This window comes from Ascaphus truei, chromosome 4 (assembly GCF_040206685.1).
Source record: "Ascaphus truei isolate aAscTru1 chromosome 4, aAscTru1.hap1, whole genome shotgun sequence".
NCBI classification, from domain to species: domain Eukaryota; kingdom Metazoa; phylum Chordata; class Amphibia; order Anura; family Ascaphidae; genus Ascaphus; species Ascaphus truei.
The window spans coordinates 365,887,197-365,959,285 of NC_134486.1; the positions used below are offsets into that span (position 1 = coordinate 365,887,197).

At 45.5% G+C, this 72,089-nt stretch overlaps 2 protein-coding genes and 1 long non-coding RNA gene across 3 annotated transcripts in view; 1 reads left to right on the plus strand and 2 right to left on the minus strand.

Annotated features, from left to right (window-relative positions):
- Positions 1-274: 274 nt before the first annotated feature.
- LOC142492158 (uncharacterized) lies at positions 275-1,749 on the plus strand. Its single transcript, XR_012800783.1, has 4 exons — positions 275-349; positions 462-525; positions 728-778; positions 1,655-1,749. It is a non-coding gene; the product is annotated as an uncharacterized LOC142492158 (long non-coding RNA).
- A 31,325-nt stretch (positions 1,750-33,074) lies between these two features.
- On the minus strand, positions 33,075-54,890 carry E2F6 (E2F transcription factor 6). The gene is made up of 6 exons (XM_075598370.1): positions 54,735-54,890; positions 45,205-45,250; positions 43,401-43,617; positions 40,468-40,628; positions 38,932-39,044; positions 33,075-36,552 (listed from the first exon to the last, which is right to left on the minus strand). Exons 1-6 carry the CDS (start codon positions 54,780-54,782, stop codon positions 36,310-36,312), a joined length of 828 nt encoding a protein of 275 aa, XP_075454485.1. The 5' UTR covers positions 54,783-54,890; the 3' UTR covers positions 33,075-36,309.
- An 11,113-nt stretch (positions 54,891-66,003) lies between these two features.
- Positions 66,004-72,089, minus strand: part of KCTD21 (potassium channel tetramerization domain containing 21) — a 22,622-nt gene continuing 16,536 nt past the window's right edge. Inside the window, exon 2 of the mRNA XM_075594840.1 lies at positions 66,004-66,998. Within this exon, the coding sequence (XP_075450955.1) occupies positions 66,222-66,998 (777 nt within the window). The 3' untranslated portion in view covers positions 66,004-66,221. The remainder of the gene's footprint in view (positions 66,999-72,089) is intronic.

Sequence of the window (72,089 nt, forward strand, 5' to 3'; positions counted from 1 at the left end):
TCGCAGGTGGAGGCGCTGCACCAAGTACAAGGTTATTCATATTGTGTCATACATGCCCCAGGCTCTCCGTGGCGGAGGCTTAGGCCTCCTGTGAGCCTAACAGGTAAAGCACCACACTGGGTAATGCATATAGATCCCCTTACATACACCTATCTGCGATTGGGGGGGGGAATATGGGTTACACTATAATAAAAAAAAGTTTTTGTTAATAAAGATTTTTAATTGACTTTCCCGCTATTGTATTCATTGTTTAATGCTTCTTTTATGTTTTGCAGGTTTGGGATCGGACAAAGACAACGTGCAGGAAACCCACTCTTGGTGCAGGAAACTCACCCATCAATACTGCCAGGTAATGAACTGTACTTTAATCCAGGCCATGTCTTTTCTTCCCTAACAAAAAAAACCTCAGAATTTCATAATGTAGTCATTGTTGAATTCTTATGTTAATTTATGTTTTGCAGGCTTAGCACAAGGACGAGTCCAACACCATATTCGAGCAGGAAAGACATCCAGCGACACCGTCAGGTAATGTACAGTACTGTAATTCATGCAACTACTGTATCATACAGTAATTTATTTTTGAACCAGGTTCCATAGTGACACGCATGCGCAGAAATGCTATAGCACACATATGCGTTTCAACAAGGTTCCATAGTGATACGCATGCGCAGCACACTACTACTGATCGTCCAATTATTAATATTTAATATTGTCTCTTTCTTTACAGTCCAAGAGCCACCCAGTTTGAAGAAGAAAAATAAAAGAAGATTGTAAATTTGTAAGAAGAAACTACTTTGGATTTGCACATTATTCATTTTTACTTTCTTATAGTTTCCAAATAAAACTTTTCACTCTTTAAAGCTGCAGTTCAGTCTTTTTTTTTTTTTTTTTTTACATTTATTTTTTTACTTCAATAGTTTTATGTGTGCAATCTCTAATTACCTAAAGAACAGTATAGCTGCAGCTCAATTCGTTTTCCATGTATTGATAGGTCGAAATTTGGTGACATATTAAAAGCTGGCATTTGTTTATAATCTGCTTGACTGGCAGTGGAAGCTCATGAATATTCATGAGCATTGCTGCACTGACAAGTGCTAGAGGGAGGGCAGGGGTGTGCCAGTGCTTGTGACAGGACATGAAGGGGCAGTGCCTTAGCAAATGGCTGATAAAATAGAATACAAGAAAATTGGTCTTTCAAAGTTGTTTTTTTAAAAACAGAAAATGCTAAAAGTATTTTTTCTTACTACAGAACTGATTTATTAAAAAAAACACACATGCAGGATATTGACTGAACTGCAGCTTTAAAAATACTTTTTGGTGTGTTCAAGTTTGAACTCTGTACATTTAAATTAAATACTGTAGGCCTAAAAAATTGGAAATCCAGGAGTCCAAATAGATTTATACTGTAACACTACAGAATTAACAACTTAGCTAATAACTTGTCAGTATACAGATTGTATTGATGCACATATTGAATTTTTTTTTAAACGGCAGCTTGAACTGCAGCTTTAATTACTATTTGTGTTGAAAAAATATAAATACACAAAAAAATAAAATATGTGTTTCATCCAGGTTCCATAGTGACACGCATATGCATGACACTACTACTGATGGCGCGATTATTAAAATTGAATATTGTCTCTTTCTTTACAAGCCAAGACCAAGACGTCCAAGAAGAGCCTGCCAGTTCGAAGAAAAAAAATACAAGAAGATTGTAAATTTGGAAGAAGGGACGACTTTGGATTTGCACATTATTCATTTGTACTTACAGTATTAGAGTTTGCAAATAAACCATTGCATTCTTTAAAAATACTTTTTGGTTTGTACTCTTTAGATTTCAATTAAATACACGTAAAGTAAATACAGTACTGTATATCTGTGTGATATCGGATCATACGCACATTAACGGGAATAAGTGACGAGTTGCGTTGCAGTTAGATTTTTAAGACACAATAGCTTGTGATCACCGACTTGGGTTTCTGAACGATATTGCAGACAACGCTAAATTTCCTTTTTCTGCCTGCTTTCAAATTACGGGCAAACTGTGGGGGAAATTACTACTCACCGTGGTGCGGGATGGGAAGACATACGGGAAAAAATACAAAAATGCGACAAAACCAGGACAGCACATGGACTTATTTTTTTTTAGTCATAATCAGAGCCAGGGGTCCTATAGAGCAGAACTATGCAATTCTCAGCTTCTTACTCTTGTGGTCCAATAGGAAGCTGCAATGTCATCTGGCTCCAAAGAACAGATCACTTGCTTTTTTACAAATATTTTACTGGAACATTTAAAGGTAAATAACAGAAAACTAGTGGATGATTTAACAGTGCTCTCCCTAGTAAGGTAAAAAGGAAAGCCAAAAAAAAATATTGTACTTGCTTCAGGGGTGTAAGGAATCGGGGAACACGTCCACTGTGACGTGTTCCTTCCTTACCTTTTGCTCCACACCCCTCCGCGCCGCTTACAGAGCGCGCACGCACACGGAGGCTTTCTGCAAACACCACGGAGCTTGGACCTGCCCCCATCACGCACGCGCGGCGCACTCACGCGACGATCGTGCACCGCTCCCCTGCTGAGTGGCAAGATTCCTGATACTGCTAACTCTGCTCTCCTGTCTCCTGCATCCTCTGTCCAATCACAGCTCTCGCAGGGGCCGCGCCTCCGCTCCGCCTCTCGCACTAATTGCTCCAGCCTTGCTACTTAAACCCTGCATGCTCAGTCACTCATTGCTGAGCATAACCTGTTGTAGCCTTGTGTTCCTGCGTTCTGTTTTGCCCTACCTTGTGCCTTGCTGTTTTCTTGCTTCCAGTTGATCTCACGTGTACCGACCCAGCATGACTATTGGAAACGCTCTGGATAACCCCGGCTTGCCTCTGACTACCCGCACTTCTCCAACCCTGATCACGGCTATTACACACTCTACCCCACCGGCTCCAACCCCTGACCACGGCACAACGGACATCGACTACGCTGCTGGCGCCGCCCCACGACCTCGGCAAGTATATGGACTAACCCAATCTCTCCAATCCAGACCCGGCTACGTTGACAATCCACTTTCCAGGCATGCCTCCGCTGCTGTGGGTGCACAGTGTTACACTTTCCCACCTCAGTACTGGGGTCCCGCCTTGTTCGTGGTGAGCGCAAGCGTTACAAGGGGTGGGCAACTCACGTCCTCAAGGGCCAGCTTTTCAGGATATCCCTGCTTCAACACAGGTGGCCGTAGACTGAGCCACGTATTAAGTCACCTGTGCTGAAGCAAGGTGTCAAGTACGGCACCCTACGGGAAAAGGGTTAATACGCCCGCAAGCGCTCCCACTTTCCACCTCCGCAGAGGTCCATCAAATGAACAATATCTCCTCTACAGGACAAGGATTAATAGACAACTCACAAGCTGCCCCACTCTTCACCTTCGTAAAAGGTCCTTCAAATGAGTTATATCTGTCCTAAATCCGTCCCAATATACCACGAACAGCACACAAGTGAGCATGTGACTTAGATATGCAAGCAGGGTTAATACACATGGCTACTCTAGCCAACTCACCTTTCCACCCCCGCAAGGTACCTCCAGTGAGTTACTATTAACACCTTACTCAATTGCAAATTATATCTATCCACTTCCACCACCTGAGGTTGTTATGCAAACAAAAGATGTCAAATTAGTATTTGCCAGGGCCCCAGGTCCCTGTGTTTTATAGAAAAAACTAGGCACTTTAACACACAAAAATCGGTTGTAGCAAAATGTGCCCGAAAGCAGAAATACTCTCCCCAGAGCATACAACAGTTCACTCAGAGCCCAAAGCATTACTTATTAAATGTTTAAATATATATATATAAAAAATACAGGGCTTAGGTTACAGAAAAGAGATTACCATAAATGTGGTAACAGTACTCCAGCAAGGCCAGACATACCCCTACCCCGGGTATCCTTTACCCCAAGCCCATGCAAGGAGCCATCAGCTGGGCCGGATATTGTCAATCAACTTGGGGTGGTGATGGCTAGACGCCAATAGGTACGTATTGGCGTCAACCTCTTTATAATAAGTACCTATTGGCGTCTAGCCATCACCACCCCAAGTGGATTGACAATATCCCACAAGGTCAGGCATTACGAATAAAAAGGAACTGTTCCCAGAAGCATATTTATGACCAACAAATATGTGAATTAAAAGACAAATTTAGGGAGCGTGATTATAATCCGTTTAAGGTCAATAAAGCTATTGCAAGGGTTAATAATGTAGATAGAACTGCACTAGTTAGTATGGATAAGAAAAATAAAAAAGATAAAGCGGGAGAATTTATACCCTTTATCACTAGGTATAATAGTATGGCTCCTGAGATAATGAAAACTTTTAAAAAGCATTGGGGAATTCTCCAGCGAGATCCCATTTTGAAATCTGTACTACCATCTCACCCGCAAATTGTGTATAAGAAGGCTAGGAACCTAAAAGACTCTCTAGCACCTAGTTGTCCCTTAGGTGGACCCAAACAGGGTAACAGTACATGGTTGGGTGATTTGAAAGGATACTTTACATGCGGCAAGTGTATAGGGTGTAATTACAGCAAAAAAGGTGACAAGTTCCATTCTACAGTCACCAACAAAACTTATGTAATTAACTCCTTCATTAGCTGTAGAAGTACGTATTGTGTCTACTTATTACAATGTCCCTGCGGTCTCCAATACGTGGGGAGAACAGGGAGACCCCTCAAACGTAGGCTAGCCGAGCACGTGTACAATATTAAAAGAGGGTTTGAAAATCACAGTGTCTCTAACAATTTTAAAATAGTTCACGGCCAAAACCCTGAAGGATTAACATGTAAAGGGATAGAGTGCCCTAAAATTAACTGGAGGGGAGGTGACAGACTTAGGAATTTGTCCAGAAGGGAAAGCTTCTGGATGTATACACTAAGGACACTGACACCTAAAGGCTTAAATATAGTGTTTGGTCTAGCCTCCTTCCTAAGGGATTAGAAATCACTCTTTATCCACTATGCATTTAATATCTTTATTAACTATCTGTTTCCATTATACAAGCCATTGAATCCCAGAGTTAATCTCTTTTGACTTGTAGTAATGTATAGCGTCTGTATGAATGAATTTTATTGTGTTTTAATACGTTTCTGTCATATGTATATGCAATGTAATTTGACACCAAGGGGTTAATTACTTCTTGGAGGTATAAATAGGGCTTATTGGCAATAGCTCCTTATCCTTTGAAAAAGTGACGTCCCCACGTCACGAAACGCGTTAGGGGGGAGGAGTTCTAGAGGCACCGTCTGCAGAGGAGGTTCCAAGTTGTTTGAACGGCGCTCAGGCAGTGACGTCAGCGGGACCAGCGCCGGAACACACCAGGGAGGGCGAAGAGAGTCCTGGGCACTGAGTTGCTGCTGAGAGGAGCCATACAGCTGTACTTGATTTGAAACAAGCAAAAGGGACACCTTAGCAAGCTGCGGACGGCATCCTAGTATTGCACGTGTTACTGCATCCACATGTGAGTTTCCATTTGGCCGTTTTTATATATTTGAATAAATTGTGTTGTACTTTCCACACTATCTTGCTGTATTCTCTCCTTATCATGCCTTCCGAATATCTACTTGGGAGAGGCTAAAGAAGAGGAGGATTGAGAAGATTTGCGTGGGATTCGTAATCAGAGTAAGGAAGAGGTTAAAGCACAGATCCTCTCTACTGAAAGTTGCAAGATTTATCTTGTAAGTAGTTCACTGTGGTCGTACTGTCCTGTATGCACCTGTCCAGATATACTGCGCAATTTGTGTTTTTTCTTTAACCCTTTATTAGGGGGGACTAACGAATCCAACTGCAATCGTCATTTTGGTTGGGAACATCATTTGGACATTTAAAGGACTGCACTGTATGGACACTTTCTACTGTATTAAGCGCCAGGTATCCCATATGGTTTTTGTACAAGGAGTGACACTACCGCAGTTAGTGGAGGCCCCGACCATGTCTTCCCAAGCACAGAATTATAGGAAGCTCAAGGCCTTCTCTGGAATAACAACCCATCCCAGTGGATGAAGAAGGGATTGATTCCTGGAGGGAACACACCCTCAAGGGGCTTGATGAATGGCCCTGCTCTGAGGTGGTGAAACGCCAGCGTCTACCATGATTAGTATGCATTGCGATCAAGACGCCAACATCTCGGCCCACAGGATCGTGGATCTGCTGGTGAGCATATACAGACAGGATGAAGATGAAAGTGAACTGTGGTCCAAATATTACGCCTCAGACAAAAGGACGGGGTAGACCTGTCCATCTTCATTCAGCGGATCCAGTTGGTCCTCTGGAAGTTGCGGAATCACGACATCTTCCCCGCCTCCACGGTGGATGAGTACGGTCGCAAACAATTCCTTAAAGGGGCCATCCCCACCCATCACATAGTGATCATAATTAGGTGCTCTCTAATGCAAGGACCCCCCCCCCCCACCTTCGAGGACCTATTGGGGGACAATAAAAGGACACGAGTCATATACTCGCTTACAAGTTGCCTACCACCAAGTCCAGGATGTCTGGGAGAGTATCCCCCATCTACCGGGCCCGCCAGAACCCAAGTGGCATAATCTGCTTCAGCTGCGGCCAGAAGGGCCACTTTTCATGGGACTGCCCCGAGAGAGAAAAAAACTCTAACAAGAACGTTCCATCCCAAGGCCATGATTTGCAATGTTCAGACCGCAGAAACAACCTCCCCACCCGCAAAGAGTGCACCAACACCCTGACGACACCTCACAATCGGACGCTTACCATCGCGTAGTACCGGCTGCCATCATCTGTTTCCTAGTGGATGGCATATATGCTTCGGCCTTGCTGGACACAGGGTCCCAGGTGACAATTGTGTACCGGCCGTTTTATGTCCTACATCTTAAGCATCTGTCCTTGCAGTCAGTCCACAAGATGAAGCTGTGGTGCCTCAGCAATGAGGAGTACCCCATCAATGGCATGGTGCAGGTTTGGCTGGAAATACCCCAACTAAACACTGGCAAGTCCCACGCCATATATGTGGAGGCGCTAATATGCCCTGTACCTCGGGAACACCTAAGTTCTCTGCTCATATTGGGAACCAACACCGACGTAGTGCGGGCAGTGATCAGAGCCTACTTGCAAGACGCCGGCAAACTACCCCTGTTTGCCTTACAGATCCACCCAGTACTACTAGAAGAGTGCTGCAAGATATCTCCAAGCGGGGGTAACCAAGATTCCACCAGGGGGAGTGAAGCGCATGGCCGCAGTGTGCTGTTATATGGGCCGAGACTAGACAGACCACCTTTTCTCTCTAGAGAGTATGCCTGAGGAGGACGCCCACAGACGCTACAAGTTGGTACCCGAAGTGCGGGAATGGACATCCAAGCTGCCGGGAAGGATCAAGGTGTTCGTCCAGAACATTTCTCCTTACCCCATGACCTTCGATCATGGTCAGAAATTGGGGTAAATATATCCTGTTACTCCCGTCAAAACGATGGCCGCACAAGCGATCACTGCCGCAGTACAAGATCCACTGGCCGGGCTTGCTTTCAACTTTGGGGACTAAACTCTGTCCGTCGAGTGGAGGGAGCGGCTGATGGCCAAGTTGAAAAATGAAGGGAAGTATTCTCCACAAGCGAAATGGATGTGGGCTGCAGCCGAAACGCCCAGCACACCATCCGGTTAAGTGATACCACCCCCTTCCGGGAATGGTCCAGTCACATCGTTCCTCGAGATGTGGAGGACGTAAGAGACGTTCTACAAGAGATGGAAACGGCGGGATTATGACAGAGTCCTGTAGCCCACGCATCACCAATCATGGTGGTGAGGAAAAAGAATGTGTCGGTCCGCCTGTGTGTGGATTATTGAACACTGAATAATCACACCATACCTGACCAATATACTCTTCCAAGGATTGAAGAGCTTCTGAACGCGTTGACGGGGAGCCCATGGTTCAGCGTCAACTGGACCTGAGATCTGGGTACTACCAGGTACCGATGAGTGCAGAAGACCAGGAAAAGACAGCGTTCGTGTGTCCTCTGAGCTTTTACCAGTTTACCTGTATGCCACAAGGCATTTGTGGAGGTCCAGCAACGTTCCAGCGTCTGATGGTGAAAACCATCGGTGACATGAATCCACTGGTCTACCTGGACAATATCATCGTCTTCGGTAAAACTTTGGAGGAGCATGAAGAATGCCTGCTGAAGGTGCTGGATCGGCTGGGCCAGGAAGGACTGAAGCGGTCCTTGGACAAATGCTGATTCTGTCGCACGTCGTGACCTATGTGGGACACATAGTATCTGCAGATGAAATCACCACCGATCCTGCCAAAATAGAAGCCTTGTTGACTTGGCCCCAACCAGAGAACGTCGAACTACGTTCATTCCTAGGCTTCTGCGGCTACTATCGCCGCTTTGTGGAAGGGTATTCCAGTCAAGCAAAGGTCCTTAACATTCTCCTCAAAATATACCCTTAGGATACCGGGCAAAAGGTCACCTCTGACTGAACACCGTTTGGTGACAAATGGACGGCCGCCTGTGGAACAGCCTTCAAGGGCCTGAAGAGGAGCTTGACGGAGGCACCCATCCTGGTGGACGCCGACCCCGAGCAGTCATACATTCTTCATGTAGATGCCAGCTTCAACAGCCTAGGTGCCGTCCTGCACCAGAAATACCCGACCGGCGGCCTTCGTCAGCCACAGTTTAACCCACAGCGAGCAGAATTATCCTGTCCACAGGTTGGAATTTCTCGCTCTCAAGTGGGCAACCGTGGATACACTCCATGATTACCTGTACGGTGTCGCCTTTGAAGTGCAAATGGATAACAATCAATTGACGTACATCCTGACGTCCACCAAACTGGATGCCACCAGCCACTGATGGCTGGTGGCCCTCTCGAACTACAGGTTCACACTGAAGTACAAACCAGGGCCCCTGAATATCAGAGCTGATGCCCTATCCCGAAGACCGGGACTGGATACCACCCCTGACGACCTCTGGGAGGAGATCCCTGGTCCAGGGATGCGGGCTATGTGCAACACGGCAGCTATCGTAGAGGATAAGGTGGCCTTCTCAGAACTGAGGGTCGCAGATTGTATGGAATGCCAATCCTAGGCCATTCCCGCTGCCTACTGTGATCCCGAGGGGATGAACATCACCCCAGATAAGATCATTGCGTGGAAGGATAAGGTACAATATCAAATCCGAGATCCAGTGGCTGGCATGATCCACCAGGCCGTCCATCAAAACAAGCCTGAAATTCTGAATTGTGCCCCCAGCGACATGGTCGCAATTCTCATGCAAGAAGTGGACAAATTTGAAATTGAAAATAGTCTACTCTTTCGGGTGATGCAGTACCATAACCACCCGGACCGATGGCAACTGGTCCTGCCCTGGAACTTGCAACATATGGTTCTGAAATCACCGCATGATGACCATGGCTATCTTGCATAAAGAAGACCTTTGGGTTGATACGAGACCGGTTCTATCATAAATCTCACAGGGTAGCCTGTCACTGTCTGTAGCTATCAGAACTTACGTGACAGGAAGGCAGAAAGATAGTCTGGACAAGCCATGGCTATATATGTATGGGGGGGGGGGGGGTACTGTTTATATGTATTGGGGAGGTGGAGGTATTTTTATATGTATTGGGGGGGTATATTTTTATATGTATTAGGGGGGGGGGTCTCGCATCTTTTACCATTGTGCCCAGTATTTTTGGACAAGCCACATGGCAACCCTACTTGTGAGGAGGATCATAGATTTAACACATATAGCTAATACTAATAAAAGACTACCATATTGCTCTCCTTGGTGCAGAAAAAGCCTTCAACTGGGTGAACTGGCACTACAGATATAGCCTGTCTGTATGTTCAGTTTTCCTTAACTAAAGTCAATGGTTTTGTTTTGGAGATGTAATCAATATACATCCCATTTAGTTGTAGACAACTGGAGACAGCTCTTTGTGTTGCTATTCACAAATGAATTAAACAGGATATGCCAGACATATTTCAGATGTGTTTGTTTGAAATTCAGCCCCTGTCCACCAGATGGCACAGTGAATGTGTTAAGTTAGTTAGTCCAGTGGTTCCCAAACTTTTTCGGTTCAAGGCTCCCTAAGGCGATCAGGATTTTTTCAAGGCTCCCCAAGGCGATCAGGATTTTTCCACGGTGCCCAAAGTCAAAACAAAGTTGTATATACATACCTAAAAGTTGCAGTGCGCAGTTGGTGTCTCTCTCAGACACACATTCTCTCAAACACACACACTCTCTCACTCTCTCACACACTCTATCACTCTCTCAGACACACACTCTCTCACTCTCTCAGACACACACTCTCTCACTCTCTCAGACACACACTCTCTCACTCTCTCAGACACACACCCTCTCACTCTCTCAGACACCCTCTCTCACTCTCTCAGACACCCTCTCTCACTCTCTCAGACACCCTCTCTCACTCTCTCAGACACCCTCTCAGACACCCTCTCTCTCACTCTCTCAGACACCCTCTCTCTCACTCTCTCAGACACCCTCTCTCTCTCTCATACACCCTCTCTCTCTCTCTCTCAGACACCCTCACTCTCTCTCAGACACCCTCACTCTCTCTCAGACACACCCTCTCTCACACTCTCTCAGACACCCTCTCTCTCAGACACCCTCACTCTCTCTCAGACACACCCTCTCTCACACTCTCTCAGACACCCTCTCTCTCAGACACCCACTCTCTCAGACACCCACTCTCTCAGACACCCACTCTCTCAGACACCCACTCTCTCAGACACCCACTCAGACACACACACAGACACACACACAGACACACACACACTCAGACACACACACACACACTCAGACACACACACACACACACACACACTCAGACACACACACACACACACACTCAGACACACACACACACACTCAGACACACTCACATACAGCAAGGGGGGTGAATCGGAGCCAGGGGTGGAAATATCGGAACGAAGGGCGGGGGGAATCGAAAAGGGCAGAGGGGGGGGGGGAATCGGAGCAGGGGGGGGGGAAATTGGAGCAGGGTGGGGGGGAAATCGGAGCAGGGTTGGGGGGGAAATCGGAGCAGGGTGGGGTGGGGAAATCGGAGCAGGGTGTGGGGGGAAATCGGAGCAGGGTGTGGGGGGAAATCGGAGCAGGGTGGGGGGGGGGGGAAATCGGAGCAGGGTGGGGGGGAAATCGGAGCAGGGTGGGGGGGGGAAATCAGAGCAGGGTGGGGGGGGGAATCGGAGCAGGGTGGGGGGGGAAATCGGAGCAGGGTGGGGGGGGGGAATCGGAGCAGGGTGGGGGGGGGAATCGGAGCAGGGTGGGGGGGGAAATCGGAGCAGGGTGGGGGGGGAAATCGGAGCAGGGTGGGGGGGGGGAATCGGAGCAGGGTGGGGGGGGGGAATCGGAGCAGGGTGGGGGGGGGAATCGGAGCAGGGTGGGGGGGGAATCGGAGCAGGGTGGGGGGGGGAATCGGAGCAGGGGGGAGGGAAATCGGAGCAGGGGGGGAATTCGGAGCAGGGTGGTGGGGGGAATTCGGAGCAGGGTGGTGGGGGGGAATCAGAGCAGGGTGGGGGGAGGGAAATCGGAGCAGGGTGGGGGAGGGGGGAAATCGGAGAAGGGTGGGGGGGGGAAATCGGAGCAGGGTGGGGTGGGGGGGAAATCTGAGCAGGGCAGGGTGGGAAATCTGAGCAGGGTGGGTGGGGGGGGAAATCTGAGCAGGGTGGGTGGGGGGGGGAAATCTGAGCAGGGTGGGTGGGGGGGGGGGGGAAATCTGAGCAGGGTGGGTGGGGGGGGGGGAAATCTGAGCAGGGTGGGTGGGGGGGGGAAATCTGAGCAGGGTGGGTGGGGGGGGGAAATCTGAGCAGGGTGGGTGGGGGGGGGGGAAATCTGAGCAGGGTGGGTGGGGGGGGGGGGAAATCTGAGCAGGGTGGGTGGGGGGGGGGGAAATCTGAGCAGGGTGGGTGGGGGGGTGAAATCTGAGCAGGGTGGGGGGGGGGAAATCTGAGCAGGGTGGGTGGGGGGGGGAAAATCTGAGCAGGGTGGGGGGAGAAATCTGAGCAGGGTGGGGGGGGAAATCTGAGCAGGGTGGGGGGGGAGAAATCTGAGCAGGGTAGAGTGGGAAATCGGAGCAGGGTGGGGGGAAATCGGAGCGGGGGGGGAAATCGGAGCGGGGGGGAAATCGGAGCAGTGGGGGGGGGGAAATCGGAGCAGTGGGGGGAAATCGGAGCAGGGGGGGGGGAAATAGGAGCGGGGGAGGGAAAATCGGAGCAGGGTGGGGGGAGACAAATCGGAGCAGGGTGGGGGGGGAAATCGGAGCAGGGGAGGTGAAATCGGAGCAGGGTGGGGTGGGGAAATCGGAGCAGGGTGGGGGGGGGGGAATCGGAGCAGGGTGGGGGGGGGAATCGGAGCAGGGTGGGGGGGGGGGAATCGGAGCAGGGTGGGGGGGGAATCGGAGCAGGGTGGGGGGGGGAATCGGAGCAGGGGGGAGGGAAATCGGAGCAGGGGGGGAATTCGGAGCAGGGTGGTGGGGGGGAATCGGAGCAGGGTGGGGGGAGGGAAATCGGAGCAGGGTGGGGGAAGGGGGAAATCGGAGAAGGGTGTGGGGGGGAAATCGGAGCAGGGTGGGGGAAGGGGGAAATCGGAGAAGGGTGTGGGGGGGAAATCGGAGCAGGGTGGGGGGGGGAAATCGGAGCAGGGTGGGGGGGAAATCAGGGCAGGGTGGGGGGGGGGAAATCGGAGCAGGGTGGGGGGGGCAAATCAGAGCAGGGTGGGGGGGATATCGGAGCAGGCTGGGGGGGGGAATTGGAGCTGGGGGGCAAGGGGGAAGCAAGAAAGGCATGGAGCAGTACTCACCACGTGCTCCATGCAGGAAGGGGCGGGCCTCGCTTTACAAGCTCGTATAGAGCTTGCTGCGGGCCAAATAAAAATCCTGGCAGCGAGCAAACACGCGCCAGCCAATCAGGAGAGGGGGGAGGTTTTTTGTTTTTTTTGCAGAGACGCACGCGCTGCTTGGCGCATCGCAAGCGCGCTAAATCCTGTCACCCCGTGGTGACCGGGTGACGGGATTTATCGAGGGACATGGCCGGACCCCCTAACTCACAGGGCCCGGGACGCCAGTACCATCTGTCCCCCCTGCCGCCAACAGAAATCATGGGGCCCGGGACAAACATTTTAAGCATGGCCGCCCCCCCCGTGTCAGCGGTATTGCCCGCCACCCCCCCCATTTCACACATCACAAGCCCCCATCTCTTTCCCCCCGTTCCCATGTATTTCTCTCCTTTCCATCTCACCCTCCCCGCCTTGCATGCATTTCTTTCCCCTGCTTCTCACTAACCCCCTCTCTCCTCCCCCTCAGTCAATAACCCCACGCTCACTCATTCCGTCCTCCCCTCACACAATTCCCCCCACAAGATATATACCAAAAAACTTCCCAGGCCCCGAATACATACAAAAAAATCCCCACCCCCCAAATATATACAACCCCCCCCCCAAATGCATACAGAAAAAAACATCTACCCAATATATATTATATATATATATATATATATATATATATATATATATATATATATATATATATATATATATGTAACGGGTCTTCCCCTACCCAATCGCAAATAGGGTCTCCTAGGGGATATGCTGCTCTGGTTACAATGCATAAAAGTGTGGCGCACCTGCTGGCTTACAGGAGTCCTGAGTCTCCCGCTTGATGGTATTATGGGGAAGGTCAGGCCAGGCTTCTGGGGACATACCCAGTACGTACTCACGGTGACAGTGCCTCCATCTATTGCAGGCCCCAGGATATGGGGTGGAATCCCTGGAATAGAACGTCCCACTCAGGGATGAGAGATTCCAGTCTCACAACCGCTTCTTTATAATCAGAAACACTTTATTTCCTCTGCAGCACACTGTACAGCATACACAGTCACAGCAGTACGTCTCAGAAGTTCTCCCTCAGGATGACCCTGGCCTTTCACTCCCAGTCAGAGCCTTGGAAGCAGGCCTAGCTCTTCCACTACCCCCTATCAGAGTAGTGGGAAAAGTCTACCAGCCTCTCCCAGGGGGAGGGCCTCAAGCCTGCCAGGTCCCTGACAGCTCGGTTAGGTAAGACTCAGCTCCTCTCAGGGTAGGAGCAACTGACTCAATACAGGAAATGCAGATCATTAAGACAGATACAACAAGAGCCCGCCCCTGTCCCTTATTGGACACAGGCCTGACTGCACTGCTTTCTCTGCCTCACTGATCTGCAGTGAGTGGGGAGAACCCATCTTAACTCCTGGCAAACCTGCCCTTACCAGGGATTTTTGCACAGAAGGAGGACAGAATAATAGCCCAAACCTACCAGGGCTATACTCTCCCTCTGGTGGAATCCAATGGTCCTCACTTGGACCTAAATTTGCGGGTCCATCCTGCAGGTGAACAACCTATACAAAACAAAATAACAAGTCATATTATTCACCATAATACAGTGTTATTACATTTGCAGGTTATACACCCTCCTTAGATGGTGACACAAAAGAACTAAGATTACTCCCAACGTGGAGAATCCACTACTAACAGTAATGCCTGGGGCCAGGTTCCTTTACTACCCTACCCTCAGGATATGTACTGTATTCACTTGTACTAGCTATACCCTTTTAGGGTGGCCTGCGCACAGCATGGTCCATTGGGTTTGGAGCAGAAGTACCATAATACTCTGGGCGGCATACTAGACACCTACAATCATCCCATAATTTAGACATGGGTGCTAATGGTCGGAGAGGATCATGCCCATACACTTTCTTAAGGCATATCCTGTAGATGTAAGGCTCCCTTTCTTCATTATACCAATTCTCATCTGATACTTCAGGATCCCAGTCCTCAAGGGAGCTATTAGTATCCCAATTTTCCTCGTCTGATCTTTCCTCATCATCAGAACTATATCCCCTGTCCTCATCAGTGGAACCCATTTCAAACTCAATTCCCCCCTCTACTGAGTGGTGAAAATAAAGTAATGACTTTTGGTGATTTCTGACAACTCTGTCAGACACTGGAGGTACATAGGGTTTTACCCGAGCAACAGGCACAATATGAACAACATCATTACCCAAATCCCCAGAGTCCTGAACCAAACCCACCCAGTCCTTGTAATCAGTGAATGGCTTGGGGACCCCCTGTTCACCCAATGACCCGTGGTGACTGTATCTGGAATCCGAACCAGATGGGACAGGGGCAATGGCAGGGGTAATGGGGCCAGAGACTGAGGCATAGGAAGCAACAGTGTCCGGGGCAAAGTCCTTGGCTTCAGCAAGGCCACGGCCTACCGCAGAGGACGTTGGCTGCTTGAACGCAGCCACGACAAGCCAGCGTTTCCCTCGGTCTACCACCCTGTAAATGTAGTGGTCAATTTCTCGCCTGGAGAGGGCGCTACTCACCGGAGCGGTTGCAGCACAGTCCCAGACCGCTCCGGAGGTCGCCTTGTAAGTGACGTCATCCTCTCGCGAGGTCGCCTCTTGTGTCAGGTCCCGCACAGGAAGTACGTCATCCGCAGGACGGGGTACCGGGAGCTCGCCGCTGTCCTTCATGCGGAAGTAGGCGCTGGGATGAGCCTCGTCTCCGGACTCCTTCGACACACTGGGAGTCACCATGGCCGTGGGACTGCTACGCAGCTCCGGCCGCACCAGCGCCTGCTGTCGGGAGACATCTGGGCTTACCCGCTCCACATCACAGGTAAGTGGCTCTCTTCTTGCAGCACCGCTGTTGGGGTCCGCCGGTAGGCGCATCACCCCCGCTGAACTGCTATCATGCTCGTCGTCCGACAAGTCAGGTAGGGACATCTCCGCAGGGGAATGACATTGGGGCCCCTCGCAGTCACTGGCGGCAATCGGCACAAAGTGGTCCCGCTTCTGCGCCACCAGCGATAGCGATCCCCATCCTCCCTGGGCAGTCACTGTCTCTTCCTTGGGTTCCACCATCGTGAGTTCCGCTTCTGGAACCGGAGTGCATGGACCCCCTGGAGCGTTTGTTGGGGCGCACGGGCCCTCCGCATGGGTAGCATCGACATGGCCCACATCGCATAGCATAACCGCTGGGTCATCAGGCTTTGCTGACACCAGAGGACCGGCTCTGGCCTCATCAGGTTCGATTACCTCACCCGCATTTGGGTTGCGGTCTCTGGACCCGGCTCGGGCCTTGTCTCAGTCGTCGGGGCTTGGTAAACCCCAATGGTAGGCATTAGCGGGCTAGACACAAGATGGCTTGCCTCATTCAAAAAGAAAATAGCCCCCCAAACAAGCTCTTCTCCCAGGCATGCACAGTCAGGGCCCAAACACCGCAAGCTGGTGTCCCCATCAGTGAGTACATCCAGGAAACCTTCTGGCAGCGAGTAATAGGCATATCGCCTGCTCTTACTTTATGTATACACGGGCACAAAAGAAAGGGGTAACTCACTCCTCTGGCCCGCCATGTTCCATCAGTCTGAGGTTGCAGCAGCTCGCATCCAGCTCCTCCTTCAGTTTGGGTAAAGCTCTGGGATTGTCTCTCACTGTGCCCCCTCCCTCTGGTGGAGATTAGAGGAGGGGCACTCGGTAGCAAGGCGTGACTCTGGCTTTCACTGTGACCCCTCCCTCTGGTGGAGATTAGAGGAGGGTCACTGGGTGTTACCTCATGATGTGGACTCTTCGCTGAGCCAGTCACAGGGCAGGGGGCCGCGGCACCTGCTTTCGCGCCACTTCCTGCACATAGGCGGGGCTCTAGCTTTCGCGCCAGACCCGGCCAATTCTCTGCAAATACTCTGCTCAGTCTTTTTGCGCGCAGCACGTGCGCCATCCAGACTCGGCGGGAACCGCCATTTTAGCTTTTTCGCACCGCGCGGTGCACTATCGCATATAGCAGCCGCCATCTTAGGTGAACCCACAATTTTCACTGTAGCGCAACCCTCACTGTTTGGCAGGGAACTCGCTCTCTTGTGAACACTGCAATACATGTAGCCTCTGGCAAGTGGTAAACTCGGCATACCCCAGGCTAGGCAAGACTCTTTCTTTGTATACTGCACACGATGACAGTCCATACACGTGCTCTGCGGTTCATAGTCTGGCTACTGGCTAGTAGTACTCTGGCTCTTCCCTGTGCAGTACTCATGTCTCCCCCTCTTGGCTGCCAGTATCGTGGATCCTATCCAGGGGTCCCTCTTAACTGCGTTAACCAGGCCACCCCCTAGGCATACTGACTACCCGCCTCAGGTTTGACTAGAACAGCAATAGCCTTGTCTCCAGACCTATTCACCCTTTAGGGCAGTCTAGGGCATGCTTTGCGAGGTTTTTCCTTCTCCTGACTACCCCTAGACTTCCCCCTTTCAGCAGCACTTGTTCTGTAAGCATACGTTCAATCTTTCTGTTTTGCGTCGCTGAAAGCCTGTCCTGATTATCTCAGCAGTGCCTCCAATTGTAACGGGTATTCCCCCACCCAATCGCATATATGGCGTATGTAAGGGGAACCTATATGTTACCATGTGTGGTGCGCTATACCTGTCAGGCTCACAGGAGGCCTGAGCCTCCGCTAGTGAGAGCCTGGGGTGAATCCTCTGGAACGTTTCTTCTAATTACAGCGCCTCCACCTGTGCAGGATTCTAGGAGTGTAGAATGCCCCCTACACAGGACCCACATATATGAACCACATACACCAAGGTATATATAACACAGGTTATAACAGAGGCTGCTGGGAATTGTAGTCCTTGGTGGCTCTCTTTAACATTGGGGCCGCGTGCGCGCTGTGTAATGGCCGCCGCCGCTGCTAACTGCGCATGTGCGAACTGGGGGATGTCCCTGACTATGGAGCGTCTCTTCTCACTCCCTGTAATGGCTGCCGTATCGCATCTGGGGCTATATTGCGCGTGCGCGAGCTTCCGCGCATGTGCGAACGCACACAAGATGGCGGCGCCCTGTAGCTGATGTCGCCAGGAGCCCCCGGGGACGCGATCACCCACCCCTGCAACTGCCCTCACGCTCCCGCAGGTAAGAGAGTGAGAACCGAATGTCTGGGGAGCCAGAGGGGACCTGGCTACATATATATACACACACACACACACACACACACACACACACACACACACACACACACACACACACACACACACACACACACACACACACACACACACACACACACACACACACACACACACACACACACACACTTTAAAATTACCCCAACACCCCCAATACATTTAAAAATTACCCCAACACCCCCAATACATTTAAAAATGACCCCAACACCCCCAATACATATAAAAAATGACCCCAACACCCCCAATACATATAAAAAATTACCCCAACACCCCCAATACATATAGAAAATTACCACAACACCCCCAATACATATAAAAAATTACCCCAACACCCCCAATACATATATATATTTAAATTGTGGATGATCTCCTTGGGGATGATGGTCAGGCCGGTGGTGGAGCATGGGGTAACAGCCTCCACTTCCCTGCGGGAGGGAAGGCCTGACACCAGGTCCCTGGTTCAGGATAGTATAGATCTCCTCTCCCCCAGAGGGGGAACGATAGAACACACATCTCTCACTGCTGCACTCTTCCCTAGCAGAGGTTACCGTTTGGATCCAGTGGCCTGCTGCTCTCTCCCTTCGCAGCGGCCAGCTTTGGACTTCTGGCGGTGTGCCCACCCCAGTTAGCCTTCTCCTTGCTGCGACCGGTACCATGGGTCGTGGTTGCCACTCGCGCAGAACCTGCTCCCGCCCTGAAGCTATTACGCTGAAGCGGGACCTATTTGACTTCCTGTTGCCGATACTCCGCTCGGATAACGTTGACCCTGATGTCTCCAATCCTGACCCTGGCTCGTCCACTGACTACAGTCCCGTCCCTGCTATGTACGACTACGAACTGCACTATCCGGATCCAACTACGTGGTCTCAGGTCGGTGATTATATAACCCCACCTCAGCCCCGCGGTCTGGTCCAGGTTTGTGGGGAGCACAACCGTGACAGTTTCAACCTTGATGGGTCTCTTCAATGTGAGGTTGGTTGTACTGGCTCTGCAATTGTCAAGGCTGGGTAGGTTTACCATACTTTATATAAGTTATGTGGGTGAAAAAGGAGACATAAAACCTCCACCATATAGTATATAGCATATAAAAATATCACTTGTGAGCACATGTCTTAGACAGGTCTGCAACCCCGCCTCTCAACATTATCACCTAGCATACAGTGCTTCCACTGCAGCAAGGGACTCTGGGAAATGACATGCAAAAGAGCGCACAGTGTCACATTTTGCCTGAAATCCATTTTATATAGATGTAGCCAGGTCCCCCTTCTCCGAGCTGACCCCCCTTCTTCTTGGGGGCACAGCCGCCGCGCGCGAGGGGGTGAGGGGGCAGGTGCGCAAGCAGCGCGCTATCAGAGAGAGCGGGCCGGTTGCCGGCGACGCGATCGGGCCGTTGCTAGGGCCGCGGTCGCATCGCGAGGGTCCCGGCGGTTCGCGGAGCAGGGCGCCGCCATTGTCAGGTGCGTTGCCCATGCGCAGGGGCTAGAGGTACCGGGAGGCTCACAGACAGGTCACGCATGCGTAGTAAGAAGCGCGCGAACCCTAACCTACCAGGGAAGGCTCTTGGAAGGGACTACAAGTCCCATGAGCCTCTGCAGCGCCCCACGTGATGCCAGGGAGCCAATAGGGCTTAGGATCTCCCTAGAGGGGGAGAATAGATACTTTTCGTGCGCTGCAGAACGGCAGTTGGAGCTGGGAGCTAGGAGGGAGCAGGAAGGGTGTAGGGAGCAAGTGAAGCTCCTGCACCAGGTAGGTTTCCCAATCTCAGATAGGCCCCAACTCACCATCAGGCTAGTGGGTAATTGATAAGGGACGGCCCTAGGTTAGGGACGCTGCCCTTAGGTTCGTGAGGTGCCTTATTGTCCGGTCACAGCGGTCAGTGCTGTGAGGGCGGACAAGAGGGCATCGTGTCAGGTTGTAGTGCGTGGCTGCAGGGATTAGGAGAGGTTAGGTAGGAGTGAGTCAGAGGGAACCCGGGTGGGTACGGGAGAGGCAGTGTGGGTGCAGGGGGTCAGGGACCTACCTGCATAGGATAGACAACCCCGTAGGCCCTAGGAGTTTTCCCCTAAAGTCATGCAAGGTTGCTGTGCTGTAGGGACGGCCTGTAGTACAGCGAGTGTCACGTTGGTTCACGGAGTCAGTTAGGGACTTCTTTGGTTACGCTGCGCATCCGTGCAGAAGGTTGGATGCCGTTCTTCGTTGCGGCTGCAGAGGCTATCCTGGTGGGATTGTTCTGGAGAGAGGTTCCGGTGTTTTTCGGTCGCCGGATCCTTTGTGAAGCCAGTTGCAGATCCGAGCACAGGAGTGCTCGGCAGGTACTCTAAATCTACAAGTGCACCAACAAGGCCAATCACACTCACAAGGGACATAGTGGCTGCGCAGTCACACATATCATTCTGACTGTGAAGGAGGAGGTGGAGGTGGAGGTAGCGTCCTGCATGACGCCGTGTATAGTGTCGCCTCTAGGGAGGGACACCTGTTAATATATGTACATGTGTATGAGATTGCCTGCCAGTAAAGTCATTGATTGTTTTACCTACGTGTGGAGATATATATATATTTCCTGCGAGGAACCAATCACCCTCTGGTGGGAGCCATCGCAGGTGCAGGCGCTGCACCCAATATAGTATTGCGCGAGTAACCCCAGGCTCTCCGTGGCAGAGACTTAGGCCCTGTGAGCCTACAGGTAACAAAGCACATGGTAGCCGCTTACTAGTGATAAGAAGCAGGGTTATATATATATATATATATATATATATATATATATATATATATATATATATATATATATATGTAACCCTTATATATAAAATATATATATTTATATTATAATAATTATATATAATATATATATATATATACCGATATATATATAAAATATATATATATATATATAAAATATATATATATATATATAAAATATATAAAACAGCGCTAGAATTAACAAAATCTAATAAAAATTACTCTAAGAGGACTAAAATATTAACAGAAGGAACCTTGAACACACTGACCCTGTAAATAGAAAAATAACTATACACAATAAAATATACTCAGTCCTTGTATAAAGTCCAAGCAAGAAATAAAAAATCAATGATCCAAATTGGAGATTTGGGAGTTCCTGGCAGCCTTCTCCATAAGGGAAACTGATCCCAGAGATAATCTGTAAAAAGATAATAGGGAAGGGAAAAGAGAGGCGCGCTCTCCTGGCGTAATATTGCTTGAACACTTTATTACACTAATAAAAACAATTGTGGTTCAACTCACAAACAACGGCTGATAGCTCGCACATTTGAGTATAATACTCAGACAGTCCCCAGCTCGGCTCAGTACACTCCTCACTGCCTCTCCGCGTGTAGTTCGTGTTGTGTGTCTTCCGCTTTGCCAATCACCCGGAAGTGATGTCAACACACACCCGGCGCAGTCCCAGGCTCCGCTGTGGGTGGGATCCTGGCTATAGCACTCAGATCACTCTCCAATCCACAGCCAGTCAAAGGGGTGATTCTGTATTGAATCTCACGACACACGGTAATGCAGTGAGACGCAGGGCGAGACGCCGCACTTCTGGAGGCTTGGTCCGCCCTACGCGTTTCGTCGTACACTGACAACTTCTTCAGAGCTGTTGTTTGTGAGTTGAACCACAATTGATTTTATTAGTGTAATAAATTGTTCAAGCAATATTATTACACCAGGAGAGCGCGCCTCTCTTTTCCATATACACACATATATATATATATATATATATAGAGAGAGAGAGAGAGAGAGAGAGAGAGATACATGGCTCACAGTGTATGTGTTAGGAGATTTTATGTTCCAAAAATTTTGACTTGGATCGTGTGAATTTCTGTGAACCACATGAAATTATCTGAAAGACCAGCATGTCTATTGTAGTCTGGGTCAACAAATCAAAGCAAATGGATCATTGTTCTCATCTCTATATATGAGGACACAGTTCAGAAGTTTAAAAGCCCTCATAGAGTAAAAAAAAACATTATTGATCTAGAAGATTTTGCCTCTGGAAAAGCACGTGTGGAAGAGGAATGTGCATTCTCCTGAGGCAGGAACTGACTCAGATTGGTGATAATGACATAGAAGATATGGGCGCTTGATAAACTAGCTTATTGTTAATGCTGTGCAAGCTGTGTGTAAAACACAGGCATAAGTTTATAAGAATTCATGATCAGATGTTAAAGGGGATAAGAAACAAAAAGTGATACAATGTGAGTGCTCATTTGCATGTCATTACCCAGAATCCCTAGCGGCAGTGGAAGCAGTGTATACGTTGTGTGGGAAAAGGCAGGTTTGTGGGCCTGAGATGTAAATGTGCTTATACGTTTTTATTTGGTATCTTCCTGCACACATAGGGAAATCTACGAGTGTCTTCACCGATGATCCCGAAAATGTGATTGATTTACTGTTACATCATGTAGTGGTTAATTGGCAGTGGATTATAGGTAATGACATGAGAGACGATTACTCTTTAGATGATCATTTTTCAATATGATGTTTCCCTGATCACAGAAGAACGGATCGATTGGCAACTTAGCTAAGTACTTATCATTGTGTGGATTGTATTGATGCCCATTTCAAAGGGAATTTAAAAAAAAACGAGCTATTGAGATTTCTAACAAATACCTTGTTTTTAGTAAGTACATTTTAATAAATTATCCCAAAAAATAAATACATCTGTGCCAAGGCTTTTGCAAAATTAGAAAGCATTTTGAGGTCCGATGCAACGAATAGATCAATTAGATTAGCAGGCCTGCACAACATGCGGCCCGCGGGCCGCCTGGACTCCCTGTGCGGCCAGCGATGCCCTCTTCCCCCCCCAGCCCGCTCTGCAGACACAGGAGGGAAGGAGCGCCAGCATTTTGACACGCTCCCCACCCCCTCCTGAGCCCGCTCTGCCGATGCCCTCCCTCAACCCCCTGAGCCCTCTCTGCCTATTAGGGAAGGGTCGGCAGCAGTTTGATGCAATCCCCTGCAGGCAGAGAGGAGAGAAGGAGCAGAGCTGAGGCCGGTCTTACTGCAGAGGGTGGGGGCGGGGTTAGTGACAGAGGGTGGGGGCGGGGTTAGTGACAGAGGGTGGGGGCGGGGTTAGTGACAGAGGGTGGGGGCGGGGTTAGTGACAGAGGGTGGGGGCGGGGTTAGTGACAGAGGGTGGGGGCGGGGTTAGTGACAGAGGGTGGGGGCGGGGTTAGTGACAGCAGAGCCTCATTAGTGAGAGCAGGAAGTGAGGTGCCTGCTGCCAGGGCCCAAGATGGCTTCACCCCTCCTCCCCCCAGCCATGCTCCACAGTGAAAGGTAGGACCCCCCCCCCCCTGCAGCTGCAACTCAGAATTAGTGGCAGTGTGTGTGTGTGTGTCAGTGTGGCAGTGGCAATGGCAATGACAGTGTGTCAGAGTGGCAGTGTGGCAGTGTGGCAGTGTGGCAGTGTGGCAGTGTGGCAGAGTTAGGCTGGGGCCATAGAGGGGGGAGCAGTTCGGAGCCGCGCTGACGCTGAGGGTCGCCTGCTGAAATCTGCGCGATTTCATGCCCATGCAGGCGAGCCAGCGGGCGCGATCGGGAGGCGGGGGGAGACTGAGGGAGGCGGGGCAGTGACGTCACTGGGCCAATCGCCCACGACGCACTGACGTCAACGTCACGGCGCCGACGGCGCCGTGACGTTGACGCTGCTCCGCGCTGACTGGATGTTTTCAGCTGACAGCGCTCTGAAAAACAGCTTCGCTGTCGGCTAAAAAATCCAGCGCCTCAGCACGCCTGCGGACGCTCGCGTGAGCCCCCTCTAAAGACATCCTCATGGAGGATGCAGGGGCTCAGCACGGATCGTCCGCACGGCTCAGCACGGACCAGCACGGACGTGCCTTCTATGGACTCAGCCTTACAGTGGCAGTGTGTGTGTGTGTGTCAGTGTGTCAGAGTGGCAGTGTCAGAGTGGCTGTGGAAGTGTGGCAGTGGAAGTGTGGCAGTGTGGCAGTGTCAGTTTGGCAGTGTGGCAGAGTGTCAGTGGCAGTGTGTGAGTGTGTGAGTGTGGCAATGTGTCAGTGTGAGTGTGGCAATGTGTCAGTGTGAGTGTGTCAGAGTGGCAGTGTGTCAGAGTGGCAGTGTCAGAGTGGCAGAGTGTCAGAGTGGCAGTGTGTCAGAGTGGCAGTGTATCAGAGTGGCAGTGTATCAGAGTGGCAGTTTGGCAGTGTCAGAGTGGCAGTGTGTCAGTTTGGCAGTGTCAGAGTGGCAGTGTGTCTGTGCGGGTCAGTGTCAGAGTGTCTGTGCGGGTCAGTGTCTGTGCCTGTGCGGGTCAGTGTCTGTGCCTGTGCGGGTCAGTGTCTGTGCCTGTGCAGGTCAGTGCCTGTGCAGGTCAGTGGCTGCCGGTTAGTGGCTGTGCCTGTGCCGGTCAGTGGCTGTGCCTGTGCCGGTCAGTGGCTGTGCCTGTGCAGGTCAGTGCCTGTGCTGGTCAGTGGCTGTGCCTGTGCAGGTCAGTGTCTGTGCCGGTCAGTGTCTGTGCCTGTGCAGGTCAGTGTCTGTGCAGGTCAGTGTCTGTGCAGGTCAGTGTCTGTGCCTGTGCAGGTCAGTGCATGTGCAGGTCAGTGCATGTGCAGGTCAGTGGCTGTGCCTGTGCCGGTCAGTGGCTGTGCCTGTGCCGGTCAGTGGCTGTGCCTGTGCCGGTCAGTGGCTGTGCCGATCAGTGGCTATGCCTGTGCAGGTCAGTGGCTGTGCCGGTCAGTGGCTGTGCCTGTGCAGGTCTGTCTGTCCAGGTCAATGCCTCTGTGAGTGTCTGCACAGGTCAGTGGCTGTGTGTCTGTGCAGGTCAGAGAGAGAATGGGGGGTAGAGAGAATGGAGGAGGGTGGAGAGAGAGACTGGATGGGGGAGGGGAGAGAGAGAATAGAGGAGGGGATTGAGAGAGAGAAAATGGAGGAGTGGAGGAAGAGAGAGAGAATGGGGGGATGAGAAGAAAATGGGGGAGGGAAGGGAGAGATTGGGTGGGAAGGGGTAGGAAAAGGAGAGAATGGGGGGAGGAAGGGAGAGAAACGGGGGAAAGGAAAGGGAGAGAGACTGGTGGTGTGAGAGAAAATGGGGGGGATGAGAGAAAATGGGAGAGGGGAGGGATAGAGGGAATGGGGGAGAAGGTAGAGAGAGAATGGGAAGAGGTAGAATGAATAATACATCATCAATGGTGACACTATTAGATATCATTATAATATTCATTTTTTATGATGATCTGTGGGGAGGGGGGAGAGAAGATATGATGAGGATGAGGGGTGCTGGGGGAAATATGATGATGATTTTACCCGTGCGACCCAAATCAATTTTCTTTGGAGCAGTTCGTCCCTTCTCACTTTACAAGTTGTGCAGGCCTGGATTACAGCATAGAACATCCACCCCATAAAAATAAAATCGAACCATCGTTCCATACATTCACATTCCATGCGGTAATTGGCTCTCTTAATTCATTTTTTTGGAGGTTGCACCTGCTTAGGGTTTCTGATTTTGCTGGAATCACGAGGTTTCCACGGCAGTGAATAGTGAAGACAAACAATGAACAGCGCACAAAGTGTTAAATGTAGTAAATAAATAATATTAAAAGTATAGTGAAGAGTGCAAACCAAATGGGCAACAAAATTGTGACCCAAAAAAGTGATTAATATGTGACCTTATAATGAGGTATATTGGACGAGTCGGCTGCTATACACGGAAAGAAGAAAATTTAAAACAACTTACCGTAATTTTCTTTTCCTGGAACCATGGCAGTGGGCACCATTGGTTAATCCCTTCTCACTCTAGGTAGGACAGGAAGTAGACTTTTGCAGGTAGGCCATATAAGGCCCCTCCCTCTACCTGCACATTAGTCTTACGATTCTTCCATAGCTGAAAATATATAACTGATAGGCATTAGACATACATAGGGAGGGTAACTATGTGCCCACTGCCATGGTTCCAGGAAAAGAAAATTACGGTAAGTTGTTTAAATTTTCTTGTTTCCTGATCACCCTGGCAGTGGGCACGATTGGGACATACCCAAGCAGTGAAATTTTTTAGGGAGGGATACATCAGAATGAACAACACCAGTTAATGCCTTATCAGTTTGACCTTTATTAATACACCTTACACTTATTTCACTACAGATTCTAACACTACGACCAAAGCTTGCGTCAGCTGATGATTGTACGTCTAGTCTGTAGTATTTCAAGAATGTATTGAATGAGGACCAGACTGCCGCTTTGCATATCTGTCCTGGTGTAGCCTGGGCTTTAAATGCCCATGAAGTAGACATGGCCCCTGTAGAATGAGCTTTAATGTTCAAAGGTTTATCTTGTCCTTTGCTTTCATAAGCCTTTTCAATACAAGACACTATCCACTGGGAAATTGTTGTCTTTGATGCTGCTTGACCTTTCTTCGGTCCCTCTGGAATTGATGAATAGTCTGTCTGACTTTCTGATATCTCGCATCCTTCCAGGTACACTTTTAGACATCTTACCACGTCTAATTTGTGTAGTCTCTCTTCTTTCTTATTCTTTGGTTCTGGACAGAATGACGGAATCACAATTTCTTGATTCATATGGAACTGTGATACAACTTTTGGCAGGAATTGATGTACTGGTCTGAGAACTGCCTTGTCTTGATGTATGACTAGGAATGGTTCATTGGCTGATAGAGCCTGTAGTTCTCCCACTCTCCTTGCTGAGGTGATTGCTATCAAAAACGCCATTTTCCATGATAACCATTTTAAGCCTATCTCCTGTATAAGTTCAAACGGAGCTGCTGTTAGTACATCCAATACTAGGGACCAGTCCCCTGTAGGTACCCTGTTCTTGATTTGAGGCCTTAACCTTTTAACTGCCTGAAAGAATCTGATGATCAATCTTTCCATTGGCAGATTTCTTTCCAACAAGGCTGATAGTGCAGACACCTGTACTTTCAATGAGCTAAGACTGAGACCTTTCTCAAATCCTTTTTGCAGGAACTCCACTATTGATACAATTCTAGGTGAAAGGAAATTTTGTTTTTCTTTTTCACACCAATCGCGAAAGCAAAGCCAGATTCTATGGTATACTTTCGATGTGGAACTTTTCCTTGCTTTTAAAAGGGTTTGGATTGTTTTGTCTGAACAACTTTTCAGTCTCAATGTTACCCGCTCAATCGCCATGCCGTCAAGCCCATTGTTTGGCATTCGGATGACATATTGGCCCCTGTTGCATCAACCCTTTGCGATCTGGTATGTGCCATGGTGTATCTACTGCCATATTTACCAAGTGTGTGAACCAAAGCCTTCTTGGCCAGTAGGGTGCTACGAATATCACCTCTGCTTGGTCTTCCCTGATTTTCCTGATTGTTTTCGGAATTAGGGGAATTGGAGGGAACAGGTATGGCAACTTGAAGTGCCATTTGAAACTGAGAGCATCTGTACCTTGTGCGCTTGGATGAAACTGTATGGCACAGTAGTTCCTTACCTTGCGGTTTTGGTGTGTCGCCATGAGATCTATGTCTGGCTGACCCCATCGCTCTACCAGTTCTTGAAACACCTGTGGATCTAATGCCCATTCTCCTGGATATATGATGTTCTGACTTAGAAAGTCTGCTGTGACATTTTCTAGTCCTGGGATATGTATGGCTGTAATTTCCGACAAGTGGCACTCTGCCCAAAAGAGGATTTCTGCTGTGAGGTTCATCAGCTTTCTGCTCCTGGTTCCTCCTTGTTTGGCTATATACTTGACAACTGACCTGTTGTCTGATTCTATTTTTATACAGCCACCTCTATATGGGCTTGGAAAGCTTCTAAGGCCCTTTGTACTGCTTTTAGTTCCAACAGATTTGATGGAAGATGCTTTCCTGGTTTGTCCAGGTTCCTTGCACCAATGTTTCTCTCATCTGGGCACCCCAACCTGTGTTGCCCGCATCTGTTGTAATTCTTACCCAGTGCACTGGTTGTAGTGTTTGTCCCTTTTCCAGATTTCGGGTATCTTCCCACCACTTTCATTCCTGTTTTGTGTGTGGGTGTAACAAGATTCTTTGTCTTGTGTCCTTGTGCTTCCCGTTCCATTGTTGCAGAAAATAGTTTTGCAGTGGTCTCATATGTATTGCTGCCCATTTTGTGACGCTTAATGTTGAAGCGAATTTCCCTAGGAGCTTCATGCATTCATGCTGAAGTCCTGGTAGCTTTCCTGAGCTTCTTTGTTTGCATGGCTATGTCTTGCCTCTTTGCGTCTGGTAATCTCACTTCTCCTTTTGCTGTATCGAATTCTACCCCCAGATATCTTAACAGCTGAGTGGGCATGAGATGGCTCTTGTCTCTGTTTATTAACCAACCGTGGTGTTCCAGGAAGGTTATTACCATCTTCTGGTCTTGTTTGAGTTTCTCCAGACTCTTTGATTTTACTAGGATGTCGTCCAGGTATGGGTATATTTCTACCCCTATCTCTCTAATTTCTGCCACTAGAGGGGCTAGAACCTTTGTAAACGTCCTTGGGGAAGTAGCCAGACCAAATGGCAGTACTGTGTACTGATAATGATCTTGATTTACTGCAAACCTTAGGAATCTTTGATGTCCCTTTGCTATGGGCACATGTAGATAAGCGTCTTTAAAGTCTATCGCCACCATCCAGTCTCCTGGTTGTACCTCTTGAATAATCAGGTTCAACGACACCATCTTGAATTTTCTTATTCTCAAGAATAAATTTACCTTCCTTAGGTCTAGGATTGCTCTGTAATCCCCTGTAGGTTTTCTTACTAGAAAAATCCTGGAATAAATTCCGCTTCCTCTGTCTTCCTGAGGTACCTTCTTTATTACTTCTGCTTGTAATAATTTGTTTAAAGCCGAATTCATCTGCCTTCTTTTTTCCTTGGACTGTATATATGTTATTACGTCCATATTTCTTCTTGGCATCTCCCTGAATTCTATACTGTACCCCTGACGAATGGTCTGTAATACCCAATTGTCCTGTATTGTTTGGGCCCATGTTGCAGAAAACTGCTTCAGTCGCCCTCCTACTGACAACTGCTGGGCCCTCTGACCTTCATGTGGATTTATTCTTTGTGAATGATCCTCTTCCTCTGGTGCCACGAAAAAGCCGGTTCTGGCCGCCCCTCCATGTTGTTTGTCTTGGGAATGACCTACCAGGTCTATATGCCTTTGCTTCTTTATACTGGTTTCTATTAGCCTGTTGGAAACCGAATCTTCTGGCTCTGTTTTCCTGAGGTAAAAAAAATGCTCATACCTCCTGATGCTTTTGTTATTATCGCATCCAGTTTGTTACCGAAAAGGAACTCACCTTCAAATGGTAATCCACACAAGCTGTTCTTTGATGCTGTGTCAGCCATCCACTGTCTGAGCCATAAAGCCCTTCTGGCTGATACCGCCAGCGCCATAGATTTGGCAGCTAATTTTACTGCATCCAATGAGGCTTCCGCTATGTAATCTGTTGCCCATTTTACTTCTGACAGTGCTTTAAGAATAGCACTTCTTTACGCCTTTGTTTATTGCCTCTTTAATGTTGGCAATCCACACTCGCATAGCCCTTGCTGCTGACGTAGTTGCTATGGCAGGTTTGTAGGATGTTCCTTTTTTTTTTTTTTTAAATACATAATCCATCTTCCTATCCATAGCGTCCTTCAATGACGCAGCTTCCTCTATTGGGATTGTGGTCTTTTTTACTATTCTGGAAATAGCAGTATCCACCTTTGGGCTGACCTCCCAAAATTTTACCTCCTCTTGTGGGAATGGATACATCTTCCCAAACCTTTTAGGCGTAAATACTCTGGCGTCTGGTCGAGCCAGCTCCACCTGAATGAGGTCCTTAATTACTTAATGGATAGGAAAGACTCTATCTTTCTTTGTCTCGCCCCAAAAAGTTTATCCTTCTTGTGGGTTAACTCCTCGGTGTCTTCTAGTTCCAATGCCTGTCTCATGGCTTTGATGAGTGGATCCACCATTTCTACATCAAATTCAGATTCCTCTTCCTGAATATCTTGATCTGATGAATCCATTTCACCCTCTGATATCTGAAAACAATCAATGTCAGACTCATCTGATGAAAAACCTTTCCCCTTATCCAGACTGGTTTGGGATCTAGATCTTTCTGCGCAGGGTTAACAGCTTGCTGGACTGCCGCATCAACACTTTGTTTAACAGCCTCCTTCATCAATACAAGGAAAGTGCTCATTTGTTCACTGGTATCCCCTGCAGCTGCCTTAAGACAATCTTCACATAATTGCTTCTCTATTAGGGCTGGTTTCTCACAAGCTGAACACCATTTAGTTTTCTTAGCAACCTTTATTTTATGTTGCAGGGATTCCCCTGTCCCTTTTGAAGACCCTGCTTCTGTGAGGGTAACCACCGAACTATATTATAAAAACAAAATAAATACTAAACATACACCCTAATGTATATAGACCATTTCTCTTTCCCATGTAGAACTAAAACTAAGGACTCACCTAGTCTTGGGAACTGAAGTTTCTGGGTGTTTCCATTTTCCAATCCATTTTCAGCACTTAGCTTCTCCCTGCTGAGCGTTCCATGCTGCAGCTCTCACACACACATACACACAGTGTGTTCGTCGCTTCTATGACGCATCTGCCGGCCGGAACGTGACGCGCGCGCTCCCGTGCAGTCGCGTGCACTGTTCCCTGTACCGCAGCATTCCAGACGCTAGCGCGGTCAATTTGAACCTTTTCTCCCTTTCGCAACTATGGCTGCTCCCCCCTCCGTGTGTAGCGGGCTCCTGGGGTACTTTTACCGCAGCGTACCAGACGCTAATGCGGCGAGTCTGGGCCTCCACGGCTCTCAGCTGCAGCTGCTATGCACCCCTTCTGCTTACCTTTCGTTTGGTACTGGGGCTTCCTTGCATGTAAGCTTCCACGCCCGCGGCTGCAGCTGCTCCCCACCCCACGGATGTAATGGGTTCCAAGGGCTCCCCCGACTCTAAGGGGTCTCCGTCTTGCCACCAGCAGGGCGCGTCGATCGGAGCTTCAGGGCAGAGAGGCTGAGACCCTGGATATCTGCACTAGGTGCAGTAGGTGAGTCCCTTACAAAATAAAAAATCCTACTCCTAGCTGTGAGGACAGGAAAAAGACTAATGTGCAGGTAGAGGGAGGGGCCTTATATGGCCTACCTGCAAAAGTCTACTTCCTGTCCTACCTAGAGTGAGAAGGGATTAACCAATGGTGCCCACTGCCAGGGTGATCAGGAAAGATGGCTCACATCTCATGAAACTGGAGAAAAACAAGAGGAAAAAGTGCACAACTCATGTTGTAGTATTAAAAATTATATTGGTGAGGATGACAAGGGTGAGTATCACACGTACAGGAAATAAGTTCTTTAAGTCATATTTATGCAATAACCAGCACCGTGTTACCACAGTCGACAGGAGACTACCTACGGGTGGATTACGTCATCAGCTGATCAGTCGAATGGACAGGATGTCTAAACAAACATTGGATTCTACAAATCCGTCCACGGGCTGTGGAATCTGCGGAGTGTATTGGTAATAATAATGAAAAAAAAGACCGCAAATCGCCCTTTTTGAGATTGATCTGCTGAAATCCACAGACCAAAGAAACCGGTCAAACCGCTGCGAATCCAAATCCGACCACAACATTTGTCCATCTCTATTTGGTAGGCATAATCCTCGTGATTTGTGCCTGTGTAAAGTCTTTTTACTGATCCTTGGTTTGTTATACTCCCAGTTGAAGTTTATAATTTTACTTTCGAGGGCCGCAATATAATGTTCGGGGATTTTTAATGCAATGGCTTGAACAGACATCATTCTAGGTAGGATTTTTATTTTGATAGTTAATCCTACCTATCCAAGATAATCCATATTTTTTAGATCATCCTCTATGGCTTTTGCCAGCAGGATGTAGTTGGCCTGGAAGAGGTCCTCTACCTTTGGGGTTATATTTGAGGCTAGGTATCTTATACTTTTGCTATTCCAGTCAAAGGGAAAAATTTATTTCACTTGGGCTGCTATCGCTTTTGGAAGATTTATGTCCAACGGCTGTTTTTGATAGAGTAAGGCATCCAATTTTAAGATTAATCTATTTCCCCAGCACACTCAATATTTTAGAAATATTAGGGCAGGGGTGTGCACACTTTTCTAGAGTGGCACCCTGCCTGCTCCCCCCCCCCTCCCTCCTTACCTTGTCTCCGGCGCGCTGACATAACATTGCCATGATAATATGACATTGTGACCCGAAGTACAATTTGATGATGCTTCGCCAGAAGCCATCGGAGACAAGGTAAGGGACCTTACAGAGGCCACCTGCACGCTCCTTGGCGTTTAATTTAAATGGTTTGGGGGAAGAGCGCAGGGCCTCTGTAAGCACTGCGCTCCCTTCCTCCCCCTCCCGGAAATCTTGCACCCCCTCCTCCTCCAGTTTGCGCACCCCTCTTTAGGGGATTCGTTATAATTCGAAGGATGTCGTCTGTATATAGTGCAATCTTATGTTCTTTATTTCCTATTTTTATGCCCGTTATATCTACATGATTCCTTATTGTTTCTGTCAACGGTCCCACTACTAATTCAAAGATTACCGGGGATAGTGGGCAAACTTGTCATTGTGCCGTTGTATATCAAATGGTTGAGCTATTTGTCCATTTACCATGACTTTTGCCAGCAGGTTGCTATATAGGGCTTTAATATATGTATCGCCTGTTCCTATGCGCTCCAGCATCCTGAACATGAATCTCCTACACTCTATTGAATGCTTTTTCTGCGTGTATGGATAATATCACTGCTCAATATTGTGTTTTTATGTGGTTCAATGTGTTTATAATTCGTCTGGTGTTATCCTTTGCGTCTCTTTTGAATATAATTTAAAAAGTGGCAGCATTGCAGTAAATAGTCTTGAAGCAACTTACTAAACTGGATCCTTGTTACCTACTGGAACTGTAAGTAACCACCCGGCTCCTCCAGAGAGCAACAGAGGCTAAAAAGAATGTTCCCAAAGAGGTCAAATGTAGACCACATTTAATAAAAAGCTGCAATATTCTAGACCATCGATAGGCATTAGTTATCAAACATTTAACAACAAAAGATGAATGCGAGGAAAGGGAGTAAAATTCCATTGATTTATTCAAGTTTTATATTTACAAAACGTAGACAGGAAAACAAAAATACACCCAATAAGTAAATATCGCAAGGGTTTTTCTAATATACAAAAACAACATTGTACCCATGTTTCAGGCCCGACAAGGAGCAGTCCTCGACTTTCAGCAGAGTAAGATTTTATTGTTTATTAGAATTAGTAATATTGGTGTTGTAAAGGTCTAGAACTAGGATATGAAACTTATTCTACTGGCACCTTTTTTTTTTTCCAGCATACCATGCACCGGGCCGCCGACAGGGGGGGGACAGCCGGAATTGCTGTCCTGGGCCCAGCTAGTCAAGGGGCCCGGCCTCACTGACAGCAACTCTACAGCTCACTCTCTGCAGGCAAGACGGGCCCTACCCTTCCCTCGCAGCAGCCATCTGTCCCTCTCCTATCGCCCGTCCTGCAGGACTGAAGGGCCATCCCTTTCTCTCTTTTCTGCCCATCTATCCCTTCCAAAAATTGTTACTCTACAAAGTTTGTCAAAATACAAAAAAAGCATCAGAGAAGTTGCCAGTGTAAGTGAAATAATGTGTATCTTTGCCACTTTCGGTAGTGGTAGGGATTATAGGAACCATGTTGCTACATAATAGGAATCAGTCTATACAGCCTTAATTCTACAGTGCCTGGTTTATTTGTTCCAAAGAATAAAACTATTGACAGGAGATGCAAGACCGAGACAGATCATGTGCAAATTATACTGTATTTATAATGCGGCTGACGATCTTCCGTTTCTTACAATCTTTAGTTTTCTAAACAGGTAGTCCAGTGATACAAATCAGACTAGTTAATTCATAGCGCCAAACAACTGCAGGCTATCCACAATTTCATTTAATTCACACTTCAGTGTACACATAGTCCTATGCAAGGTATGCAAATAAAAATGTGCCTGGTTCAAAGATAGATTAGCACACCAAGACTAAAAAATATTTGGTTAGAAGTCTGTGGCTACATAGAGACCTTTGCATGTTCAATAGCACATATTTAGATACTTTAGTTATAAATTCAGTGGCTACCCCCATTCTGTTGCTGAAGAGTGTGTCCCAGTAATTCAAATGGAGGTTTACTGTAATGTAGCAGTGTGTGTATTGCAACAACCTAGTCTCAAAATGACAGGACATGATTAAAGAAAAGAACAAACTTAAAATACAAATCATATGGCTACGACCATTGTCCGTGATTAAATATACATAAGACAAATATTGCAGGTCCCTCAATATATTGCTAAGCCTCTCTGGCACTTAACGGCTAAAAAGTAAACCAAGACAGATTTAGCTTTTGCAGCAACAACATTTTGTAAAAGTTTTACAGGGTAAACACATTTGAGCAAAATCTACAAAACATTTTTACATATGTACAAAGTTGTCCTCATTCCAATTAATTAATCGATAGGCATTTCATTCATGATTCTGTGTGTTGTGCTGTCTTTGATATGTACAGTACATGACTCTTCAAAATCGACCATTACAAAAAAATGTATTGCCGCTTTGAAGCATGTTCATCAGTATATGTTTTCAATACAAGGCGGTGCAGAGTATGAGAATGCACTTCCAACTTCGACAGTCCTCTACATTTAGGGCTAAAGAAAAAAGTCTCTAATTAGACACGTCTCTGCGGATGGACAGTGTATAAGGAATTCTCAAACAATTGAGAAACCCAAAGTTAAGACAGATTATGATGCGTATAGAGCGAACAGTAAATGCAAAGATCTATGGGCATTCATGACTCCAGAGGTGTTTTCTCCAGGGGGGAATGGGAAATTGGAAGTGTGTAACTATGCCAGGCCCCATATTCATGTTTGGAATGGGTGGGGAGGGACAAGCATGCAATGCCCTATTAAAGCTAATTTTCTAGCAAGCTGTTTTTAGCACAACGCTGTCTACAACCCTTAAACCATTTCCAAAGGGGAAAATCCCCCCCCTTTTACTTTTCTTCATTGCCGAGTGACCTGCACCATAGGGTCAAGAAACACAGTTTGTGCACTGAAATTTGTCAATAGTAGCATTGGTATATTATAAAATAATGAATACAAATAGCTACATAGTAAGCTGTACCAGGATACATGGCCACACATTAAAGCACCAATTTGACATTAGACTTTGCAGCTGGAATACTGTATCTTCTGAATTTGTAATCAGGTGCAAAGACTAAGCAGTCCAGCTCTGGGGGGAACCTAGATCAGGTAAGATTTATAAAGTAAAACACCCCAAGACAGGAAGCATGCAGGTGGGATTGCTTCTTCAAGTGCTCAGCTTTTTCTATTATATAATTGATAGTTGACCAAAAAAAATTAAAAACAAAAATTAGAAAGTGATTTCAGCATCTATTCGTTTTACTTTCATGACTTTACAAGTGTCCTCTCCAGATATTAGGATAGACTTCTAAAGCCTATAGAGTGAAATCTATGAAGAACACTCAAGTTAGTCCGTTGAGAAGGTAAAGTGATGTGCAAAAGGAGATTACAATGGCAGCAGCAGTTTATTTAATCCGGGGCCACGCAACAACCCACAATATGACAGGCTGAGTGACGGTAATTTTTCTCTTAACCCCATCTGTCATAGGAGCCAAAAACTCGCTACATGTTGCAACGTTACAAGCGCCTCTGCCAGTTGATGGGATGAAGGCTTTAGCACATTAAAAAATAAAATTCATGTGCATATCAACTCCCCCCCCCCCATCGATTTCAGAAACATGCAACATGTACTTTAATTCTCTGTTCCCAAAAAGTTGAAAGTAGCTATTTCTTGTATTAGCACTGCAGCAGGTCAGGCTTCAGTAGCGCGTGCAATAACTTATTGCAGAATACTGAAGCATGGAGTTCTTTGACCGTACTGGATACAACAGTCTGCCAGGGAGACATTTCCCGTGTCTGCACAAAACGCACTGCGTAGAGTAGCAGTCAGATTGTTCTGCCAGGTATGGGGGGGAGTCGGGGGTATATCAGTCCGCAAAATAATATATAAAAAAAAAAATTAGCCACAATAAACGAAAACATGAAATCCCTGAAATGCGGGATTGACTTTGCCATGTGATGGTGCCCTTGTTTAAGCAGTTCCTGGGTTAACAGAATAAATCAGTTGAATGTACTGCTGGAGAGGCAGCATCTGCACTGCTTAATTTGTTTTGTGGTCTACAGAAAGCTTTTCATGCTTGACAGATTGGTATATGACACATACACCGCATTAGGAACTGTGACTATTGCTAGAAGCGGACCTCTCCAGCCTCTCTATCGTCCTCATCATCGTCTTCATCATCGTCATCATCGTCGTCTTCATCATCCTCATCATCCTCCTCCTCCACCTCCATTTGAATGGGTTCTGGTTCCATCTTAAGAGTCTTGGTCAAACGCTCAAATGTTTTCTTTTCTACATTAGCCTGTTCCACTTCACACAAATACACGTCAATCGGTCCTTTTGTGCTCTTGATATGAATCTCTACGCAATCCTACAATAAAAGACGACTTGTTAAAACAGGTAAAAATAAATATACATACAGTTGTGTGCAAAAGAAAGTACACCCTCTTTGAATTCTATGGTTTTACATATCAGATGATTCAGATGATCAGATGATTCAATAGCTTGTAGAACCACTTTAGCAGCAATAACTTGAAGTAATCGTTTTCTGTATGACTTTATCAGTCTCTCACATCGTTGTGGAGGAATTTTGGCCCACTCTTCTTTACAACGTTGCTTCAGTTCATTAAAGTTTGCAGGCATTTGTTTATTCACAGCTCTCTTAAGGTCCCACCTCAGCATTTCAATCGGGTTGAGGTCTGGACTTTGACTGGGCCATTGCAACACCTTATTCTTTTCTTTTTCAGCCATTCTGTTGTAGATTTGCTGGTGTGCTTGGGATCATTGTCCAGTTGCATGACCCAATTTCGGCCAAGCTTTAGCTGTCGGACAGATGGCCTCACATTTGACTCTAGAATATTTTGGTATACAGAGGAGTTCATGGTCGACTCAATGACTGCAAGGTTCCCAGGTCCTGTGGCTGCAAAACAAGCCAAAATCATCACCCCTCCACCACCGTGCTTAACAGTTGGTATAAGACGTTTGTTCTGATATGCTGTGTTTGGTTTTCACCAAATGTGGCGCTGTGCATTATGGCCAAACATCTCCACTTTAGTCTCGTCTGTCCAAAGAACATTGTTCCAGAAGTCTTGTGGTTTGTTCAGATGCAACTTTGCAAACCTAAGCCGTGCTGCCATGTTCTTTTTAGAGAGAAGAGGCTTTCCCCTGGCAACCTTTCCAAACAACCCATACTTGTTCAGTCTTTTTCTAATTGTACTGTCATAAACTTTAACATTTAACATGCTAACTGAGGCGTGTAGAGTCTGAGATGTAACTCCTGGGTTTTTTGCAATTTCTCTGAGCATTGCATGGTCTGACCTTGGGGTGAATTTGCTGGGACGTCCACTCCTGGGAAGATTGGAAACAGTCTTGAATATTTTCCACTTTTGAATAATCTTTCACACTGTTGAATGATGGACTTTAAATTGTTTGGAAATGGCCTTATAACCCTTGCCAGACTGATGGGCAGCCACAATTAATTCTCTAAGATCATTGCTGATGTCTTTCCTCCTTGACATTAAGTTAACACACACCTGAATGCTCCGGACCAGCAAACTGCTAAAACTGCGGCTTTTATAGGAGGTGGTCACACTTGCTGATGATCAATTAATCAAGGGCATTTGATTAACAGCACCTGTCTGCTACTTAGCATCTTAATTCCTATGGAAGCAGTAAGGGTGTACTTAGTTTTTCACACATAGCTTCTCCATTTTGGCTTTATTTTTGTTAACTAAATCATGACACTGTGTAATATGTCATGTGTTGTTGTTCATCTGAGGTTGTATTTACCTCATTTTTAGACCTGCTAAGGAGCAAATGATTGTTATGTCCTGATATGGAAAACCATAGAATTCAAAGAGGATGTACTTTCTTTTTCACACAACTGTACATACCACTTTTCACATTAAAATATAAAAACAAAAATTTAATTCTCAACAGTATTACAACCAGAACAATATTTTCCATGTAAAGCTACATGAATGCAGCAACCATTTCTAACCAACCTACCCCTTATTTTATTTTTTATTTTTTAACATGATTGAAACCGGGGCATCAGCAAGATCTATTGTGCCATTTTCAGGGTTCCCAAGATACTTACCGATTTTTAAGAGGGAGGAATCAATAGGAAGTTGCAAGCAAGGATGTTGCAACTTCCTATTGGTCTGAAATTTGGCAGCCATTTTGTTACCCCTGGAGGGAGATTTGTAACTCTTTAACTGCTCCAGTAGGCATCTCAGGAACTAGGGGGTCTCAGAATCAGCTCTGTTCAATCTCAGTTTCAATACTGGGGGGGGGGGTGGGGGGTGGGGAGGGGGTGGCAATGGGCATTACAAAAATAAAACTCCTTAGGGGGCATGGGGAAAGAAATTGCTGCTTCACATAAGAGTGCTGTAACAGACTTGCTCCCTGTGTGTGGTGTCACTGTTAAGAAAGTGCTTATATACAGTCAGAGTTTCTCCTCCCCACTTCTCTGACAAGCACATTGTGGGGTAAAAGGGGTAAAGAAAGAGACTTTGACAAACTTCCCCATCCAAAGGCCCCAAAGAAATTCAATTTGTAATGCCAAACAATCTAGACTACAAGTAAGGTTACATTTATTTAGGGGAGCCAATAAGAATTCAAAAAGGTTTCCTGGCTGGCCAAGTGGAATTGCGCCTTTCAGACCACCTACATTAACAGTGCTCTGGTCTACCAGCGTTAACAGTGTTGTCACAGGTTAAAGAACTAACGTCCAATTAAAAGTACCCACTTTCTTGGGTGCTGGGACTTCTAGCTTAGTTTCTTCTGGGGCTTTGACTGCAAGGACAATCTGTTCATGGTAAGCTTCAATGCTGTGGATATCTTGGTAAGTCACATAAGCCAATGTTTGTTGGTTAAGGATTATAGTACACACTGCAAAAAATTTACATACATACATATTTTTTTTTTTTAATGGTTTACCATTTAAGAGCAAAAAATAAATATTAAAAAAAAAAAGACAACCTTACAATCTCTCTCAAGACAAATTATTACTGGTCAGCTGATATATTTTTTTCCCCAACCTCATTTACTATATGTATATGTCCAAGTTCAACCCATGTTAAATAACTGTAAATTTTTAACAGACGCAAAATAACATTTTTCCCAAATCTTATGGTTGCGGAGCAAAACCAGAGAAATTGATTTGAGTTCCTGCATATAGGATCCTGAAATGCCATTATCACTTGATACGATGATTGGTTTAAAAATGTCACAATTCACTAATATTTGACCCTCTGAACCCATCACATTGTTGAAAGGGAATTGTTGCTACTCTTGTAAGCAAATGGCACAAGGCCATTTCATGTTCTTTTTTACTTACATTCTCCTGAGAAATGGGTGTTTAATTAAAATTATGCTGCCACCATAATGCTTCATGGACAAAAGTGACCAAAAATGTTTTATCGGTTAAATGTAGCACCTGATGCCTTTAAAACAATTATGCAAATACTTTTTTTTTTTTTTAACTTTGAAGAGTGTTTATAATTTTATTCAATGTCTTTGGTGATCAGACTTTGCCTTCAAAAAAAAGAAAAAAATAAAAAAAAATAAAGAAGAGCAATGGTCAATAGTCTTGGTTTTGGCTATTGCATAGTAATTAGAAGGCAATCAAGGGAAACAAAATAGCCGATATGCCTTTTTCTTTCCCCTTCTGACCGGTGCTCACTGACAAAGCATATTTCTGCAACAGAATGCAAGTAAGTGTTCCGGGCATAGAATCTTCTAAGCAAGCCGATAATTGGTTTACATTTTTATTCACCTGCTATGCGAGTGCTCCCTTAAAAAGTACAAGAGGGTACTACAATGCACCAATATCCTAATCATTTTCCACAAAAACACAAGGGGCGTACAAGTTTAATATTTTTCCATCAAACTCGCAACATGGGACTTTTTTGTTTTTATTTTAAACACAAAAGTTGCTCATAATGCATACATTGTGCATCTTGTGAGCTAGGTAGGCAACTATTACCACGTGCTATACACATCCCATGGGTTCTTTACCCGTTTACAAAGTTATACGTTTGCACAGATTTACTTGATGCAGCGTCACCCAAAGCCAATAAGTTAGAGGCCTTGCATGCTCCCCAGCATTTAATACAAATGCTTTGGCTAAGAGCGAGGGCGTCTGTAACCGCCACCCCCTTAAAAACAAACAAAAAAAATCTCACCCCCCAGTTTGCACACCCCTGGGTTACACAATGCACTGACAGTCATGGTGCTGAAAATACTTTTTTTCTTCTATATCTCACACATGACCAGAAAGGATATTTTGCATTGGCCTTGTCCTCTGTTACTTGGAATAACTGGTAGGCACAGGTCCTGATTAACCTATCCAGCGCTACTTCCATAGCAGAAAGATCACTCAACTCATGCCGAAGCTTCTGCTGCTCAGGAACCTCAGTGCCCGTCTGATTCAGATCAGACCCCCTGAAAACAAACAAATAAAAGGTCACCTTCTATACACAATCATTTGCACACAGATATCCAGTCACTGCAGGAATGGACTTTATTTTTTTACTTTTCTTGTAATAAAAACGGTTTTCACTGTATCTTTCAGTCTTGCAAGTTATAATTTATACATCACTAGCGTGTCTATACCTAACACTAATAGGATGGTAATGAGTGCAGGAAGGTTGCAGGGAGCACAGAAACCTTCTGGTTAACAAAATTACCCTCAATACCGTACATATTATATATAATAATAAAAAAAGTGTGGTGCAAAGTACTTTTCTTCCTACATTGTTGCGAGAGCTCAGTACTGTACCTGCCTGAGACTAGGGAGAAGTAGAGCGTAGCAGGGGGGAAAGGAGACTGGGATATAGATAATCAATCTGCCCCCTCAAAATACCCAGTGTGGGACACTAGCCCCTGAAGTGGAGACCACTCAAACCAGAGCCATTTCCATAGGCAAGTACTTCTGTCACCATGAGTGTACAGTCTTACACCCATACATGGCAATGACTTCAGGGCACTAATAAGCATTAGTCAGGAAACTTAAAAAACAAAATTAAATCTGCTTGGCGATTGCAATAACTTTCATGCGTCCGTAATGCGCACACCTCCCCCAACTATTAAGTGCAAAACAAAAATTATGCCTTTGTACTGCTAATTTACCACATTTTAGAGCAATGATGTAAAATATATCAGGCCCGATGTCAACAGGGACAGCATTTTTGAAGACTGGTTTACTCTAACAAACAAAAAGCTTCAATACAACATGTCTGCACTTCACTGCAGGGAATCCTATCTAACATGTTCACAATTCTAGCTTTTAACAGTCCTATTTAAAATAAGAAGAACTCTTACCAAGCTTAAAGTGGAACATAAAGAGGGGGGGGGGGGTTGGGGGGGAATGTGTTTACATTGCAATTTATCCCTACTACAGATGTTTTTGATGGGGGAGGGTGGGGGGAGGGGAAAGCAATTCCACAGTTTATAAAACTTGAACTTAACTGACCCATGTGCACCAGAGAGATGTTTGGCTTCCAATTATCCTGCTTGTTAGAAAGGTCTCCATATAAAAACCCAATGCAAGGTGAAGTGCTGAACATTAGCTTAGGTTTTCTGAGCACACGGCTCAACTATGTTGTACTCCCTAGAGAAATTCTTACTGATCTGGCCATCTTATGATTTTACAATGTACCAGTTAAAAATCAGGCTTTAATATGAAATATATATTTCTTAAATACTAGAGATGCTTTTCACCTCATTTCAGTATGCTTTCAACATATATAAAGATACCCAACAAGCTCTCAGAAAGGACCTGCGACATTATGGTCATGCCTTGAAAGTGGCTCGCAGGCTTATACGCTTTGGCCAAAGGGTTAACTGAAAGACCCTTTTTTCAAGAGATATATAGTTATTTCACTGTGTATTTTTGTCACATTGGATGTTGCTCTGGACTTCTTTTTTTCTTGCTTTCAACATATGTAAGAACAGATTGTGTTCAATGATCCATTTGATAATACATACATATTGTATTGTAAAGTGAAGTCTAAAGAGCTACGGCCACTTTAAAGCAGCAGTCCAAGCTGCAGTTTTTTTCCCCCCTTCAATTAGGTGCATCAATATAATCCACACAATGATAAGTAATTAGCTAAGTTGCCGATCGATCCATTCTCCTGTGATCGATTGGTGAAGATTCGACTGGGGGGGGGGTCACTAAATGTCTGTCAGTGCAGCAGAAGAGGACCAAAGATGCAAAGTTCTGTGGGGAAGATCATGTGACCAGGTAGTCACTAGATACAATTGGAGCACTGCTAGAGAGAGGGCAGGGCTCAAAAAGGTGTGTGCCAGAACCTGTTTCAGAAGAGGAAGCGACTTTGTAAATGGTTGCTATAGAAACAAAAATTGCTTGTTACATTTTAATACATTAAAAATGTCATTTAGAGTTTATTTTTTATTTTAAATGCTACAAAAACATTTTCTCATAGTACAGAACTGATTTAAAAAAAAAAAACACAACACATTTAGGATATTGCTTGGTCTGCAACTTTAACCACTGTATATAAAAGAAAAAATACTCTCTGACGAAGCTCTGAAATATGCGTGAAACGCGTTAGAGTTGCTTGCTTACTACATCCTGCCATGATGTCGCTCATTTATTAAAAGATTTTTAATTTAGCTCCATTATTGTAGCCCTTCGATTTTTGCAGCTGTGCGACATTTTTCCCATACGCCTGGATCCTTCGCATAAAAGGAAAAAAAAAAATATATATATATATATATGACAGATTCATTGCACGATTAATGTGGCTGGATCTTTGAAATAGCGGGACAATTTATTTGGTGTGTAAATGCTCTGAAATCATTATGGACGACCACCAGCAAAAATATAAATCTTTGAATACCATCACAAGGTCAAACAGCAAGATGTTTTATTTCCACCAGACTCCGACATCTCTTTAGAGCGATCCAAACTTTATTACTGTATAGTATAGTAGGAAATCTATCAAATATGGGTTACATTTTTAGAACTTGCTCAATCATAGCCATTCGATTTTTCTTCATACTTTTATTACCCAGATGTAACTACCCTTGCTCCAACAAGGGGCAGCTGCAATAAAAACAAAAAGCAATAATACTAGCATACAGACTGGTGTGTTTTCAAATGTATAGTTAACCAATTAATTGAATTCTACAGAACTGGGTTAAAAACGACCGCGCAGGCACATTCTGTACGTTTTGGAGTAGACTTACACCCATTGGACAAGGTTTTTTGACCTCTTCTGAATCAGATGGATCCCATCTAGTACATTCGTGATGTCATATACTCTCCTCTTCCGCACCCCTAACATGTAAGCAACATCATTTAGATCCAGGGTACTCTCGGGGGCCGTTTTAAGGAGGTCCATAAATTTTCGGGTCAGGTAGAATAAGGAGACATCGAAACGCGCCTTTGGCAGCCTTGGAGTCCCTGTGAAATGGTAGAGCATACAAAAATGTGAACATGCCGACTGACACAGGGTGATGTGATAGCAACTTTGTTACAAGAGGAATACTTGGTGGCAATAAAATGCAAATCACTGAACTCCTTAGGTTTCTGCTTTTTCTGGAACACGAAAAATGGTGAGCTCACAAGGCAGTGTGCTCCAAAGAAAAATTCACTTACATGCACACCACTTATATAGTATAAAATATAACTTTTATTGTCATTACATAAAACATATATTACCGATAGTGTACGTGTAACACAAAATAAAAGTAAGTATGATGAACTGCCTATACCACTTCCTATTGGTTAACCCCTAAATTTCTAGATTAACACATGGAGTAGGGTAAATGGGCAGATGCTGCACTGATTATAACTAAGACCAGATCTAGAATGCCCCTAGTGAATAATGATATAACAAACTAGGTGCATTAGATAAACCACCTTGGTAGTAATATAGCCTCAAAACCACCTGGTAGAGGTATATACCGAGGGCTAGTGATGTTATGAGACTCCTACTTGGAAGTCTCTTTTAAACTTTAGTCTGACGCTACAGCAATAGACCATGATTTACTACTTAAAGGAGATACTATATATACACCTTGGGATTTGTACTGGCACTACTGATTAGTGCAGGGTTTTGTTGACTGTTTCCACCCCTGCTATGCCAGCTTCTAGGTGTTCTTCCTGAGTATCAATATACATGCACCTGTATATATGTTATCTAGGAGCTGTGTAAACTCCCTACTTATTACAATAGATGGACACCTAGCCCTCTGTATATACCTCTACCAGGTGGTTTTGAGGCTACATTACTACCAAGGTGGTTTATCTAATGCACCTAGTTTGTTATATCATTATTCACTAGGGGCATTCTAGATCTGGTCTTAGCTATAATCAGTGCTGCATCTGCCCATTTACCCTACTCCATTTGGGGGGGGGGGCAGAGGGAAAACTTTGCGCATCCGTTGGCTTACGCTATAAACCTACAAAAAAAAATACTCAAATTGCAAACTGACAAGGAGAAATAAAGGTCTAACGTAGAATGATATATTTACTAGGATGCAAGGTTAAAATATCCAATCACATCAAAGTAATAATGAACAAGGGAGAAAAACAAGCGTTTCTATTGTAAAAGCAGAGGGGACTACATGCATTCTCCCCAGCAAGTTACATACGCACAGTTTAACAAGTAAACTGTCTTTAATACACAGAAAATTAACTCTGTGTTCACCGGTTTTCGTGTGATAACAACACAGTACAGAATATGGCATAGGCTTTGTAATCCATTTATATTCTGTAGCAACATGTGTTGTAGAAGACATCTGTAGGAATACTTGGGCATTCTACAGATTACACCTTCAATGATTTAAGACTCCGGTTCTTCCACCTCTGCAGAATCTAGAGAGGATGCCAAATTATTTGAGGAATTGAAGGTTTAGAAAAAGATTTTCCTACCGATGTGGAAAAGTTAAAAATATCTAATGCGGGGCACAGTCACTCATTGGGGAACTTTGCAGCAATTCTTCACCTTCCTTGTTCAAAGGGAATAAAAATTACTAGTGAACTCACTTTTCATGGACATCCTAATTTCATCATTAGGAATATTTGTCTTGGTCTAGAAAAGGGGATAAAGAGAAACTATATTAACACAAGATAGTTCAACCCAATTTACCAGATGGAACTGCAATAAAACAAGGTCATATATTGTGTAAAAGTAATTTAAAAAAAAAAGTACCAACATACAGTACCTCGATGGTATTGTACAACAGGTAAGCAATGACATCCAGTTTCTATAAGAGCTTTTATATGACAAGACGACTGCTACAGTACAACTACTGGATAAATATAGCAGGAAACTAACCTGTACACACAAGCCTAACTACTCCCCATTTCTTTATATGACATGGGAACAGTTACTGTTATCTAATACAACAGAACTGATTATTAAAAAAAAAAAAAAATAGATTTCACATGTTTTGCTGCTTCAAGAGTGGTTCCCACAAAACAATTACCTGGCTTGAAAATTAGCCCAAACGTGATAAACAAACAAACAAAAACACACACACAAAAACACACACATAAAAACACACACACAAAAACACACACACACACACACACGTCAAGTTTCATTATCCATGAAGGCTCAGATTAAGCAGTCTTGCTTGTTCTTTTCAAACAGGAGGACTCAATTAAAATACATTTTTTTAAAAGTGAGTAAGAGTTTGGATTGGGAATGACTGGTTTGCATATTTTACATTGTATAGTTTCACCTCTTGCACAATAATTCTACACATTTAATAGAATGATCCAGTTGGCCAATCTATAACTTACACACATTAGTCCCAAATGGACTAAATGTGGACATAGACATGGGGGCTCTCATTGTGTAATCTGGATAGATATTGCTCATTTTTGCCTTTGATATAGGCACCCATTTTATTATTTCCCTATTTTTATTCAGTTTCTGTTGCATCCCATTTTATTACATATGTCATTTGTCAGGCATAATTACACAGTCCACTTATTCCCCCTTTAGTTGATCTTCTTCTGCTTAGGTCTTGCACCGGTTTTTAGATTAATATTTTATTTGAAATAAATAACGCATGTACTCTGTGATTGCACATAGTAAGATGTATGTATGCATTACTTTATATAGCGCCATTAATGTACATAGCGCTTCACAGCAGTAATACACGAGAATCATAAATAACAGATCATGGGAATAAGTGCTTCAGACATAAAAGTAACATTTAGGAAAAGGAGTCCCTGCTCCAAAGAGCTTACAATCCAATTGGTAGGAGGAACATACAGAGACAGTAGGAGGGCATTCTGGTAAGTGTGTCTGCAAGGGGTCAAAATGTATGTACGAGGTATATAGTATCAGCCACAGTGCTACTCATATGCTTCGTTAAACAGGTGTGTTTTAAGGTGGGTCTTAAAGGTGGATAGAGAGGGTGCTAGTCCTATATTGATGGGAAGGGCATTCCAGGGGTGTGGGGTAAATGTTCGTATAAATTTATGACATTTGTCTACACTTATATACATATATATTTTTATGAATGCCACTATGTATTAAGTGGCATTTTTAGCTGTGAATAATGTCTCATGATTGAATAATGGAAGACTACTGATACAATTAGTTTAATTGAAAGATTAGGATATTAGCCTATATATACACACACCATGGTAGGCAGAGACAGGATAGGATTCCTGAAGAAGCTGTGTGTGAAACGCACAGAATACTTTCCATTCTGACTGCCCACAAGCGAGGGTCTGAAGTCCTGGCAGCTGGAGGTGTCGCGTCATACCGCTTCCGCCTGCAGTGGATACGTCACTTCCTGCGACAACGCGAGAAGCTACATGCTGGCTACAGAGATGCCAGCGACTAAAGACTCATCCAATGTGCTGATCTCATATGAAATGTGAGTGTATCTTTCTACCATTTGCTGTGAAGAATATATACTTTTTTACATGATAGTCTCTCGTTATTTTATGAGCCCCATTGGAAGAATGCTGCCCCACATCTGTGGAATATACACCAGCGTCCAGTCCAGCTGTTGCTCTATTCAGAGAGAATGTGTCTGTGCCCCAACCTTTAGGAAGAAACTGTGAGTGGAATTGACCTACACTTTCAAATTACTAGACTTTACATTATATTGGTCGCACTGTGTGCTTTTCATCTTTTTTTCATATTTTGCTGTGAACACTCTGCACTCCCCTCATTTAAAAGATAACAATAATGCTACACCCAGAGATATGGCAAGGACGAGTAGGAAAAAGGGAGTACTAACATGTATTGACCAAGGCCTGACAACAACTATAATCTCACTTTAATCGCCAATTCACCATCACTTCACAGTACTGACCACTGCTACGTTACATAGTAGATCAGGTAGAGGGGGAAAAAAATAAAACCTATGTTCAATAAGTTCAACCTATGTTACAATTTGAAAGATCCTGATCCTATATTTGTATTTACAGTACTGTTTGGTGACCCAGGGGAAGCCAGTCAAAACCCCAGTGAAACATTATTCAATGATGTCTCATAAGGGGGAAAATAAATTTGTTCCCGACTGCAGTAATCGGAATCAGATTTCTCCCTGAATCAACATCCTTCCCAGGTTTACTTATTTGGTATATACCTGTATACATCCTAAAAATAAAAATATAGAAATACACTTCTTTGGCTCAGGCTGAGCAGAAAAGTAGTGTAATGCGGCAAGCATAAGCTCATAGGGGTCCATGTTAAAATAGATTTGAAGCAAAAGGTGACAAGGTGTGCTCATTTGCATATCATTTCCCAGAATCCCTAGCTACAGATGAAGTATTGTATGCCAAGACAGCGGTGCGCAAACTGGGGGGTGCGACCCCCAGGGGGGGCGCGAGATTACCGACGGGGGTGCGGGATTTACAGAGGCCCTGCGCGCTTCCCAAAGGCACTTAGATTAAGTGCCGGGGGAGCTGCAGGGCCTTTGTAAACAATACTTGCCTTGATTCAACCGGCATCTGGAGACACGTCGCCATGGTAACGCGGCATCATGACGCCCAGACGCCGGGAATCAAGGTAAGGAGGAGAGGGAGGGGGGCACGCGGAGAGGACAACAGGCAGGGGGGCGCAGGGAAAAAAGTTTGTGCACCCCTGTGCTAAGAGATAATGGTGAAAAGCAGGGTTGCAGAACTGTGACAAGTGAACGTGCTCACAAGTGCTCGAAAAATAAAGGATAGCCAACTTTTCTTAGAGCTATTTATTGTATCTGCCATCGCAGTCTCCATGAGTAATGAATTCCACATTTTAACAGCCCTTACTGTGAAAACCCCTTTTCCTTTGCTGCCTTTCCTCCAACCTTAAGGGACGTCCCAGTTCTGCATGTTACCTACATACAGAGACCTTGCAAACCAACAAGCATGGAAACGCCATGTTAAATTCCCTACCAATCCAGAAAAGTATTCGCTAGGACAGTAACCTCACAAGCAACACCCTACAAACAATGCATTTGACAAATGGCTTACAAAATTGTGCACAATGCATCAAACATTATCCTGTTGTCGCAAGTCATCAGAATGCAGCTAGGGGGGCTGCTCTAGTTTTGATTATAGGAATTTAACACATTCCAAGTACATCCTCGGAGCTGTGACAGACTTAAGAAATTAAACCAAAGAGAGAGATGCATTTGATCTATTCCTTGAATACTCTAAATTCCCATGAATACACGTCAAATGGGAAGTAAAACACTTTCTTACGGATTAAGGTTTAATATTTTTTTTGAGGGTCCGAGACCAGATCCATATACATCTATCATTGTCTGTCTTGGTATATAGATGTTTATGTTACAATACGCGAATATCTATAGCATACAATTTTTTCTGTTTATATGCTTTATAGTTTAATATATTTCATTATATACTGTTTATGATTCTATATAGTATTCTTATTAGAAATTCTTGATATATGCAATCACATTTTCTTCTCCCCTTTTCCGTGTTCCCCCTTTCCCCTTCCCCCCCAACAATTGTTTATGTGATTTAATCTAATTCCCAATATGTATTCATATTTATTTTAATATGTGTGAATTTTCGACTTTTGGAGGCAGTTATATTGTTCATTTGTTATATTCATTTTTTATATTCTATAGCATTTCAATTTATAAAATGTATATATTGTTACATATTTCGTTTTCCATTTTGAGTATTTATTATTTATCATTCATTATATATTATATTTCCATTTAATTGTTGATATATTTAGTTATAGTGGTTAGTGCTTGATACACATTGTCTAGTTCATTTGTTGTTATATTATTGTGTTTACACTATGTTGCCATTTAGGAATTAGTGGTCACATTATTTATATTATGTTTATGTATGTATTGTTTATGTTACCTTTTTATTTTGTTATTTTAATGTCTGTGTTATGTTTTACTATCCACCACAGATCTTCATTTGTCCTCCTCGAAGTGTTTATATTTGATTCCGCTTACACCTCTACCCCACAGGTGTGTTTATTGCAACGTATTGGCTGCTTCATTGTCCTGTTGGAGAACCGAGGAGGGTACTTAAAGATCATTAGTTGTATGGTGCATTACTCTTTGACAAAGTACGCCGTCGGGTACGAAATGCGTCAGCGTTGTCATAGACATGTGTCTATCCATTTTTGCTTAATAAAGTTCGGTTTTCATTGATTGCGTTTTGGTTCCTTACCAGTGAGCTGTGCATTGCCTTCCTCCCTTCACATTTGATTAGAGAGTAGAGTGCAAGAGAGTAGAATGGTTGAACAATGATTTCATTTAAAATGATTTAGGTTGTTCTTCAAAACCCACTGCGAGGAAGTCAGGTTTGAACGTTCACGCAAATGAAATCTTTCTATGGTGGTTGGTCGTTAAACTGCAATAGTGGTTAATGGGACACCAACGAACAAAAACTACATAACAACACTCCTGCTTTCAACCATGCCAGACTGGCCACAATCACAGTTTAAAGAATAACCCACTTATGCCTCAACCTCATACTGGCTAACATGGACAAGCTACCTTTAGACAACCGAAATGGGGTGAACTTGATCTTGTAGACATCATGTTTCAGCAGAGCTGGTCCATTAGGATTTTTATAGTTCTGGGCCATATACTTTGAAAAGACCAATTGACTAACAGATATACCAGCAATGCATATCACTGCCCCTGATCCTACCTGGCGATGAACCCAATGCTATTTCAGTGTATGTAGCTATTCATTTGTTAGGATGCTTACATAAACAAAAAACAACATTTGCGAATGTGGACTGTCACAAGCATTTTTGTTCACACCTCTAGTTCATTTGTTTGTTTTCATGCAACTAAAAACTGGCGGCACTTTTTTCACAAGTTAACTTTATTTACTGTCACTTACTACAACGCTTAGACTGCTTTAAGAATAACAGTTAAAAACCAGATGCTATTTTACACATATGTGCTGACTAGCACTTATCTTTAAGTTATTTTAGTACCTTTCACCAATACAGAAGGGCAATTAGTGCATTGCCATTCCAACTATTAGGCTAAGGCCCCGCTCCCTCAGTCAGCGCGCCCGCACTGCAGACAGGCGGCGCGCTGACAGGCACAGACCGCGATATGCGGTCTGTAGGGAGCGGGACATACTGGACACCAATCTTAGCTGATTGGAGGGTGGCAACCTCCTACCTAATTGAAGCTTACCCCCTCCCACATTTAAATGGTTAAAAGCTCACTCCATAGCATCTCCCACACTCAGGGGAACTTGCTTGCTTGCAGTATGATTGTGACAAATCTAATACAGAGTGCTTTTCCTGGTAATGTACAGGTTAATAAAAGCTTCAGACTTAGAACTTTGCAACTAATATTGACAGATTTATTATAAATCATTCTTCCTGGCAATGCACAGGTTACTAAGAATTTATATTAGTGTTAGGGACCCTTGAGAATGTGGTCTGCCGTGCAGTGGCCAAAATGTTAAACTAAAAGACCATTTTATTTAATAGATATTTATACATATATATTTAGGCACTGTACCGTGTATGAGTTTCACTGGATGTGCACTGAGCTCTGTCTGTGTTTTATGTTCTGTCTCTGGTTTTAATTAACTGTAGGGAGCGGGAGCGGGAGCGGGAGGGAGGCGGGAGTGGGCGTGGTTTGAGCGGAGGGACCCGCTATTCCCCCCCCCCTCCCTCCACGGGCTGCAGGAGGGAGCTGCTGCGGGCTGCCGGAAGGTAAGCAGCTCCCTCCCCCTTCCCCACAAATGACAAATGACACACACACACCCCTACCTTGTGTAGGAAGCTGTCTGACAGCTCCCGCCCCCGCCGCTGATAGGCTCATCAGCGCACCACGTGACTCGTCACCGCTTGGGATCACAATTTTCTTGCACCCCCTGGCGGCTAACGCGTCACAGCGCGTAGTGAGCCAGCAGCGAGGGGGGACTGGGACCGTCTCGGGAGGATTCCCCTGCTGGTGGGGAACGCTCACGCGGCCGCCCGCGCCGCCGGGCGCAGCGGGTCCCAGCCCTTATATCCAGTTAGGCAGTAGAGGGATCAAAATAAGTTTGTGCTGGTGCTCATCTAAAGAGCAGGGGGCTGTCAAATTAAATGGAGATCATTGCCTCTTTAAAATGATCAACTGTCCCTCTACTCATCACAAAACCACAACACTAGCTTACAGACCCTCCAGGGCTCTGTCCTGGGACCTCTTCTCTTTTCTCTGTACACACTCTCTAGGTGACCTAATAACATCTTTTGGGTTTAAATATCACCTCTATGCTGACGACACACATATATACTTCTCAACATCCGACCTTACACCTGCTGTACAAACCAAAGTTTCTGAATGTCTCTCTGCTATATCATCCTGGATGGCCCTCTGCCGCCTTAAACTCAACATGGCTAAAACAGAGCTCCTCATACTTCCTCCCAAACCTGGCCCTACTACCTCCTTCCACATTACTGTTGGAACTACGATCATTCACCAAGTAGCCAAAGTAGGGGTCACACTCTACTCCTCTCTCACATTCGCCCCTCACATTCAAAACATATCTAAAACTTGTCGCTTTTTCCTCCGCAATATAACAAAGATACGCCCTTTCCTCTGTTGCTCGACTGCTAAAACTCTGACTCAGGCCCTCATTCTCTCCCGTCTTGATTACTGTAACCTCCTGCTGTCCGGCCTTCCTGCCTCTCACCTGTCTCCCCTACAATCTATCCTAAACGCTGCTGCCAAAATCACTCTACTGTTTCCTAGATCTGTCTCAGCATCTCCCCTCATGAAATCCCTCTCCTGGCTTCCGATCAAATCCCGCATCTCACACTCCATTCTTCTCCTCACCTTTAAAGCTTTACACTCTTCTGCTCCTACTTACATCTCAGCCCTAATTTCTCGCTATGCACCATCCCGACTCTTGCGTTCTGCTCAAGGATGTCTTCTTTCTACCCCCTTTGTATCTAAAGCCCTCTCCCGCCTTAAACCTTTTTCACTGACTGCCCCACACCTCTGGAATGCCCTTCCCCTCAGTACCCGACTAGCACCCTCTCTATCCACCTTTAAGACCCACCTTAAGACCCACCTGCTTAAAGAAGCATATGAATAGCACTGTGGATATTCTGAACACCTGATACATAAAGCTTGGCCCCCTGCAGACGCACTTACCAGAACGCCCTCCTACTGTCTCTGTACGTTCTCCCTACCTACGAATTAGGCTGTAAGCTCCTCAGGGCAGGGACTCCTCTTCCTTAATGTTACGTTTATGTCTAAAGCACTTATTCCCATGATCTGTTATTTATATTTTCTGTTATTTATTTGATTTCCATGTGTATTACTACTGTGAAGCGCTATGTACATTAATGGCGCTATATAAATAAAGACATACAATACAATACAATACAATTGGCAGAAAACAGACAAATAACAACCAGTAGGAGTAGTGTGAGATAGGCACAGCAGAGTTGGGTTTTCTGGCTATTGCATCTGGCCATGAAATGTCTGTGAATTGACTGTATAACGTCAGTTCTTTTAATGTAACCATGTATTTTTATAACTCTGTGCCCAGGACATACTTTAAAACGAGAGGCAACTCTCAATGTATTACTTCCCGGTAAAACATTTTATAAATAAATAATACATTTGACACAAACAACTGCTCCTATTTGGCCACAGTAGTTCAATGTGGGAATCTATAGGCAAAAATCATGAAAACAAAGTGTATGCATGGAGAAAAGAAAATATATATATATATACACACACACGAAATGGTATTAATTTCCCCACCTAACCAGCTGACCATTGGCAGATAAGGCATCTCCCAGTTGTTGTAACGTTGCCACTGGTACAACTAATACTAGGTGCAGCTGAATAGGAAGAGTACCTGTTAGAGAGGTACCGTTGGGGGTGTATGTATATTAAAACCCCGGCTTACATCACTTAACTGCCTCCCTACACACAAGCGTCACCCACATCACATGAGCTGGGTGACCCAGTTAATCATAATCATTAGAGGATCCTGAAAACCAGTCCTGGTGACGACTCAAGGACGGGACGGGGTACCGTGTGTAATAACCCTCTCACTGCCGGGAGGGGGAGGGACTGTATAACACCTCTGGCGAAGTTAATGCCCCTCCTGCCCACTTCACACCGAGAGGCAGCAAGCAGCACACTGGCAGTGGCCGTGGTGGTGCGTCCTGTTGTACTCCCCTGCCCGAGAGCCTCAGTCTTCCCCTTCCCCTGTCTGCAGAGCCTCAGTCTCCCCCTCCCCCTGTATGCAGAGCCTCAGTCTCCCCCTGCACTCAGTCTCAGTCTCTCCCTCCCCCTGCACGCAGCCTCAGTCTCCCCGTCTGCAGAGCCTCAGTCTCTCCCTCCCCCTGCACGCAGCCTCAGTCTCCCCCTCCCCCTGTCTGCAGAGCCTCAGTCTCCCCCTCCCCCTGTCTGCAGAGCCTCAGTCTCCCCCTGTACGCAGCCTCAGTCTCCCCCTGTCTGCAGAGCCTCAGTCTCCCCCTGCACGCAGCCTCAGTCTCCCCCTGTCTGCAGAGCCTCAGTCTCCCCGTCTGCAGAGCCTCAGTCTCACAGTATCTCCCTCCCCCTGCACGCAGCCTCAGTCTCCCCCTGCCTGCAGAGCCTCAGCCTCTCCCTCCCCCTGCATGCAGAGCCTCAGCCTCTCCCTCCTCCTGCATGCAGAGCCTCAGTCTCTGTCTCTCTCCCCCCCCCCCCGCATGCAGAGCCTCAGTCTCTCCCCCCCCGCATGCAGAGCCTCAGTCTCTCCCCCCCCCCGCATGCAGAGCCTCAGTCTCTGTCTCTCTCCCCCCCCCGCATGCAGAGCCTCAGTCTCCCCCCCCCGCATGCAGAGCCTCAGTCTCTCTCCCCCCCGCATGCAGAGCCTCAGTCTCTCTCCCCCCCCCGCCTGCAGAGCCTCCGTCTCTCTCCCTCCCGCATGCAGAGCCTCAGTCTCTCTCTCCCCCGCATGCAGAGCCTCAGTCTCTGCCTCCCCCTGCATGCAGAGCCTGACAGTCTCCCCCTTCCCCTGCATGCAGAGCCTCACAGTCTCCCCCTGTCTGCAGAGCCTCACAGTCTCCCCCTCCCCCATGCAGCGGCCCCAGCTCCGGTACTCACCTTCCCCGACTCCTGCTCCGAGCCGCTGCCCTTCCGCGGGGAGGACATGTTAATACCGGGGCTGCTCCCCCCCAGTGTGACCCGCACAAGCAGGCCGCCCCCGAGTCACGCGGTTACCGTGACCTGAGGGAACCAATCAGGTATCGCGGCACTTTTCTGACGTCACCGCAGTTCCTGTTTGGTTCCCGGATGTAGGCGGGTTTGGAATGACAGTACGGATGTGCGGGGAGAGGAAGTAACGAAGTACTGTAGCATAGTGTGTCTGCCGCCGGGGGGACACTGCTGTCTGCCACCGGGGGGGGGGGACAATGCGGTCTGCTGCCGACCGGATACTGCCGCCGGGGGGATACTGAGGTCTGCCCCGTGTCTGCCACCGGGGGGGATACTGCTGTCTGCCACCAGGGGGAACAATGCGGTCTGCTGCCTACCGGATACTGCCGCCGGGGGGATACTGAGGTCTGCCCCGTGTCTGCCACCGGGGGGGACAATGCGGTCTGCTGCCGACCGGATACTGCCGCCGGGGGGATACTGCTGTGTGCCCGTGTCTGCTGCCGGGGGGATACTGCTGTGTGCCCGTGTCTGCTGCCGGGGGGATACTGCTGTGTGCCCGTGTCTGCTGCCGGGGGGATACTGCTGTGTGCCCGTGTCTGCTGCCGGGGGGATACTGCTGTGTGCCCGTGTCTGCTGCCGGGGGGATACTGTGGTCTGCCCCGTGTCTGCTGCCGGGGGGATACTGTGGTCTGCCCCGTGTCTGCTGCTGGGGGGATACTGTGGTCTGCCCCGTGTCTGCTGCCGGGGGGCTCACTGCGGCCTTCCGTGTGTCCTAGACATGGGGGACGTAACATTTTCTGGGGGGGGGTGCATACAGAGGCCCCGTGCTCTTCCCCACAATATTTAAGTTAAATGCTGGGGGAGCGCGCAAGACCTTTGTTAGGCCTCGCCGGCGCTGGGTGGGCGCGCTCACGCTGGACGCTCTGAAACAATGTGTGTGGCCAGCGTGAGCAGGCGCCTGCGTATGCTCGGCGCTTAGATGCTTGCAGAGCAAGCAAATTTGATTTTGCTGCAGCCTTAGACTGCGTCCCCGCTGGTGCTGACCGCGCTCATGCTTGAGAGCGGTGACATCACCAACTCTAAGCATGAGTGCCGGGTGTCCTGCCTATTTTGCAAGCGCAGATGGGGGGGGGGGGGGGAGGAGGGGCATTGCAGGCAAGTTGAGCGCGCTTCAAAGTCAGTTTTTTTTTTGTCTGCTCAAGCGCCAAACTTGGGTGAGCGTGCACCGCGTGAGCGAGGACTTCCACTTAAAGACTGCAATAAGTAAAAGCTGCAAGTGCTGAGGCGCAGTGAGCCCCTGCAGCCGCAATTAGAGCGAATATGAAAATTTTAAATTTTGAGCGCAGGGCCAGTCACGTGAGCGGTTCGCCAAATGAGGGCGAACCAGCTCCGTGATGTCACTGCCCCCCCCGACTCGCCCCCGGATGGCGCGCTAACCAAGGCCAGGGAAAGCATCCGCTTTCCCTCAGCGCGCCTCCGCACGGGCTGAGTCACCATGGACTCAGCCTTAGGATGGGGATATGGTGCCTTCTCCCGTGGGGAGGCGCGCGGACGCTGTAGGAAAGCGGGTGCTTTCCCTGGCCATGCTAGAAGCGCCATGGGGGACGTTCCTAGTGAGGTCATCGAGCTGGTTCACCCTCATTGGGTGAACCGCTCACGTGACTGCTTCTGGGTGGACGCGCCCACACCCTACATGGACGCGAACACCCTGCAGTCTGTTCGCTCAACGTCTGCACGGTCTGAGGCACCATGGCCCCAGCCTAAGGCTTTGACGCTGAGCGTGCGCTCGAGCTCAGCACGATCAAACACATTGCTAGCAATGTGGTTGTCCACCTTGAGCGAGCGCATGCATGTTCCCGTGAGCGTGTGCATGTTCCCGTGACCGCACGGCGCTCAGCTGCTTGCAGAGACAAGAAATTTTTTGCCGCTCGCTGGCGCGTCACGTGAGCAGTTCGCCCAATGAAGACGAACCAGCTCTGTGATGTCATGGCTGCGTCCCCGTCCCCCCCGTGAGCGCAACTGGCTGGGCACATATCCTCCAAGAAAGAGCGCCAGGCTCGAGCGTCGCTGCAACCTAAGTGTGGGGGGGAGGGGGTGGGCAGAGAGAGAGGCATACAAAAGTTTGCGCACCCCTGTACCTAGACGGCCATGGCACCTGAGTGCCGCTACCATGTATAGCAATGTCTTGATGCGAATGGAAGAGGGAGGAGTCTCGTTCATATTACATTCAAACGAGCATTAAAGCCAATAATGTAGCTAATATGTCATTGGGCCCCAGGCCTCGGATATGGTAGCTATGTCATGGGGTACTTAAGGGGTAGTCAAATAACCTCTGAAAAGACTCCTATGGTCTGGTCCAGATTGAACTACATCTGTAGCTATTTGCTGTTCAATTCCCCCCCAGATGTGATATACACAACTCCAGTGCGGGGTATCAGGCGATTCACTAGCAGTGCCAAACCTATGCACTAAGTGAAATGGCAGATGACAAGTAGGCCTGGATCCATTCCCTCAGATACTGCTGTGCGGGAAGTAGTGGCGGCTTACCCTTGACAGGACTTGGCTAATTCAGATGCCTTTTTTCCCCTTTGCGGACTTCTCCCCAGGACAATGTGGGGGTGTCTAGGTTGACCTGAAAACTGGCTTTTAAGGAGCACTAGTCACCTTGGCACCCTGCCATGGGATTAAACAGTGGCAGCAGCCTAAAGAAGCTGGAAAAAATGGGAATAAATGTTAACGTTCTTCCAGAAAACAATTCAATGATAAATAATCGTTTAACCCATTAGGGTATACTGTGTCCAAGGTGTGAATCCACTAGCAATCCCTTTGGAGTAGTAAAACATCTTTATCTAATCCTGGTTTAGAAGTGTGCAAGTGTTCAATGCCCATCCATTTTAACGACGATACTGCATTATTAAACTCAGAACAATGTTTTATTAAAACTGTCTCCACAGTGCTATGGCTAATCTTGCTTTTATGCTCTATAAATCTGGTTTTGAGCATCCTATTAGATTTTCCAATATAGCAAAGTTCACAGGGGCATTTTATCATATAGATTATGTTGGTAGTAGTGCAGATGATACGTTCCTTAATTTTAAAAGCCTTTCCCCTTCTGGGATAGTTACCACAAAATATATATATGTATATAAATGTAAAAAAAGCAGTGCTACTGGGCATGGCAATATGTACTACGAACAAACACAGACAGAACCCAGTACTTTGGGGGCTTAAATGAGCTTACTGGGTATCTGTGTGTTTGTTAACTGGTCACAGCTAATTTTGGAGGTTGGCCCCTCCCTCTCAGATTTAAGCTCGTCCCATCCCACTTTCCATATGCACAGGTCTTTGCATGCAGCTGATTGCGACAGATCTAATACAGATTATTCTTCCTGGTATTGTCCAGGTAAATAAGAATTTCAATCAGATTTAGAACCATGCAGCTGATTGACAGATCAATTTATGATCACTCTTCCTAGTGTTGTACAGGTTATTAAGAATTTTAATCAGTGTTAGGACCTGTGAATTATGGTGATGCCTTGGAGGGGCGCACAGGCTTACAATGCTTTGGCCAAAGTGTTAAACTAAATTACCCTTTTATTCAAGAGATATATAGGTATTTCACTCTATTTTTGCCATTGGATGTAGCACTGGGCTCTGTCTGTGTTTGTTTGTAGTATGTTATTATTGGTTTCTGCTTGGGGTTATCTCATCCAATTGGGATCCCGGGCAGGTGGAGGCGCTGCCACTCAGTATATTTGTTACCCCAGGCTCCTGTGAGCCGACAGGTAGCGCCAGCACTAGTAGACCCTTCACACTAGAGGGAACGAGGGCTACACAAACATAAGTCTTTGGAGCGACGTCAACTTCTTTCCTCAGCACTGATTGGTCCTTGAACAGTATTCACCTGCATTGGTTCAGCTTCTGGAGCTGAGGAAACTGCCATTCTTAAAACCCTTCAAGTGGAGGATGTAGTAGAACTTCTTAAACCAGGACTGCCAGAGGTGAAACCTTGTCTCTCTGGTCTCCTCTCCAAAATCCTTAGGTCTGTCTGGATACAGAGGCGAACAATATTGTTGAAACAACAATCCGAGCAAGTTTATCTGATTGGACAGAACTCTGCAAAAATGGAACCTCTGTGCTGATTCATTCCAGGTTGTGTCAGGTACTGTCACGGGAGACCAGGCATTTACACCTTTTATACCGGGATCATAACACTGAGCAAAACGAGTTGATGAAATAAATTGTCATTTATTCACTTAAACATGCAAACACACTATGAAACACAAAATACATGAGAGAGACCACACTTACTGGGGGTCTGGGGCAAAGAACTAGCCTTTTCTGGTTAAAATAAGAAAATAAACATGTTTTTATTTGACCGGGACTTGGCCCGAAATGTCCTGGATCTCAAATCTGCATGAAGTTCCTGACGCCACCTCTCTCTTTCGTCCGGAGGTGCTGAAATCCCTTGTCCGGGAGTTAGTCCCAAACATCCTGGAACTGTTTTCGGCGTGCAATCCTAGACGCGACCGCTACTTTCAATTCTCAGGACTTGAAAAGTGGGACTTAGAAACATTTCTGTCTTGAAATTTCTGAAGCCGGCTCGCTGCTATTTCTCCAAGAGCATCTTTTGGTGGTTACAAATTTGCCGCTGCTTAGAATCTGATGTCCCGATTGGCTGACGGTTTCTTATAGTATTTTAGAGTTAATTTATGAAATACTACAGCCAATCCGAGCGTGGGAAATTTCCTACCAGCCAATCAGAGCGATGAGCATCAGCTAACTGCATGTGCCAACCTGGCACCTCAGCCACTTGGTATGCAGAAGCCACAGGCTGGTTTAGGCTCCTCACAGTCTGGGAAAGCAAATGGTAGTCCGAGGACTTGCCAGTCATCCCAGGGCGTGGGTGCTCAGCCTAAACCTCCTGCCCGAATGCTCTTCAAAGCTTTGACATCCTCTGTGGCTTTCATGTCCGATGTCTTGGTATATACAGTGGCACCAAGCTGGTAGCCCAGTGATTCACCCAGAACATCGGTCCGGAAAGACCCAGCTCATTATATCGTGCACAAGCATATATGTACCTTAAACACACTATTTAATAAAATATACATTTATATACCTTTCTAAGTCTTATGGTTATGGGGAATAGAATATGAAGTTGCACTTTATTCCTACTAACGACAGAGAGTTGCCCAATGCTATATCCAATATGACAAAAATACACAGTAAAATACTTATATATTCTCTTGAAAAAGGGTCATTTAGTTTAACCCTTTGGCCAAAGCATTGTAAGCTTGCGAGCCACGAAAAGGCAGACCCTATTCGCAAGTCCTAACACTACCAGATAAAATACTAATATATCTCTATTAGGATTACAATTCTCATTTACCTCTATTAGGAGGGAGAAAGACCACCATTGGACCTGTATCCAGTAGAATGAAAGGACCTACTCACTTGGGGAGGGGCGGGCTTATAACCTGGGAAGGAGGAGCCATGGCGCCTTCCTTTATTCCTACTAGCCATATTCCCCACATATTATATTAGACTTTAAAAACCCTCATAACCTTGTGTATGGTTGGAGCACCCCCAGAATCCCTATGCCGGGTTCTGGGTGACCTGGGATTTAACTGGGCATCCCCTCTTAAACTTTTACCGTTCCAGGGACACCACACATCCCTATGCCCCATTTAGCTTTCTGGTCTGTGCTGAAGCAGGGAATCCTAGCGGTGAGTCGCGCAAGCGTTTTCAAGGGGAGATTTTGCCGGAACAATGTGCCTCAATGTATCCGAGAATCCGACCTGATTCCTGGGTACATTTTTGGGGTCTCCAGCAACTCTGGAACCTGATTAGCTAGACACATTTTGACAACACTTTCTCCATAAACCCCCACTTGAAACTCATAGCCCAGCAATCTCTGCTTTCTGGCACTCCTGAAAAGGTAAAAAAACCATACATTCTTTGTCGCATAATTTCATACAATGCATTTACAATCCCTGGGCTCAAGAGCAGACACTCCCGAACCCCAATACATCGATCAGAGGTAACCAAACGGGCTTCAAACCTTTATTAGTAAGCCTGGTTACCCCCTCACCATCACAGTTACCCATCTTCGCAATTCTGCAGCATATTCAGCAGCGGTACCTCTGCCCTGGTGGAGGTTTAACAGAATTGCTTCTGCCGTAGTGCATCGATCAGGGTCATCAAACACCAGGTTCATAGCACCCAGTAAGTCTTGAAGGTTCCTTAACAGAGGACTATTCTGCTCCGGAAGAGAAGATACCCAGGAGAAGTTCTCATCCTTTAATAAGGAAACAATCAGTCCTATTTTAGCAGCGTCAGTAGTATAGATGGCGGGCAGCATCTGGAAATAGAGCCTGCGCTGGTTTAGAAATACTCTGAACTGGTGCTGGTCAATTTTAGAATGCATCGTCTTTTTCGTCTTTGTATCTTATTCTATTCGGGGCTCTTGCACGGAAAACCCTATTGACTTCATTTGTGTCAGTCAGCTCCATTTGAGCTATTAATAGGCCAAGGAGCTTTGTTCTCTTTTGTTTTATAACGTCACAAGGAGCCCCTAACGTTCAGGAAAAAACATTAGAATTTTGTTCATTTTCTCGGCGAGATCAGAATTGATTTTATTTATTTATAAAAATGTTTTACCAGGAAGTAATAAATTGGGAGTTACCTCTCGTTTTCAAGTATGTCCTGGGCACAGCGTTATGATGACAAATACATAGTTACATTAAGTGAGCAAGGTTATACATTATATACAAGACATTCCATGCACAGTAAGAGATAGTATATGTTATAGGCGTATGTAACAGTTACAGACCAGATTAGAAGTAGAGGGCACTCTGCAAGTTGCACTGAGTGAGCTGGTCTTGGCAGTCCTGTCCTCTCATTGATTGTGATCATAGATAGCACAAATGCTTTATTTATTTAACCGTTCACACACTTTCACTTATGTCACATGTTCCCTTGTGGTTCAGTCCTTGTTCATGGCCTTTTCTTGTAGTAGTGGGAGAGATTAAACCAACAAAATGAGAGATATCAAGTTTTACTGGGTACCTGCTTAATTGGAGTTAACCTTGACGTGGTTAGGAGGCTTACATCATTTTTTTGATCAAAAGATACAGCCAAATGACTTTTGTTTATAAAGGCTTGGGATCAAAAATGTATAATTCCACGAATAAATTGCAAGCTATTTTGGGAAGCAGCACTGAGATTTTGTATTTGTTTGCCTTCATTGAGTTCTGAGAGTGCTAGCATGGAACTGCAATAAAGTGGTCTGGAGTTTTATGCTACATTAAATTAAAGAACTTTAGGAAGACGCATGGTCATGTTTGACCTTTGCTGAATGGTACTTGTATTATGTGCATCATTTTATATACAGGTTACTTCATGACCCAGACAGTTTGGCAGCCACTATGTTTGGCAGCTGCTGTAGGTAATTGAAGTTTGAATGACCTTCAGTTATATTTGGACATTTTAAATGCAGCATAAGAAGAAAAAGTGCTTTTAAATGATGATGGGATGTTTGATTAGGTCAATATGGTCAAATACTTTTTACATCATCTAGAAACATTTTAGAGTGTGGCCCAATTTCAGTAGTTTCCAAACCTGATGGATAAAGTGTTCTCCATACCTGTGAGAAATGTTTATGCTGAACATGAATTTTCAATTAAGTCAAATTTTGTCAAAGCTGAGCTGTTGTAAAACATTAATGTAATCCTCCATAGCCGGCTCCCTAGGGAGGTTGCATCGAGATAGTTGTGTGTTTGACATCAGCAAGGATTTACCTTGTCTCAGGGTGCTGTTTGTGGTTGGATGGACAATGGAAAAGATGGGCGCCAGCAATATTTACAGTACAACTTAAATCTTTATGTCCCCATGCTTGGGAACACTGTAGTCACAGGTACATTTAGATTTACATGGTTGTAGTTTTGTTTCATCCAAACTGCTATCATTCTGGACAGACTTCTTCCCTAAGTGCCGACACGTAACACTTATGGGAGGTGCATTCACTTGTTACTGTACTGACTTCATCTTGTGGACTGGGACCCCCTTTTTAACAACATCCTGGAGCTCCCTTTTACTGCGGCCCTTGCTGAGATTCTGGCCTGTTCTGTATAACATTACTGTTACTTTCTAGCCCTGTTCTAGAACTGCCACTTCCTCCGGGGATTTTCAATACTATGGATGGGGATCCGCTTGTAGGGCTGATCCCCAGACATCCTAGTGGCTTCTCTACTCTAGTGAGGCATGTCTACATTCACGTTACTGGAACATGCTCTTCTCATGTGTCCATACTATGGGATCCTAACTGATGGGGCACTATCCCTAACTACAACACAATAAAAGGGGGCCTGGTCTATACTATACTTTGGTGAACTTATCCCCTACTTCTACTCCCCTAATGCTCCTCTCCTTCTGCCATTCTGGAACCTCCCTTCCAGAACTCTCTTTTATACCCCATCTGACACGGTACCCCTGTGTCACCACAGGGAGGAGTTTAGCATCCACATACTTACCACTAGCCCCTTGTAGTACACTAGTAAGCCCACAAGGGGGGGAGGGTTACATTATCTTATAGCATGGGGCGGTCAATAATGTATGGCCTTTATTAGTAGGCCTGAGAATGGCAAACTCCTCAAAAGTACCTAATACAAAAAGAAACATATACTGTCGTGGCCGAGTTTATTCTAACATTTGCCCGGTCTCGGCCGCGACAGATACCGGTGTGCGCCGAGGTGTCACGCGCGCGCGCCGGAGCCTCGGAGGATCGGTCCTCCGATCGAGGCACCCCCCTCCCCTCCCCTCTCCGGGTCCACCGGGTCCCCCGGAGCCCCCCACCGCCATCCCCCACATTAGAGGAACCCAGGGCGCATCGATGACGCGCGGCACGCTGAGGGAAAAAAACGAGCAAGCCGGGAAACCTCCCGGCTTGCGGCTCTAGCCACGTGAGGATTAAGTGTGTTGCCTCTGTACGCATTCAAATAAAATCAGCTAACTATGTTTACTGTGTACTAATATTTAGAAATTATAGCATGTTTTTTTATTTCTATATTGTTTGAGCTTAAAAGAACGATATACTGTATCTTCTTTTTATAAACAATTTTTCTGGATCTGGTTGATCACTTTTAGAAGCTGCTTTGATTCCTGTGATTATCCATTTTCCCTGTGAAAATCCTGTCATATATATTTTTTACTTAATAGGACTATTTTATGGTCTTTACATTAAGTTTTTTCTACATATGATTTATAGTAGCTAAATTGTAAGTTTATACGTTTAATTATTTTCACGTTTGCACTGACATAGTATTGCATTTGTCTTCATATACCTAGGCTCATACATAGGGTTTCCAGGTGGCTTCTCCAAAAATACTGGACACAATGGTGAAAGGTGCGAGCCGCTCGAGACACGCTCGCACGAACACACACACTCCTCTCTCTGCTCCATGCTGTTTCCTCCTCTCATTGGCCCCTCCCCCAGGACCCTGACACCTCCTCCAGATTGGCTGCATTACCAGCAGCAGCCAATCAGGATGGAGGAAACTGCCCAGCCCCCTTGCAGCAGCCATGCTCAGAGAAATCCTGCCTCCCCCCAAGCCAGTCAGGTCAATATGTCTAGAGAGAAAATACTTGACACATACATGCCCGGTATTAGCTCAAATTTTTCACTGGACAGAGTGTCCAAATACAGGACAGTCCTGTTCAACACTGGACACCTGGCCACCCCACCATACAGGTGAGTGAACTCATTAATTAAATGTATATGTATTTGGGCTGATATTGTCTATTTATAAGCCAAACACGTAGGGTTAATGTTGGGTTCCCTTTTGAGCTGCTCCACAGATCCCATTGCTACAATATGGTGCTAACTATTTTGAAACAATTTGATACTACCGCGGACCCAGCTTTGTGGTCTCAATTCGAGCGCCGTCAGCCCCACAACGTCAGCGGCTAGTGACGAGGAGGCGAAGAATAGACACAGCGCGCTGTGGCAATGGGGTTTGTCTACCACCTGATCCGGTCATCCATACAAGCGGCGTCCACCAACCTCATACCTATTGCTGCTGCCGGTTTATATCCCAAGATGCAATGCTATTCTGCCAGATTGTAAGTGGCATCTTATCTTTTGCGTACTAAAATCTTTTATTCAGTACTTCACTATTTTGTTCCTTTATTCATTTGCAGGATCGTCTTTCAACTGCATCATATCAATGGGACTTTTTTCCTCTGGTTTTACACACTGGAAATCACATTGTCTTCCACATTTATATATTTAGCTAGTTTTATTTCTTGATTATTTGCGCTTGTGTCATATTTTTTCACCCAACATCCCCGCACCCCAAGAAAAAAACAGCTCCTTCCCCAAGAAAAAAAAACACACACACACACACACTTTACCTTTGGGGGAGGGGGGGACTGGAAAGGCTTCAGGTCGCACACACTGCCCCATCGGGCGGATGCTGACATCCGACGGTGACAGCGGAGGAGCTGATAGTGGATGCCGGGCCGCAGCTCACTGAAATGTTTCATATGTTTCGGTTTTGAAATTGCCTCTGCAAGAGGTTTGGGAGGCAAATTAAAAACCGGTACAAATGAGATATTTGACTCACTCCGTCAGAACACTGGGACAAGCAATAAAAAACCGGCACTGTTCCGATCCAACCGGAATGTATGATCACCTTAAACATGAAAAGACCCGAAACAATTTTATTGTGTAGAGAATGTTTTGCTAAAAAGCCCATAAACCCATTGGTACTGCTTTGTACTTTTAAGGAGCACATTGTGAACAATTTCTTTTATTTTGATAAAATATGCATTGAAACACACTTTAAGGAGAGGCAACTTGAACCTGTCTTATTATAAACAGATCAAGGCATTTTTCTCCTTTTTGCAAAGTGTTCAAGTTGAGATGCTCCATCTGGAACAATATTGTTCTGTTCTGGCAGTAAATTTATGATTTGTGATGTAAACTCTGACTAATGATCTGCATCAAATCTAAGATGAACAAATGTTGCTGCTTTAAAAAAATAAAACGTTTGTGAAGCAAAGCCCTTTGGACATATTTTTCCATATAAAACAATTATATACATATATATATTTTCTATAAATACTTTAAGTAGACAAGTCTTCCTTCTGTATAAAACAGCTCGTTTTTTTTTTTTTTTTTACAATGTAAGTTGAGTTTAGCTTTGCATGTAAAAAAAGAAGTGGAGACCTTTAATTGTTTGTACTAATTACACTGTAGTTCAATCAAAGTAAGTGCATGTTCAGTCACGCCAGGGCTAATCTCCTAAATCTCGGGCACAAAAACCTATTTTCGCCACTTGGGAGGTACGAGGCACTGAAAAAAAAAAAAACTATTTAAGAGGAAACCCTGTACATGGTGCTTCATACTATTGAAATCATGTTAACGGAATATGAATATTACTTATAGCGTATCAGTCTAATAAATGTGTTATTCGTTGTTTGGGATTTAGAGGAAACAACACGAAATCCATCATTCACAGCTGTTTTTAGAAGCCCCTCTGCAAATTCCTGGGAACTATTAATTTGCACCTTGTCCGGTAAAACATAGAGTCTCACTAGCCTTAACTTGGTATAGTCATTTTCATTAAAGCCGTCCACATTGGCCACCCAATCTAAGTTTAAACGCTGATGGAAAACGGGAGAGTTCGGAATACTGGAGAAAGTACCATTCATGTAGTACCGAAGTTTAGATTTCAGGTGGTCTAAGAAAACAGGCGATGTGCAGTATATATTGGCCTTAAGTACGTCCATGCTGTACGGATGTTTGAAAACCAAGAACTCTTCACACACCGATACATTCTTTCTTGTTTGCTCTACACTTATAGTGAGTATTGTGATTTTCCCAGATTTTGAGAACTCCACTTCTTTTTCTTGGAGTGCGTCTATCAACGGCTGAATCTGATAGAAGTCAGCTTCTCTTCTGAGCAGACTCATTTCTTGAAAATCCTCTGGAAGATCCAAATGGGAAGTCCTTAAGAAGTTTAAGATATGCCGAAACACCTTCCCATCTCTGTCAATGAAGAAGTTGCCTTGGCTGTCCTTTTTACTTGGCACCTTACCACTAAACATAGCCCCGAGCATCGTATCTGGAAAATTTGTGAGTGTTGACAGGGATGTGGTGTACACTTTTCCGCCCACGTTTAGTGTTACAGGATCTGACATGATTACAAAGATCTGTAATAGGGAAGAAAGAAAGATTTTCAAGTCAAATTTGCAGATGTTAAGAAATATAAAAGTTTGGAAATAAGTGTGGGTAGATTGTAAAAATTCATAATATGAAAAGTTTTAATAGATTGATTTAAAGATAGTTTCATGGCCCTGTATAAGTTGTCTAATTCCAAAATGCTGATGAAAGGTCCATATGGGACATGAAACGTTGTCTTTCCTCTGTTCTTGGCTGTCACAATAAATGAAGAATTGCATTATGAACTTGTGAGTAGAGCTCTACTTTGTACCTCTGTCCTAGAGGAGACCTGTGTTTTGAAGAATTTGTCATTCCAAAATGCACCTTCCCCCCCCCCCTCAAGTTAAAACCTGAAGAGCAGAAAATCCAGATCTTCAACAATCTAATAAAAAGATTCTGTTTGGTTAAATTTGCAGAATATCCATATAATTAAATGCAACGTGTCAACACAGGGGCAGCCTGGCAACATTTTAGATGAAGGGCAAACACAAATTACAGAAAAGTCATTAACTGATGGCTGTAGGAAGGAGTTAAGTGCCGTACATTATATACGTGGATGTATCGAAATCTGTCTCATCATTTTTTTCCCCCCTTCTCAGGCCTCAATATGCTATGAACACGTCTGCCCCGTGCTGGAGAAAAATCCCACCCATTGGAGGAAGATTAACTCTAAAGACGGGGGAATGGCTTCCTAGCATATTGAACATAGGCATTGGTGCCATCACATACTAACCTTCTTGTTAATTACGCTACATCGATCGATCATAAGAGCTCTTGTTAACAAGCGCATTGCATTTGGTAATTTGGTGCAGCTAGCACCAGAAAACTTTAAAAAATATCAGCGCATCAACCTTTGTTTTAATACATAGACCACCCAGTCCAAAAGGAGTGGTACTTTAAGCAAATAATTCTACAAATTAGATGACAACCTGCTGCTTTTAACCCCTCTGCTGCCAGACTGGCCAGCAATGCATTGCAGGTTTCTCTAACAGCAAACAGTCTTATTTAAAGACAAAATACATTTTTAGGTGTCAAAGAGCAGATGATGTAGCCCCACAAACTGGAATGTTTAGGCTCAGTATAGGGGTAAAGCGTAGGCCCCATAGGGTTAGCACACAGGAGGTTCAATGTTTCTTTTACTTCAATTTTGGCACACAGCACCAACAGGTAGATTTCTTCATGGGCAAAGTTTTCTTACCTCTGGAAAACGCCTTCAAGATATTAACATGGTGTGTTCTTTGGTCCTTAGAAAATATTAAGGGTTTTTCCCATACACCAAGTGGTCAGGGATATCATTGCTAATGATATTAGAAGGGGATATAATTGTTCCCTCATTCTTCCCACATCCCAGGGGTACAAAATAGGAACATTTCCATTGCTTAGATGTTGTTAGAACCTTCTCTCATTACGTTGATAAATCTCAAATTTATAGGAGTTCATACTGATTGTTTGTATTGTTCGCTCGTAACAGAAGAGGCTACCCTGCCTCTGTTTCTTCCATCACTAAATGATCAAGCAATGTATCCAAGAAGCCTATAGAGTTGGCAGCTAGATTGTCCATTAGTGATTAAGGCCCATTCTACTTGGGCCATACCTACTTCATGGGCCTCATCTGGACATATGTATGTAAGGCTGCTACATGGCCTTCACAGAATACGTTTATTAGTGTTCGCCTCAAAGAACCCTAGGTTTGTTACATCCCCATTGTGTGTGCCGTTATGGGGAACGATAGGGAAAGTAATACATTTTTTACCGTTATTTACTGTATCTTTCAGTACACAGACTTTTTTCCATCCCAAGAGTTATTTTTGAGGACAGTATTTGTGCTCTATGATTTAACCCCTGTATTTTGCCTCAGACTAATACCTACTGCTGAGGTGGGGGCCCCGAGTCTTCCTTCCCTATACGTTATAGGGCGGCAGACTACCAAAATGCTTATATTATAATATTATTTATATAGTAATTAGAAATGGATACTCGGGTACCTTATGATCCTCAACAGAAGGATCATTATATGCATTCACATTACATAGAAACATAATAATTCCCAATAAACACTGCACGGGTATATGTGTCAGTGTCTTTCCCTGTGGCCACCCAATCCTGGGTCTGTAGGCTTGTGTAACAGTGCCGACACACCGTTGGAGCTCTTATCTACTATAGTAGTGCAGCAAGCCTATACTTTGCAGAATGCTCAGGATCCCTTTATTTGGCTTCAGTTGAGGATCCCCTCTGATGGTGTCCGTGCCTCTGGTTGTTATCTTGTGGGAGCTCTGCTGGGCCCCTTCGTGTGATCAACAGCACTCCCTCCAGTCAGCATCCGCTAACTCAGACGGATAGTTGACTAGCTCATGGTCACTCATGGTCAGTCCAGAGATCCCTCAGGCTGCAACAGCTCTACCCCGCATGCTGTACTAGCCTCTCCTAAAGACTCAGCTCTCCAGAAGTTCCTCCTTCTCTAGGGTCCACTGTCATTGACTGCTGCCATGTACCTCATGAGTCACATGCTGAGTGCACTTGGAGAGGAGAGGAGGGGGCCGTGTGTGTGAGTGCTGCATGCATTTTACAGAAGGTTACAGAGTTAGAAGAAAGTCGTTGCAGCCTGGCTAAACGTATGACTGGGGATCTATGGTGGGAGAAGCTTTTTTAATGCTTTGGCAAAGGCGGTCATACCATGCAGTCATACCACGCAGGAAGGAGGGGCATATATATATATATATATATATAAATATATATATATATATCAAAGAACAATCGAACCGCACTCACAGAACTTGTACAGAAGCAAAATAACGTTTATTGCATCAACGTTTTGGTCCTGTCCATCTCGCTGGTTCTGGTTAATGTATTGAATATATAAATATAACTTTAAAAGGTAAATCCAGCACACTTGGAGTTTTCAAAAAGGTGTCTTTATTGAAGTGATCTATGTTTCGATTCCCGTAGGGACCTTTTGTCAAGATACACGTACAAGTGAAAGAAACATTCAATTAAAAGCAATTTATATATGTACAGTATTTAAACCACGTATGAAAAAGAAGGTGGCCTGTGACGTCAGTGATTAGATTTAAAGCAATTAAATAACTGTGCATGTATCTAAATGTTATTAATCAAGACTGTAACATAAAGAGGTAAAACAGACAGAACAACAAGGGTTAAATAGCTGGCACCACCCTGGCAATACATAAAAAAAGACTGAGAAATATATTTAAGGGACCCCAGCCTTTAGAAGGTTTGTAAAGCTCTTTCAATTTTACACATCTAATGCCTAATATCATTGTGAGTAATTGTGTTTCAGTAAGATGCATCAGTATATCTAGAGCAGTGTTTTTGAACCAGGGTTCAAAGGAACCCTCGGGTTCCCCAAGCATCGCTAAAGGGTTCCCTGCAATTTTCTTGTCATTTGAAAATTGTATCAATACAGAAGAATTTACAATGCATCTGATCTCAGAGTTGCTATTTGAGAATTTCACTTAGGATTCCTAAACCAAAAAAAGTTTGAAAATGACTGATCTAGAGATTCTATCCCTTTAGAAATTTGACTGTGAGATCTTGCCTGCTGCTTTTGATTCCAGCTTGTTCTCATTATGTATTTTGTGTAGAGGTATATTTGTCTGTTTTAGCTAATAGTCACATGTTTTTATTATTACACTTTATTATGATTTCATTCTGATAACCTGTTACAATTTTTGCTGCACTTGCTGTTGACACGTAACTGCACTGCTTTGATGACGCGTTACGTGCCTCTCTAATTTGGGTTTAGTCTCCACGTGGTTCACTTCCGGTGCACGTTGCGAGAGTGCTGCTACTCTCCCTGTGTGGTGGGAACTTCCATCACCTGTTTGGCATTTCACTGTGGGGTATAATAAATACTACAGGTTAGTTTATTTGTCTGTCTTGAGAAAGGTTCTTATTTGAACGGAGATGTCAATCTTTTTTTTCCATTAAATAATTTGTATTTTATTGATAAATTCTGGGAGTGCTTGATTTTGTCTTTGTGTGTATATTATATACCATATTTCCTCGAATGTAAGACGCACCATCGATTTGGCCCTTACAATCGAGGAAAATTACTTCTCACTTACCATTTTTCAGGAGAGGTCCCATGTCAGCGTTGGATGAAGTGGGCAGCGGCGGCGGCGGCAGGAGAAGGCTATCATAGCATTAGACCTGAGCAGGAGGAGAGCAGCATAGGAGAATGGCAGGGAAGGAGCGCGCTGAAACACTGCAAGTCAGACACTGGTCTACAAAATAAGGAACATGCAAAATAGAGCGATGTTTCGGACCTCCTGGTTCTTTATCAAGCTCAAGTAGCAGTGCTACACTGCTGGTATTTATAGCGATTGAAAGAAAGCTCATTTTGGCGCCAAAACAACCCCCTAGCTTGCTAGCTACGGTGGCCTGTAAAGTTCAATAGACAGTAGAGTTGCACATGCACATAGAGACAGAGTGGTGCGGTTATCATGGGAACAAACTAATGGTTCTTCCCCCATTTTATAACAGCCTGGCTGTTTATTTCAATGTTCTGAGCCCCACTCATCACTGTCTCTGTCGTCTTTTATTCTGCATTTTCCAGCCACGCGAAACGTCACTCTATTTTGCATGTTCCTTTTTGTATTGATGCAATAAACCTTCATAATCTTTTCTACTTCAGTGAGTGCTGTGCTGCAGATATGTTCTGTTAGAAGCAGTATGGAGCATCCGTCGTTTCTGCCTTCGTCCTCTGGAGATAACGTTGCTGTCAGTGTCTTCTTTGTATAGCCTTGGCGTCTGCAGACCACCCACCAGCTGATCAATGAAAGCGGAAGTGACGGCGTAACCTGGAATTGTCCATGGTTGGATGACTGAAAAGACTGTGTCTGGACTGATCGGATCTCTGAATGCATAACAGAGCACCACTCCTACGCATTTCGTAGTGGTATCCACTTCATCAGGGAGTAGTGGTGCTGCGTTTATACCTGCATTATATATGACAGAACTTGTTTTAATTGGTCAATAGAAAAATTGTTTACAGGAGAGACAATAAATGCAACCAAACATATGTAGAATAAGAATACTGAAAACAAATATCATGGGGAAGC

Coding starts and splice junctions, on each gene's coding strand:
- E2F6 (XM_075598370.1), bottom strand. CDS start 54,782: ATGTCCTCCCCGCGGAAGGGCAGCGGCTCGGAGCAGGAGTCGGGGAAG. Junction 45,251..54,734: donor CGGAGCAGGAGTCGGGGAAG/GTGAGTACCGGA, acceptor CCCCTTTTCTAG/ACCAAGACAAATATTCCTAA. Junction 40,629..43,400: donor AAAAACCTTGTCCAATGGGT/GTAAGTCTACTC, acceptor GTTTGTTTTCAG/GGGGTCTGATCTGAATCAGA.